This window comes from Rhinatrema bivittatum, chromosome 16 (assembly GCF_901001135.1).
Source record: "Rhinatrema bivittatum chromosome 16, aRhiBiv1.1, whole genome shotgun sequence".
In the NCBI taxonomy this organism is placed as follows: domain Eukaryota; kingdom Metazoa; phylum Chordata; class Amphibia; order Gymnophiona; family Rhinatrematidae; genus Rhinatrema; species Rhinatrema bivittatum.
Window position 1 is genome coordinate 22,939,847 of NC_042630.1, and position 72,089 is coordinate 23,011,935.

Sequence of the window (72,089 nt, forward strand, 5' to 3'; positions counted from 1 at the left end):
CACCGTCATTTAGGCTTGTGTTAAAAAGCAACAATTTCTTGGCCCCTTTTTCTTGTTAAGGTTTATACTTGGGTTGCCATATTGATTCTCTTTGATATGAAATTTGTGGTCCACTGATGGCCCCCATGTGGCTACTTTGGCTTCTGCCGCCCAGTGGGATCGGGTACACTGCTGGTAGCCACATGATCTTTCCCTGTTCCCGGGGCTGCTTCCCGGGTGTGTAGCCCTGTACAATTGCACAGTTTGCACGCCTGGGATTTGAGAACCTGGTGAGGAAGGGTTGTTAAAGGAAGAGAGAGACTGGGAAAAGCTGGTGGTGACTGCAGAGAGAGAAAGAGAGACTTGTGGACGGAGGTTGATGGGGAAGGAGTCAGGGAAGAAGAACTGGTAGGAGTAGCTTGATTTGGGGGAGGGAGAGGTACTGGTGGGGGAGGAGCTGGGGAGCAGGAAGAGAGGGACTAGAGGCTAGGGGCAGGGGTGCTTTACTTGTGGGAACAGGTAACGGTCCCTAAATCATTTGGTTGTGGAAAAGGGTCCCTGCGCCCAAAAAGGTTGGGAGTCACTATTCTAGAACTTCCTATCCTCTTAAAAAGGTTTGCATCCTGTGAATGATTTATATATTTGAGGCATTTGAATGTTTCTATCAGACCTGAATTTGTCAACAGGCAGCCATTATGCCTGTGCTTAGGGCGGCAATCATTTAGGGGTAGCAGACTGGTTAAGATTTGCTTTCTTTTAGCGCTGCTGAATATCATTTGCTACCCTGAAAAGAGACCCTTATTACAGGAGGTGAGGGGGAGGGGGAATGAAAGCACCAAAAGTGCCTAGGGGTGGCAAAATCCTAAAATCTTTCCCCATCCCTCTTTTTTTTTTTCCTAGGACGTACATATTTCGTTTCATAAGTCTCATCTCAAAGAGCTATGATAAAGACATTGCAGTAACGCAAACCGTATTACTGTAAGTAAAGTCTAACCATGCAGGCGTTACGGCCTCCTTCCTCATAAACCGCACACAGCATGTTCTTGGTTACCGGTATCCGGGTCTTACATAGATTCCAGTCTACCAGCACAATCTCCACCTTCTGTAAGATTTTGGAATGATGTGATTTATCTGTAAACCAAAACAAGGTTGTATGTAAGTAAAACCTCCTTTCTATCTTAGTTAGAAACTTAGGCAATGGAGCCTGCATGCTGGCTCAATGGGAATATTTCAGACTGCCATGAGGAAATACCTGGCTTTGATAACAAATTTGGATTGTTCCCTCCCTGAGCCAGCTAGGGACGTGGAGGATGCTGCAGAGGTAGCACTCACAGCCCCTGGTGGTAAGGAGCCTCAGTCATTGTAGCACAGTGACAATTAGTGGCCAGGTTTGGGGGCTCCTGATTGCAGGATCCTACAAAAAGCTCTGCTGTATGGCAGCCAAGGATGGTCACTGTAATGACTGGACTAAGTGACTTAGGAGGGGATAAAAAAAAATCTTTGTGTGGTTGTGAATGAAAGCTCATAGTCCTGGAAGATTTGCTGTTGAAGCAACAGCTGCTGAAATGGGACCTGGTACTGGCTAAAAACTGGGGTCTTTCTAAGCTGCTTAAGTAAAATTATTGCTTATTACTGAGGGTTGGTTGATTCTGCTCTAAAATCTATCTCCTTTTCCTGGGGAATGTTGCTTAATAGAGTGTGTTTTCAAGTTTATTTCTTTTTTCTGGAGAGCTTTGCGTGATTAATTGTGCTTTGATCTTTGATGGGTTCTTTTTGTAATTGGGTAGGTGTGTTTATGTTCGTGTAGGTCAGCGGGGAAGTCTCAAACCATAGACTTATGTTTGTTGCTCTTTATAATGAAGATGTGTCTAGTTAGCTTAATTGTTTTTAGCTGCTCTTGACCTTGTAATGTGCTTTGATTTTAAAGATTGAATTAACCTTTCTTTGTATGTGAGATTTTTAATTTTTGTAGATTGACAAAGATGAAGCCTGCTTTACTGAATAGAGAATAATACCTGAAGATTTATTTTTCCCAGTTATTCCTTTTGCTTTTTGAACAGATCTTTCTGTAAAATTCTGAATTTTTGTTTAATTTTTGATCCAAATACTTTTCCCCCCTTTTTCCTTTTATTTATTTTTGAAGGCCTACCTTTTGAGCTCAGATGTTTGATAACTGTTTATTGTGTATCATTATGTGCTGTGCATGTTACATTGCGTACCGATGTCGACAGCAGAGTGAAATAAGTGTTCTGTGTCATGGTCTTTTATGTAGTGTCTGAATGGATGAATGGGCACCTAGGTTGCTTATGTCTTTGAACGTTATATGTTATTTTATAGTAAAATGGGAGACATATTTAGGGGAATTGGAGCCATAAATAGAGGATTGAATATAATGCAGATATTAATAGTGTACATAGGGATTATTAGATACAAGAAGTTATTGATGTTTATCAAAGAGTTTATTAATTAATTTGAAATTTTGTTCATCATATATCTGACATTAATCCATAATCACAAACATCTGACTTAATGATGGGAGTGCAGAAGCTGTTCTTCAATGACAGCTTCAAGAGTGCTGTGCTGAGACGACTATACTTATCATTTGTCAGTGATGGCAGATGATATCACACTTTTGCAACAGAATGACCTCTTGAACCATTTTATGGATTGATGTGCACAAAATAAGCTCTGTCTTCATGTTTTCTTGGTCCATGGGGGTGATCTTTCTTAGATATTGCTTTTCTTTGTTTTATGAAGCAATATATCTTTATTTGAAATGTAATTACTGATTATCATGATGAAATATTTTTAAGATGCACGTAACTAATACTTAGTTACATACTTACTTGCATATTTTGATTCTCACATAGATAATAAAAGTCTGAATTAATGTAGTTTTATTGGTCCTTAGTTGCTGCTCTCTATGTTTATGGTTCAGCAGAATATATTAGTTGCATATCCATCTGAAATCCAGACATTAATTTTTCTTTTAGAAAGAACTAGAATAGATTTTCTGAAATAGGGATTTGTTTTTGCTTTTTATTTGTTGCCTTACTGGTGAGTGTGGGGAGCTAGGTACATCTGAGTTTAACTGTTCCAGGTGCCAGTGGGAGATGCTGATGAGCAAGGATCTGAGATCATACTTCATCGCAGGGTGGAAAGACACCCAAATAATTGCATAAGTGGAGCTTTTGTTACATAGACTATGCTGAGTGAAGTGAGCCTGACATTGAATAATCCATGAAAGGTGGTCTATACACTCTGATGAGCCCAGGTGTCCCTCTGAGGTCAGAGAGGCTAACCATGCATACAACTGCCAGAATGGAGATTGCAATGGGTGAAAGAAAAGATTGAGTCTAGTCATCGCAGACACTCCTGGCAAACTGGATGTATGCTTTTCTATTTTAAATTGACCAGACTTCTGGGACAAGTAAACTCCAGGTGCACTTGAGCTTAGATGGGGCTCAGGTATTCTTGATGAGGGTCATCTGACCAATTGAACATGGTAAGCAATTGGCTAATGAAATTTGCTTCCCCTCTTTAATGAAGGTATGTTTTACATTGCAAACTGGATTATGGGATGTAGGCCTTATGAGAAAATGGCTGGAGAAGGCCACAGAGAGAGAAAGATATATATAGAGAGAGAGAGCGAGAGAGAGAGAGATTAATAATACTTAAAAGAGAGAATGGTACAAGGAAACTGATAGTGTTAAAGTTTAGAGAGAAATGCATTGTTGTTCTTTTTAATATTTTTCTCTCACATTTTGGGGGACCTAATGTATTAGTGTGAAATTTTGTGTAAAATCATGTCCTTTATGAGAAAAATACTGTCATATAGTTATTTGTTTATGGGGATTGCATATGGTTTTGTATCACTGAGAGGACAATTTTTGCTTCTTGCTTCAAGACCCCTACCTTTTCCCCCTTAGTATTACAGAAAGTACAACAGTTTCACCCTCCCTTTTTTCCCCTCCCTTACTCCCTTTTGCTAGAAGCAGCCTAGCACATCTTACACAGTTTCCCCCAGCCCTCCTTTTCTCTAAGCTTCAAGGTCATGAAATAGATAGATACTGAGCACTCAGTTAAAAGCATAAGACCGCTACTTGCTTAAAGCCAGCTAGCATATTAAGAGTTACTTTATCACAGCACAAGTTGTTTCAGCAAAAAGCTGAGTGCTGAAGCATCTAGCAGTTGCCCAGGACAGAATGTGTTAGGTTCAAAGCTAGTGATCACAAGATAGTGATTAAAAGCAGAAGATAAAGACAAAGAAATCCACCATCTTAGAAAACATATGCAGTAAGTTTTTCTTATCGGTAGCTTGGCAATATTTCATGAAAACTATACAAAAAAATGCAAGCAGAACATGTCCTATTTCAAAGGGCATATAACCTCAGCACAAAAAATCTGAGCCAGATTTCCTGCTGAGAGAGCTGACACTGAAGAGATAGCACAACATATCTCACACCGATAGGGATCTCTAGTATTGATCTGTCTCCAAACCGAAAACTTGCTTAGTTGATACTTTGGGAGGCCAGGAGACACTCGTTTTAAGGAAAGCTGACAACTTCCTCTAGGCTTTGGTATATAATTGTACCCTATTAGTTGGGGAAATTGCTTTGCTTATTATGCTGATTTATTGTATATATTTTGTTTCGTTATTTGTCTCAGGTATTCTCATAAGCACTTGTGTTGTACATATATTATACAGGAAAATATATATTTATATTGTTTCGCATAAGAGATAGTGAGTGTTGTTATTCTCCTAGTTTGTTTGCGTAATATAGACTACAAAGCAAATGCCGCATAATCCACTACAACATCGAACACCAGGAAAGACCAAGGGGACGGGCTGTTCTCTATTCTCTACTACCCAAAGAAGGGGAAGGGTTCAGCTTCTTTGGTTCTGCCATCAGAGTTCTAATGCTGAGCATCAGATGAAGGCCAAGAAGAATTGTCAACAGTCTCCATTGATGCATGATACTAGGAACAGAGATATTCCAGCTGTGGCTATGATACCCCCAAAGCATTCCCGTGATGAGGAGAGTTTGTTCTCAATTCAATCATGGTTCAGAGCCCCTCTACATAGGATACACACTCCAGGTTAAACACATCCATGGTCAGTGTAATGTGGACTGGAAGAATTTGGAAGAGATTAACTCTGGTCAGATTGAAATACATCTTCCACCAGAACTGAAAGGCCTTGAGTATTTGAGTGATGCAGATGCTGTCTCAAAGATCCTATGTCTTATATCCACAATGATCTGAGCACCCATTAGCTCATCACATGTGGCATGCCAAGGAAATAACATTCACCACTGATATTATGAGGCTCAACAACCTCAATATGTCCCATGCTTATGCCTTCTAACTCCATTGAATTCTCTGCACTATGGATATCATAGTGATAGTCTACTCTTGTGGGAAGAAAGCTTTTGCCTAGCAGTGCCTCTATAAACTCTATTGAGATGACAGGTTTAAGTAGGACTTGGGGTAGTTGATAAAGAACCCTAGCAACTCCACCATTTTGATGGTTCTGCACATTGATTCAGTGTACCTGCCTGAGAATTATTTATTTATTTAAAAGTACTCCTTATCCATACACATCACAGAGGGGTCAAGGCAGAGAAAATAAAAACTCATAACAGAATCAAATTAAAAGACATCAATGGAAAAAAAACAATATTCAAAGCCTCCCTGAACAAATAGCATGTGTTCTTGAGCAGCCAATCATCCAGGTAAGGGAGCACATGCACTCCCACTTTGCATAAATGCATGCCCCCCTATATGCATCACCTTGCACTTGTCCACCTTAAATTTCATCTGCCATTTGGACACCCAATCTTCCAGTCTCGCAAGTTCTTGCTGCAGTTTATCAGTATCCATTTGTGATTTAACTACTCTGAATAATTTTGTGTCAACTGCAAATTTGATCACCTCACTCCTCGTTCCCTTTACAGATCATTTATAAATAGATTAAAAACTACTGGTCCAAATACAGATCCCTGAGGCACTCTGCTTCTCTTCCCTGAGAAACTGACCATGCAATCCTACACTCGTTTCCTGTCTTTTAACCAGTTTGCAATCCACAAAAGTACATTGCTGTCTATCCCACGACTTTGCAATTCTCTTAGAAGCCTCTCATGAGGGACTTTGTCAAATGCCTTCTGAAAATTCAAATACACCACATCTTCAAGCTCACCTTTACCCACATGTTTATTAACCCATTCAAAAAATATAGTAGATTTGTGAGCCAATACTTCCCTTGGGTTAATCCATGCTGGATGCATCCCATTAAACTATGTCTTTCTATATGTTCTACGATTTCGATCTTCAGAATAGTTTCCACCATTTTTTCCTGCACTGAAGTCAGACTCACTAGATGTGGATTGGAGTATCCCTATTGCAGAATCTTAAAGGAGTAGAGAGATTGTGGATGCCTTTTAAGGTGCTCTGCTTAGACAAATGGTGAAGGAACCCATGAGGGGAGACGTACTCCAGAACCTGCTTCTCACAAATGGAGCTAGTATCTCTAATGTTTGGGTAGGTGCCCCTCTGAGTGCCAGTGGTCATCAGATGGCATGGTTTCATATAGCAACTGAGACAGAAAGAAGTCACATAAAGATCAAAGTCATGAATTTCAGAAATACAGATTTCGAAAATATGGGGAAGTACCTTGAGGAGGAGCTGGAAGGCTGGGAGGAGATGGGAGAAATGGAATAACAATGGGCTAAATTTAAAGGAAAAATAACAAAGGCAGCACATGTTTTTAAAATAATTTAATCTTTATTAGATTTAAATTTATACAATAAAGATAACTACAGTAATGTAGGGCACTGTTATTCCATTTTACAAAAAAGAAAATAGTATTTAACAGAAAAACATCATAAACAAACAGCACTAGCCCACATAAAGGGGACCCAAATATCCACAACCTAATTTAGAAAAGCAAAAAAAAAAAAAAAGAGAGAGAGAGGTGAAAATATAATTCTGTTCCAATACCTCAAAGTTCTTCATTTACAACACTTCCAGCTTCCTTATCATTTAAGAAAGATTCAAGATGTGATGGAGCAGAAAACACAAAATTATTCTTCTGGAAAGAAATCAGGCATTTGTAGGGGAATTTAAGAAAAAACGTAGCACCAACAGATAAGACCCATTGCTTTAACATAAGAAATTATTTCCTTCTTAACAGAGTCAAGAGTTGAAACATCAGGAAATATTTGGATACTTTGTCCACAAAATTAAAATTACTTACAGGAAACATATTTGCGAAATACTAATTATTTCTCCTTTTCTAAATAAAAGGAGATCAGTAAGGCAGCTTTTAATGGAGTATTATCCCATGAAGATTCAAGAAACATGGATAGATTAGGTTCATTAACAGATAAAGCATCTAGTGCTCCTTCCTTCTCAATAGCTAGCCTCTTGTTCTTTGGAAGATAATAGTTATTAGACAAAAATAGAATTTTATCATCTGCATATCCTAATACTTCACATAAATATTTTATGAATATTTCATATGGGGACAATAAACACGATTGCCACCTACCCTTGACCTTCGCCTGGACTCTGGATATACCTGATTGCCACCTGCCCTTGACCTTCGCCTGGACTCTGGATATACCTGATTGCCACCTACCCTTGACCTTCGCCTGGACTCTGGATATACCTGATTGCCACCTGCCCTTGACCTTCGCCTGGACTCTGGATACACCTGATTGCCACCTACCCTTGACCTTTGCTTGGACTCTGGATACCCCTGATTGCCACCTACCCTTGACCTTCGCCTGGACTCTGGATACCCCTGATTGCCACCTGCCCTTGACCTTTGCTTGGACTCTCATCTTTTCACTGCTGGCCTATGGTGGTGGGAAAACTAATTGAGTTTGCTTCTGAAAGAAAAGATAGTGAACTATCTGCAATACAAGGCAATATGGCTTTTTACCAGAGAAAGAGCATACCAGACAAATCAGATTTTTTCCAATTGGGTGACCAGAGAATTAGTTCAAGGACGTGCACTTGATATGATTTCTTTGAATTTCAGCAAAAGTTTTGATTAAGTCCCACACAGAAGGTTTCTGAACCAATGGAAAAGCCTGGGAATGGATTCCATGATGGTGGAATGGATCACAAATTGGTTGCCTGGCAGATGACAGTAAATAGTCATAAATGAAAGAGGGAAGAGTGTAAGTGGAGTGCCTCCAGGATCGGTTCTGGGAAAGATTCTATTCAATATCTTTGTGGGCAACATTGAGAAAGGCTGACACTAAGATCTGTACCAGAGTGGACATAGCTGAAGGATGAACTAAGAAAACTTGAGGAGTGGTCAAAGGTTTGGCAGCTGGGATTCAGTATCAAGAATAGCAGAGTAATGCATTCAGGGTGCAGAAATCGAAAGTACATGATGGGGGGGGTGAAAGTCGGCTGCTGCATAGAGAGAGAAAACCAACAGAAAAAATGATGTGTTAATGCCCCTGTACAGGTCCTTGGTGAGGCCTTATTTGGAGTATTGTGTTCAGTTCTGGAGACCATATCTGAAAAAGGAGAGAAATAGGATCAAAGCAGCCCAGGGAAAGGTGACCAAAAGTGTGTGGGGCTTGCAGCATAAGAATTAGGAGGTGAGATTGAAAGATCTAAATATACATACATATACTGGGGGAAAAAAGAGACAGGGGGTATGATACAGACTTTTAAATAACTGGATGGTATTAAGAATGCAAAGGAATCCAACTTTTTTTGATGGAAAGAAAACTGTAGATCAGGTCAGGATCAACATGACATACGGTCTCTGAGCTAACTCCTTCCTAATGAGTGTCTTGCAGCATCTTGAGTTTATCAAGGCTCGCTTAGGGCAGTCATCCAATGCAACTGGGATCACAAAGTTTGAAAATCCCTATGTGGATCATCCACCAGGTTACAGCTTTGAATCTTCACAAAAGTGTGTACCCACTCTTGATTCTCACATTGGGGACAGTCCTTAGTAACATCGTTTTTTGCTTTACAATGGGAGCATGCCTGCTGGATTTACTCTGCTTTGATTTTAAGAGTTACTACAAAGAGTTCATCGTTCCTTTCCTTCATTCACCTGCACCCCCCCTTGCTCTGCTTCGCTAGCTTGCACTTCTATTCTAGATCCCCAAGCCATGGGCAATCCTTGACAGCATGGTCTTCTACTGCACAGTAGGCACATGCCTGCAGGGCTTGCTCTGCTTTAACTTTATCAGAAGAAAAAGAAAAAGTGCCAAGCCTGTTACTGCTCAGGTGGCCAGGTACCTCAGAAACTTCCTTTCCTCCTTTGATTCTGTTGTGATCCCTGCTTCAGTGCTTTGAAGGTCCTACCTTGTCAGTGTTTGCTTTAGCATCTAGTGCTACCAGACTATATTACCAGGTTGAAATCCATAGCTTTGCTTCTCTGGTATTGACAATTTCTGGCCAAATGACCTCTCCTTCTGCAATTGAAACAGGTTAGGGAGTCTGGTCCTGCGACATGAGTTTGGAACCAGAGCTGTTCTGCTCTGAGGATCATTGTAGGGGCCCTGCATTTTCACTGCAAAGACAGGGAGCCTGGGCGGGTTGTCTTTCTAAGCTTTCACACTAATTCTGGCATCAACTGATCCTGATGGAAGGTATCTGCTATTTCCAACGTTATCTCCAGGATGAGTTGGGTACTGACACACCCAATTCCACATGGTCAGTCCAGCCCAATCAGGAACTAATCCAAAAGGACTTCATTGGCTATCTCGAGGCCAGTTCTTGCCTCTGGCTGTAGCCACTTCCATATGGCACATTTTAGTCCATGTAAAAGGTACATGGAGTTCCCCTGGGCTGTAGAGCACTTCTTTGGAATTGTTGTCATAGGTTTCCATCGTATACTATGCTCTTTCAAGGATGGCAGTTTTAACATCAGAGTAGCTGGCTCTCACATCTGGTTTGGCTGCTTCAAAGGCTGCTTGGCTTTTGCTGGTAAGTAGAGTTGCCAGGTATGTGCTCCATCCGGCTTCTAACCAGCCAGTCAAGCAGTCAGTTCTTTCAAAATTCTTTAAGAACACATCCAGTTCTTTACCTGTCTTCATCTTAAACATAACAGGAGGCAGAGGGAATGCCTGTGTGGTGATAGTTTGCATTGCTTGGGCCATTTAGATTAGCACTATCTGTTTTTGATTCGGCACCCCCAGTTACTGGACAAACTGTTCAAGCAGGGTTTGAATTGTTCTCTGTATTGTTTGCTGCTGCCCTTCAGCAAGGGCCTATTTTACTTACCCCATGTTAGCCTACTGGCTCCAGTTGCACACATGTTTTCAGGAAGGTCTCTGCCCTGTTCAAGAATACCCAAACAACAAACTTCCCTTTTCCTTCAGGCAAAAAAAACCACAAAACAAACAAAACAAAAAAACAAAACAAACTACCTATTCAGCTGGAGCTGCCCACCTTAGCCTGCTGTGAATTCAACTCTTGACTGCTGCTGCATTGAGGCCCCAGGAAAAGGAGAAAAGAAAAGGTATTTCCATTTTTATTCATCTTTTGGGTGCGGTTCTCTGCCTGTGCCTAGCTTAGTACAGAAATCCCCAAAAGGACACCTCATGAGGCAGAGTGAGCAGACAGTCTGGCCAGACAACAGACACAGGCTGGACCCTGGCTGTTTTCTCATAAGGCTTTATATTAATCACTGAAAAAGGTAACAAAAGCAGCTCTACTTAACTTTGCAGCTTACAAAATAAAGATAGCAATATAAGTCACAGTTCAGTAGTTTGGCCTTCCCTAGGCTTCCCTGGGATCTCCCCTGCCCTCCTGTGCCTAGCTAGTTATGCTTTTTTTTTTTTTGTAGGGACCTCCACCCAGAACCAAGATTCCTAATAAGATTAGTTTTGAGTCACCCCCCTTGGTCTGCATTTAGGTGAATACTGTAGGTGGTGGCCAAAAACACAGCTTGAGTTCCATGGTCTGTCCTGAAGCCAGATTGGTGAGGGTGCGAAATGTTGCCCTTCTTGAAGCCAGGAGTTGGAAGTACAGCACTTTTTCAGCTCATTTGGAATGAAAAAGGAGGCTAGAAAAGGGTGATAGTGGTCAATTATTTTAGGATCAGAGCCTGGCTTCTTTAGAATACGTTTAATTACTGCCTTTTTAAGTCAATTGCTAAGGAACCATGAGATAAGTTGACATTAGTTATGGTGGATAGCCAAGGGGTTAGGTCCTGTTTTAGGTTGCAAATGAATCTAGAGGAACTTTGGTTTAACGGACTTGTAGACTTACTGATTCTTTGGAGGATCTTCTCTATTGTTTGTGATGGTTCTGAATTCAGATAGCATGATACTGTCAGGGGAGGGTTGGAGTGATCCTGTATGGGAAAAAAAGGGATGAATGGTTGTGGGGTGAGGAGCATCAAAGGATGAGTGTATAACTTAGATTTTATCCATGAAAATTCTCTCTCAGTCTTCTGCTGTGATCGCCTGCAGTGGTAGTTAGAATTTACTCAGATGGTTCATTGATAATTCTAGTTGATTAGAGATGTAGTCTTTCTTGGCCTGTTGATCAACTGCTTTATATATATATATATATATATATAATTTTTTTTTTTTTGCACGTTCCTTGCAGCTACAGAGGTTGGTGTCTGTTTTTTGTTTCTACCAAGCTCGCTCTGGTTGACTGGATTGCTGTTTGAGGAGGAGAAGGCCCTCAAGGAACCAAGGGGTATTTCAAGGGAGTCTGGTGGGGTTAGGTTTAAGATGGGCTCTGTACTGATGACTGAAGTGGATTTTTTTGTTCCACTGTTGGACTAGAACTTCTGGTGAGTTAGTGGTAGTTAGTGAATTACATTTTGTGCAATACAGGTCTTGCAAAACTCAGCTGCAAGACTGATATTTGGTCTGAACTATGAGAGAGCTGCATTGGCTCCCTGTTAATGAGTGTATATAATACAAGGTCCTACTATATAAAGTGTATAATCTAGACTATTTGTAATGGATTAACCAACAGCATATACATCTCAGAATAATTTAAATGTTTAATACTTTCATTTGTAATGGATGATAGATTCCTAGTGAGTGGGTGAGTGAGATGAGTTGATTACCCAGATTAGGTAGTAGTCAAACTGGGAGATTGGATCAAATGCTATTTTTTGGGGTCTAGATTAATACCTGAAGAGTGAAGGATTAGGTCAAGGAAGTGACTGTATGAGTGGGAACCCTGATTAACTGAGTGAGGCCAAGATCATCCATGTTATGCTGTAAAGTAGCTGCATTACAACTGGGAGATATATCTGCATGGTAATTGAAGTGTCCTAGGATTGTGAGTTTATGGGACCTAGTGGCCATGTTATAAAACATTTCAAAGTTTAAGAAGGACTCAGGGTGGTTGTCTGGTGAGCAGTAGTTTAGGACCCTCATTCCCTTCTCAAACTTCCCTTGCCTCTCTCCTTCCTTTCACTCTCTGCCAAGACCATAGCTGACTACTTCCATCACAAGATTCACAAAATTAGTCTTGTGTTCTCAACTATGTCACCTTTACCTGTATCTCCCCCACTTCTTTCATCTACCCTTTCCCTAGCTTCTGCCACTCTCTCCTCTCCTGGAGGAAACTGCTCATCTTCTCTCTTCATTCAAACTCACTACTTGTTCCTCTTACCCTGTCCCCACCCAATTCCTCAGCTCCATACCATTGCAGTTATCCCTTCCATCTGTCACATCCTCAATCTATCACTCTCCACTGCTATTGTTTCTGCTGCCTTCAAACATGCTGTAATCATAACCTCACTGGATCCTACCTGTCCTGCTAACTATCATCCCATCTCCCTCTCCCTTCTCAGTTCTGGAGACTGTATCTCCAAAGGGACAGAGATAGGATGGAGGCGGTCCAGAGAAGGGTGACCAAAAAGGTGGATGTCTCCATAAAATGACTTATGAGGAGAGATTGAAGAACCTAAATATGTATACCCTGGAGGAGAGGAGGAGCAGGGGTGATATGATACAGACTTTCAGATACTTGAAAGGTTTTAATGATCCATGGTCAACAACAAGCCTTTTCCGTTGGAAAAAAATCAGTAGAACTAGGGGTCATGATTTGAAACTCCAGGGAGGAAGACTCAGAACCAATGTCAGGAAGAATTTCTTCACGGAGAGGGTGGTGGATGCCTGGAATGCCCTTCTGGAGGAAGTGGTGAAGACTAAAACTGTGAAAGATTTCAAAGGGGCATGGGATAAACACTGTGGATCCATATAACCGGTTTGATTTGTATCCAATGCAAGAAGATCAGTATATAAAAGCTAAAAATAAATAAATAAAATAAATAAAGGCTAGAGGATGGGAATGAAGAGAAGAGCCATGGGGTGGCTTGCTGGAATGGAGGCTACTACCTGGTGATTACTACCCTTACTCAATAAGCCTTCACATGGTTAATGCAACTCCAACATTGCTCTCTGCTTCAACGGCTAGGGGAAATGGGGGAAAAGAGGATTTGCATTCAAACAGCAACCAACAAGGACTGAACTACACAGTCTGGGTAAACAAATAAGTGTGGGAGTAGCTTGCTTATTGTGGCAATTACTACCCTAAACCATTTAAACCTGATACTTCACTTTGAATGCATATACAGCATTGCTCTCTGCTTCAGTGGCAGGGGGAAATGTGGAAAAGAGGATTTACATTCAGACAACATCCAACAAGGTATTGATCTGTACAGTCTGGGCAAACAAGCATCAGGGTAACTTGCTTGATGCGGCAGTTCCTACCCTTAACCATTAAGCCTTATGATTCACCTTTGATGCAACTCCAACATTACTCTCTGCATCAACGGCAGGAGGTGGCAGGAAATTTGAATCAAACAGTTACCAACAAGGGCCCTGAACTCGGTGGTCAGTGAAACAGATAAGTATGGGAAAATAAGTGTGGGAGCTTGCTGGGCAGACTGGATGGGCCAAGTGGTCTTTTTCTGCCATCATTTCTATGTTTCTATGTTTCTCCCTTTTGCCGCCAAACTATTTGAATGTGTGTTCACCACCACTGTCTTGACTTTCTTAAATCTCAAGCCATTATTGATTCACTGCAGTCTAGTTTTGCCCTCTAAATTTAACTGAAATAGCCCTTGCCAAAGTTTCCAATGACCTGTTTATGGCTAAAGTCAAAGATCTTTACTCTGTCCTTATCCTCCTTGACCTGTCAGTTGCTTTTGATTTAGCTTATCCAGCTAACAGCTCGATCCAGTAAAGTCCGTGGGAGAGCGGACTAACGCCCGCTCTCCCGGCGCGCGCACCGGCCCCTCGCCGGTGCGCGCGATCCAGTATTTAAATTAGGCGACGCGGTGCAAACGAGGAAAAAGAGGCGCTAGGGACACTAGCGCGTCCCTAGCGCCTCCTTTTGGCCTGGAGCGGCGGCTGTCAGCGGGTTTGACAGCCGACGCTCAATTTTGCCGGTGTCGGTTCTCGAGCCCGCTGACAGCCACGGGCTCGGAAACCGGACGCCGGCAAAATTGAGCGTCCGGTTTTCGGCCCGACAGCCGCGGGCCGAATTCAAAATTTTTTTATTTTTTTTTTTACTTTTTTTTTACTTTTGGGGACCTCCAACTTAATATCGCTATGATATTAAGTCGGAGGGTGCACAGAAAAGCAGTTTTTACTGCTTTTCTGTGCACTTCCCTGGCGCCGGAAGAAATTAGCGCCGACCTTTGGGCGGCGCTAATTTCTTAGAGTAAAATGTGCGGCTTGGCTGCACATTTTACTTACTGGATCGCTCAGGAATACCTAATAGGGCCATCAACATGCATTTGCATGTTGAGGGCGCTATTAGGTGCCGCGGGTGGGCCGCGTGTTTTCCTCCCCTTACTGAATAAGGGGTAAGGGAAAACACGCGTCCAGAGCAGGGTGACAGTGCGCTCCGACGGAGCACACTTTACTGGATCGACCTGTATGTTACAAGGGTATGCAGTAGCATGGCTTTGCCGCTGAATATCTGCATACAAAGCCAGATAAGTGTTATCCAGCTAAATCTAGACCTGCTATTGAGCAAGTCTAGCTTAGTTGTTTAACTTATCTGACTAAGTCTCAATATTGCTACTTATCTGGCTAAATAGAACAATCCCGATCCACCCAGAGCCCACCCACAAGTTAGCTGGCTGGTCAGCTAGCTGGATAAGTGACTTAACTTAAACAATACAGATCCTACCACACAGATGAGCCTCATATGGTTTATGAGGCTTCATCTTTTCCTTCCCCTGGGCTGAGTCATGTTCTCATTGATACGTTAGGACTGGTATATGGTGCACTCACCAGCCTCTGTCCTGCCCCACCCGACCACAAAGCATGTCGTCCAGTCTTCATTTTTGAAGTTACCAGCAGGGGGAAGACAGATAGGTATCTTCAGTACGTTGAACTGTATCAGGCTGGACAGCAGCAGCAGGGCTATGTCGTTGTCTTTGCTGACCTTGTCATACGACTTATGAATGATGATCTTCTTCACTGCTATCTCTTTCCTCACTCTCCAGATTATTGTTAACCCCGTTTTCACTCTCAGATTCTCAAGGCTGTGATTGAGCACAAAAGACATAGCAGACCAATAAGACATCAGAGAGTGTGTGATAGCAAAATGCAGGGGCTGTAAATATCTGGGAGACTGGCAAAATGTAGAAAGCTAAAATAGCCTGATAAATGCAGAGAGCAACTCCTACAATCACCATTGCACGTCTCATCAGTGCCGGGATTAGAATGTCTCCATCAGGCAGGCGCACAAGACTTGCCTGCAAGTCCCTGATTTGTTGCAGGCCAAGTGCAGGATCACACCAGCGTACCCTACATTCTGGGCTGTTTGCTGCCACTGGGGTCTTAGTGAGCTAGCGCTATTCCAGTGGTTGAACGGCCCACAAAGGAGAAGGACAAGGCTGAAAATTGGATGTTGATAGGAGGAAGAGGAAGCCAAATTGACACCAACACCACATGGTAGGAAGGGGGAGATCTAGGACTCATGCTTATAGGTTTAGGGGGAAGGTTCATTCTGGGTGCAGTGAGAGGGGATCTGGACAGAGAGGCAGATACCAGGCATGGTATGGGTGGCAAGAGAGAAGGGGGCGGGGATGCTGGCTATGGATTAGGTAGAGTGAGAGAGGGGGATATGCTGGTCAGGAGAAAGGGGATAAGAGGAAGAGGTGAGAGAAAGGAGGATAACGGGCAGGAAGAGGTGAAGGGAGAGAGAGGGAGGTGTGATGGCTGTGAAGTTGGGCGTGAGAGAGAGGGAGATACTTGTGGTGAGGTGGAGAGAGGGATGGATGTTGGAAGAGCATGGGTGGAGAGAAGGAAATGTGGTGGGGAAGGGAGAGAGAAGTAATGCTGTCTGCAGGGGAGGTGGGGGAAGAGAGAGAGAGGTTTCCTTTGGAGGGGATGTGAGAGAGAGAAAAGGGATGCTGGCTGGGGGAAGAATGAGAGAGAGCAGGAGAGATACTAGAGAGGGGAGAGAGGTAAAGGGATAAAGAGAGGGGCACCCCTGCTTAGTTTTATTTATGGCTAATATTGCTTGTATTGCTCTTATAACTTGGTATTATAGAATGTACTTTAATATAGGTTTTAATTGCTTGTATTTTAAAATGCTTTTCATGATGTAATTTGCCTGAAACATAAGTATAGAGGAGTAACATGCAAATCTAATAAACCAAATACTGGGTAGGGGAGGAGAGAAAGAGAGGGAGGTAAGAAACAGAGGAGGATGCTGTGCTGGAGCTGCCACCAATGTGACCTGGTAAATGATGGCCGATAAAGACTGAAATGGCCCAGCATGTCTGACAGCAAAGTGTTTAGGGTGTAACTTCTGTTCTATTTATATTATCCCCATTGCCTTCTTGGAAGCACAATGCAGGTTACCTCAATGCTTCATTACCATCTTTTTTCCACTGTGTTTATCCCATGCCTTTTTTAAAATTCTGTTACCGTTTTTTGTCTACATCGTCTCTTCTAGAAGGGCATTCCAGGTAGCTACCACTCTTTTAATTAAAAATATTTCCTGACTTTCCTGAAACTACCCCTTTAGGGCTTCATATGAAGACCTACAGCTTCCTTTCCATTGGAAAAGGTTTGTTTCTTGTGCATTATTTATACCTTTAAGGTACTTAAATGTCTCTATCATATCCATCCTGTTTGTCCTTTCCTCTAGAGCTACTGTTCCCAACCCTCTCCTGGAGGCACACTTAACTGGTCCGGTTTTCAGAATAGTCATAATGAATATGCATGAGATTGCTGTGCATATATTGGAGACCCAGTGTATGCAAATTTCTCATGCATATTCATTCTGGCAATCCTGAAAACTTCACTTGCTAGGTGTATCTCCAGGAGAGAGCCGGGAAACATTTCTCTAGGGTATATTTAGTTATGCCCTTCATACTCATTTCATATGGGTTTTGACGTAAATCCTATACCATTTTGGTAGCCTTTCTCTGGGCTGCCTCTAGCTTCTCTCTATCCTTTCTGAGATATGACCTCCAGAAATGAACACAGTATTCTAAGTGAGGCCTCACCAACTACCTGTATGGAGGTTGGTTTTGCCTCTCCCTGTGCACCCCAATATCCCCCCTGGCTCTGACTAGTGCCTTGTCACACTGTTTTATCACCTTGAGAAATTATCACCCCCAACATTTCACCCAAGCCTCTCACCTCCTAGCAAGTACTGATTCTTGGATTTCTGCACCCAAAATATAAAAGTCTCTCCACTTTTTCTATTTGAATCTTAACTGCCAAGCATCGCCAAACTTTCTTGGATCACTTTTGTAGATGAGAAGATGGCTTTGAAATGACCAAGTGGAGCACATTACGGAAAGAAGAAGTAGAAGAAGTTGAGAGACAAGGAAAAAACGATATCAAAACATTTAAAAAATGGTTTACAACTGCAGAAGGCAGTGTTGAAAAAAATCCACAGGCTTAGCGGTAGTTCAGCAGATGTGTCACAAGATGATTTTAGAATGATGCCCCATACTGAATCTATTGATGATCCCAATCTCCAACAGGCCATAAATCCAAGCCTAATAGAGTTGACAATGAAAAAAATAGCAATATTGGTCTATGATCCCTCAACTTGGCCAGATATTATTGATGTAGTAAGATACCGTTTAATACAACATGGACCAGATCAGTGCATCATCAGAAGATGGACAGCAATTCTCTGTAGAGAGATTTCAGCAAATTGCCCAAAGCAATGTACAATATAAAATCAAATTACAATACATAAAAGCAATCCACAACATAAAACAAACATGTATCTTCTAATCCGCCTTACTCACCTAATTTAACCATTCCTCATAGTTGAAAAACAGGACTTTAATGTACTAAACCTCCTGTACACACACTTTTTCACCTCGATAACTCCCATATTCAGACATCATCAATCAGGTCTTTAATTTTCTCTGAAACATCATCAGATTTCTCTCTATTCTTATATATTAACAGGTAGCCCATTCTACAATAAAGTGATTGCAGAGGAAGAACTCGATTCTCAGTCTTACTTGATGAAAAGATTTCACATCAAGCCATTGGAATTGATGTTGCTGATTAGATCTTAAAGGCCGCCTCACACTCCTCCAAACTCAGTCGATTTGCCAGTTGCTGTGAGTAATTCCCCCTTCAAGATCTTAAATGCTAAAGTGCAGGATCACAACAGTGTGCCCTGCACCCCCCCCCCCCTTCCCCTTTACACAAACTATGTGGCTTAATAGGCAGCCAATGCCACCATATCAATGATGGGGCAGTGGCCTCCTGCCTGGTCCTCCCACGTCGGAAACTGCACGTGATTCAGAACACAGCGGCAAGAATGCTAAGCATCTTCCCAGCTAATTACAGGTAAAGCACAGTGCAATCATCAATTTAACTGTCTAACCCGCTTCAGCCTACAATAGGCATTATGTGCCAACTGCAGTACCTGCTTATCCATAGTTAAACTGCCATCTAATTTTACTCCAAAGATTTTAATTCTCCCACAGCACCCAATTCCACTCCCTCAATATTCAACCTACAATTATCTCCAACAGGGCAAATCCACAACACCTCCATTTTCTTTGAGTCTTAACCCCAACATACTCTTCTTCAAACCAGGCACCTACAGCATCTAAACAGTCATTCAATCTCCTTATCGCCCCCGCCTCATCTGTTCCCAAAGGAGCCACTACTTGAATATCATTGGTGTATAAGTATGGAATACTTAAAAAGAAGAGGCTCCAAAAAGGACCCATGCAGGACTCTATACTTCACCTCCCCAAAAAGAAGAGCAAGCTGCTTGAAAGTTAATGGCTTGGGACTGACCCTGTGTAAAAGAAGCAACCTGTGGTAACCTGGGCAATAGCAGCTCGGGAACAGCCAGAGAAATAAGGAGGCAGATTCTGGCTGTTCCCTGGGTGCACTTTATTTACAGTGAAAAAGTAAACTCAAAACAAACAATGCAGCTCACCTTATCTTCAGGTAATACACGGTCCTTAAACATAACAGGTCTTACTGTACGATGGGTCTCTGCATCCTCTCTGGGGCCTCTTTAACCCTTCTAGGCCCTGAGTTCTTATACTCTGGTGAATGGCCCCTCCTTTTAAGGAGGACCAGGCGAGACAACTGTGCCCGGTCCCTTAAGGTGGTCTGCGGGAATTTCAAACCAAGTTATCAAGACCCTTGACAACGGGGTAACAAAATTCCATGGTGTAGTAAGTTTAAAGCACTTGAAAGATCTAGCAATAAATCTAAAACAGATTGACCTCTTCCATCAAGGCAACCATTAAAGTTTCTTTATCTTAATTAAAATGTGTTAATTGTTTATACCAGGGCATCCCAAACCTGTCCTGGGGAACCCCACAGCCAGTCGGATTTTCAGGATATCCCCAAGGAATATGCATGAGATACATTTGCATACCATGGAGACTCAGTATATGCACATTTATCTCATGCATATTCATTGTGGATATCCTAAAAACCCGACTGGCTGTGGGGTCCCCAGGACAGGTTTGGGAAGCCCCGATGTATACAATTCTCTTTTATACCATAGGTGCACCAGATATCTTGAGTCCTCATCATATCTATGATGTATCTTTTTGCCTTATAGTTACTGGGCTTTATGGGGGATAGAGGGAAGACCTCATGCTCATGTGAATTAAGTATGAAAAATCAACATTACTATACTGCACTGTGTGCGTTGTATCTATGCTACTAATACCGTTGAACAGTTAGGAGGAAATAGTAGGGAGGGAGATAGATGGGAGAGTTGAAGGCACTTGATGCTGTTCTATTAAAATATATTCTTTGTTCAGTGGGACGGTAAGGAGGTGGGGTGTCCTCAAGGGTTTGGGTTACTGCCAAACATCAGTGCATGTATGTATTGTAGGGGAAGCAGCATAAGGTGGGATGGTACTTTTGATTTCCAAAGATGGATAAGTAATGGGGGAGGGGATGGCTGGATCATATACCTGTCCAAGTAGCTCACTAAGACCTATATTCATCATTTTGCAGGAATAGTACCTGTGATATGAGAGAGAGAGAGAGAGAGAGAGAGAGAGAGAGAGAGAGAGAGAGAGAGAGAGAGAGAGAGAGAGAGAGAGAGAGAGAGAGAGAGAGAGAGAGAGAGAGAGAGACTCTTTATAAGGCTTGCTGATAAGTAAACTATTTATACCATTATAGGAGGGTCAACTAAGAACTCGAGGTGAGGTTTTGTTGGTGGGCTAGGGTTTGGGACAATTTTACATGCATAGTCAGAGGTAAGAACAGCCCAGTACACATCAGTGAAAATTTGATATGATTTGGACTGAGGAAAGGTACATAAAGATGAGATTTGAACATTGTACTCTCAACCTAGTTTGATGTACTCTCTACCTGGCACCTATCAAGCTAGGTTGAGAGTACATTATACAAATCTCATCTTTGTGTACCTTTCCTCAGTCCAAATCACATCAAAGCTTCACCGATGTGTGCTGTGCTGTTCTTCTTACCTCTGACAGTGTATGTAAAACGGTATCAGTCAGTACTGCTTGACATGCTTTGCTTATGGACTTGGCTATAGAAGCATTCAAGTGTTTTTTCCTCAATGTCTGCCATCAGTATTCCAGACTTGTAAAAAAAAGTCTTGGCTCGTGTTGGTTGTCTCTGAATCCAAATACCTCTTCTTCCACACCCCACCCCTCTCCTTTGAAGCAGAGAGTGATGTTGCAGTTGCATCAAATCATCAAGGCTTATTGGTTGAAGGTAGTAACTGCTGCTTTGTGCAGGCTACCCCCATGCTTATCAGTTCCCCAGACCGTAAAAATTGGGGCTGTCTTAATCCAATTCCCCTTTCCCCCTGCTGCTGAAGCAGAGAGCAATGTTGGAGTTGCATCAAAAGTATGAATTTATTTATTTTAAATCTTTTCTATACCGTCGCTAAGTTATATACCATCGCATCAGTTTACAAATAGGCACATAAATTCAGGTAGGTAAATATGAATTATTGTACATTCTAACAGGTGCCAATAAGGTTCGGTTACAATTCTCATAAATAAAAGTCAATATTTGAGTAATGTTGGTCTTGTCCGGGTGTACTAGTAAGTTACTCTTCATTTGTAGTCTTACTTTAGTTGTAAGATTGAATAAGGTATTATCATGCACTTTATGAGAGTAGCGATGTGTTCATGCTCTTCTGCATGTTCCTGTACTTTCTTTATCCTCCGGTCTCTTTAGGAAAGGCTTGTTTAAAGAGCCATGTTTTTAAATTTTTCTTAAAAGTTTTTAGATCACTCTGTAATCTGATTTCAGGAGGCATCGTGTTCCATAGTACGGGCCCCGCCAATGATAAGGCCCTTTCTTTCACCTGGGTTAGTTTTGCTGACTTTACTGAAGGAATGGTTAGCAGTGCTTTGTTTGCTGAGCGAAGGTTTCTTTGTGGGACGTGGACTCGTAATGCTGTGTTTAGTCAGTCTGCTTCTTTATCATATATTAGTTTGTGTATGGTGCATAAGGCTTTGTATTTTATCCTGTATTCGATGGGTAACCAATGTAAGTCTGCTAGAGTTTCAGTTATATGGTCCCTCCTTCTTTTTCCAGTCAGTATTCTAGCTGCAGTATTTTGTAGTATTTGGAGCGGTCTTGGCGTTGTATTCGGGAGTCCTAGTAAAATTGCATTGCAGTAGTCTGTGCTGGAAAAAACTAGTGTTTGCAGCACTGTTCTGAAGTGGGCAGGTGTAAGTAATGATTTTAATCTTCTGAGGATCATAGCTTTTGCATAGCCTTCCCTTACTTTTAGAGATATGTGTTGTTTTAGGTTGATTTCTGAGTCCATTATTACTCCAAGATTCCTCACTTTTTCAGCTAGATCAATTTTCTGGTTATTTCTTAGTGTTATCAGGGTTTGAAGGATTTCAGTATGTTTCCGCTGTAAGTGTAGGAATTCAGTTTTGTCAATATTAATCACTAGTTCCATTTGGTTTAGTAGTTGTTTTATTATGTCTTATGAAGGCTTATTGTTTTATTATGTCTTATGAAGGCTTATTGGCTAAGGGTAGTAACTGCCACACTAGCAAGCTACCTCCATGCATGCTTTGTTTCCTTTCAGGCTAACCATACTGTTACTCTGGGGAAATTAAGAATGTATTATTATATTCCTTAAGAATCAATGTTGAGTGATGTACTGACTGTTTGGAAGTCCATGAGATGCTGATTTATCAGTGATTATAATGTAATTTTACATATCCATGTATATTGTTGTTGGCTGGGTCATTCCAGGAAATAAAGTTAATGGTTTGAAATTTGAATTGGTGTACTTATTTATCCAGCACCATTGTGATGCATGGGACCAGATTTCATGGAGGGAAGGAGAAATCCCCCTGTCCAGTCAGTGAACAGGAAGAGTGATATGTGGATACTCCTTGCTGTCATCATCCAGAACCACTTCACCATCTGCATAGCCAACTTGAGGTACTCATCAAAGAGATGACCATTAATCAAAGGGGAAACCCACTCCATCATACTATGTATCCCGTGGATGGGATTACATGGAAAATTAATCATTTTGTCAAAGTGACTTGCTTTACATGTGAACTCATGGCAAATGGTGATAAATTCTACAGCAGTAAGAAAGAGGGGATGGGGAAGATATAAGGGATGTTAAAAGATCAACTCTTAATGGATTGTTGACTTTTTTCAGGTGGTTGTAGAATTGCTATCAATGGCAAAACGTCAATTAAATTCCAGTTAAAAAAAAAGAAGACTCCAGCAAAATGCATAAATTGCAGGGACTAGAAATGCCAGATTAGACTTCAGAAAATGCAGATAGCACCGAGAGCAAACTACTGGAGGAGACCCAGCAAACTACATAAGGGGCAGGGGCTGCAAATGCGGAGGGAGGCTCCAGTGTGGAACTGCTTGAAGGCCTTTGAACTGTAGGAGACCGGGAAAGATTTGGATGGGGAAATCTAGGATACTCACTATGGTTGCTTTATACAGTGAGCGGCTGTAAGGATCCACCAGGCATTCAGGATGGAGCCTCCGCAGAAATGTATGTTCTGGGTCTGAAGGCTGACGGCCCAGGGCCACTCCCCAGGGAGAGCATTACTGCCGCCAATTATACGGGACTGGCGGAAACCACGGCTTCTGTCCCCAGCAGGAAGTCCGTCGTAGTCAGCACGAAATCCACATTCTGAAAGAGAAGGGATGTTACAGTTCAATGTGCCACCATGATTCTGAATTATTATCTTACCAGTCAGACACTCCCTCCATCTTCAGGTCTGCCCAAGGTCAGCTTTAGGGGTTATATGACCTGCAGTTTTATATGGGGTGCCTCAGTGGCATGAAAAGCAAACCGCTGGCTGAAGAGTTTGGCTAGGGAGGGGCCATGGAGCCCAGAATTGGGACCCCACTTCCAATGATGTGGAGAGCGCTGTTGCCTGAGGTTGCTGCATTAAAGCCAGCCTTGATCCCATGCCAGGGGTCTCTGAATATGGCGCTCCTGCTAGGATCATCAAATAACTCCATATCACCAGGAACTGACTGGCATGGGCCTGGTTTTCCCCTCAGTGTATTTGTGGACTTCTGGATCCAATGTACCTAGGTCAAAACCCATATAAGCTAAATGAATTTTTTTCCTAAAAAAATATAATTTTGCTATTGTCAGAGTTGGTGTTAGTAGTTTTTAAAGTCTGGCATGTTTATCATAGGGACAATACCAGCAATTGCTTTCCAGATACTGGAGGAATCAGGTTGGGTGTAATATACTGGAAATGTTATAATATCTGCTACGTACCTATCTGGCGGGTCCTGGTTATCCAGGGCAGGAGGCACATCCACACTTTCAGCATATATCTTAGAGTACACATTCCTGGGAATGTCAGATGGACCTATTGACCCCTGCCAAGATAGCATCTAGCACTGTATACAGAAATTCAGGGGGAGAGAGTTGTTATAATATCACAAAGATGTGACATCATAGTTATCCAATATTCTGATGGCTTAGCTCAGCCAATCCTGGTAAGCTACTCCCATCACAATGCATGCTGGGACTAGTAGTTCTGCTTTACATTAGGCCAGCCATATCTTTTTGATATCAGGTGTATTTGGTGTCAACTTTTGTCTTCTATGGTATATTGCACCTATTGCTCCATTATCACAATGTAGCCTAACTTGGCCTGACCCAGACAGAGGACCTGTGAGTAAAAGAAAGATAGAGATGAGACCAGCTAGTAGAACTCTGCTGGGCTGTCTTCCATGGAAGGGGAAGGACTAACAGTCAAAGTAGCATTGTATGACGCTTTGCTGAAGGTAGCTGCCAGTCCTTGTGGTCTCTCCGGCTTCTGTGGGGGAACACAAGGGATCCTTGGGTTGATCTGGAATGAGGACTACTGGGCCGTAGCATGCCGTAGCACCAAATTATGAAATACACAGCAGAGCAGCACTATCTCAGTTAAAGCTCCCCCCATTTTGTACAAATAGCACAATCTACTTTTGAGAACTCTGAAGGAGTGTTCTCTGATATTTCGGGTAGAACATAAGGCCTCATTGTACCTCGTTTCTGCCGGCATGTTGGGCATAGCTACAAGCGTGAGAAGCCAGCAAAGAGAGAATGGCTGCATCATTCACCATGCTATCACTGCCAACCCACAGCATGCTATAAGATACTAGAAGCTAAGCTCTAGTATGATACGAGCCTTAAAAGGCTCTTTCCAAAGGCAAGGTCTATGCCACCTTTTACAGTGACTCTATATGAAGGCAATAGCACTTACCTATGCTGTGTCAGATCCTCCTGAATGGAAAACTGCATGTGGGATTCCTACACTGATAACCAAGCTCTCACTACCCATTTCTAGCATTCCTCTAACACTGAAGCTGTACCTCACAGCTACCACACATGTCATTGCAGAAAGACATCAACCTGGTATGATTGTGTATGTCCCTGGCTGTTCTGCAATAAGTCCTTCAGAGATGCACATTTGTCTGACATGATACAGTGGCTATGATAGAGCCAAAAGGCCCAGCCCCCATTATCTATTTAACCCATGTGGTGTTCAAGACAAACTGTGGCTGACATCCTGGCAGATTAAGAACTAACAGGGCACATCTGACCTGGGGGTCCCTGCACTATGGACTCAAAAACGTTTTGGTTGACAAGTGACATTTGAACAGCTCTAAAAGGGAGGATTTGAACAGCCACTTGCTTAAAGTAAAGAGGTTGAAAGTCTTTAGTACCTAGTCACACACAGAACTTTGCAGCAAGTGCATAGTTTTGGCATGCGACATTAGCAGGCCTCTCAGGAATGGATAGAGACAGATGGACCCTGGCACTATGGCTTGTAGATTGAATTGTACAAGCCACTTGTCATGTAACCGATGCAGTCACATCCCCGACAGCCACCTGTATCAGTGCCATTTGCTGTAAAGACATAGCTGGAGAGGGACTATAGAAAGAAGCAATGCTTTTACCTATGAGCCAACCACTGTAGAGGCCATCTTCAAAATTTTCAAATAGGCCAGATTGCCTAAGTATAAAAGAATCAAGCACAGTCCAGGGTACCTAGCAACCACATCAAAGATGCACATTCGAGCATCACAGACCACTTGCACATTGATGGAGTGGAAGTAATATTGTGCTCATAGGCCCTTAGTCACAGTGAAACACTTTTGACATGTCACACAAAAAGTCATTACTCCTGATCTCCTAAGTTTTTTTATTTTTCATAAGCAGCCTTTGTAATTGCCAACAGGTATAGCATTGTAACATGGCATTTGAGTTGCAATGTTGTGGTTGTTTGCATAGACAGTCAGATGCTATTAGCTAGATAAAGATGCTAAGCTACAAGGCTGTAGAACATTTTGAATTGATATGAGGTTAGTTTACATTCCATCTAAGAACAGAGACAGGGTCAGTTTACATTCCATCTAAGATTATAGAAGCATATCTAAAACTAGAACAAGGACGAGGCCAATTGACATTCCATCTAAGATTATAGAAAATATTCTTAGAACAAGCACAAGGTTGTTAATGCTGGCAAAATCCAAGAAAACATATAAGTATGAGATGAGAATTAATAAACTTGGAGAATGAAAGCAAATTACCATACAGCCATTCATATTATTTTTCTATAATAGAAAGCCAATCATAGAAATGTTGAGAATTATGCAACCTAGTTTAGGGGTTGGAAATATACAACTGAGATTCTATATAATGCTTTATCAGTAAAATTATTTGAGAGGGATTTTATGCTAGTGTTTTGCATAAGGTATCTTATTATTTAATGTCTAAGATTTATATTATTTTATAGCATTTAATTAAAAAAAATGTCTCTACAGCTTGTGGCTTAAAGCATTCTTATTTTGAGAGAACTACAACAATTGGTGATCCAGATGGGACCTAGAAGAGATAGTAGGTGAAGTTGCCTGCTTGGCTGCTCTGTTTAAGGGAGAGCAGCATGATGGTCTTTTCCTTATGTTCATTCTCTCTCCACTGCCAGCTGGCTTTCTCTCTCCTCTACTCCAGAAAGGAAACCAGTTGATTTGAATTTTTGTCTTGCAGAGCCAGAGTTGGAAAAACTTTATTAAGATAAGATTTAAGATTTATTGTATAAGATTTATAGTTTAAGATAGGCATAGAGTACAGCTAGGGATGTTAGGGTCCTTATCAGACTAGGGCATATATAGTTTACTTAGGTCAATCAGACTACGACATATGCAGTTTACTACTGGGATAAGTAAGAGGGTTATTCTGTGATAGTTAGAAGAGATAAAGATAAAGATAAAATTTGATAATAGAATCACAGAACTAACAGCTTTAAAGTTTAAAGTTTAAAGGTACAGCATTCAACTTTAAGGTAAAGTATAATGGGATGTCCAGTAGATGTGACTAAATGAGAAAAAAAAATTGAAATATTTGCGGCACATGTTGTGTGTGCAAGAATATGAAAACTGCAGGACTTTCTAATTTGATAGTAGAGGAGGACCAGAAGGCTCATCTGCATACTGCTCCCAGCATCCCCCGGGAGAGGAGTCCAGAGGTCACCGCAAGCGATCCAGGGATTGACTTCCACAGCCCCAGCTTCCAGAGGCCCCTCACCCTTTGCAGTGATCCTTTATTCTGTATTTGGCGAGGGTCGGTCTGTGTTCTGCATGTATAATTGAGGTTAAATATTCTACTAATGTGTCATTTCTATGTAGGGATCTTTAGAAGTTTGGTTTGTTCTAGGGATGTGCAGCTTGATTCTAGATTATTTATGAAGGATCATGTCCATAAAATTGTGAAGGCAAATAGTGGATTAGACACCAGATGTTGTCCGAAAATTCTTTATTTGAATGGAGACACAAGATTCATACTTTTGCCCGACTCAGGCCGAGTTTCGCCCCATCGGGGCTGCCTCAGGGGCTGTATGTAGATTGGTCAAGCATCCTGCAATGAGCAGAGTTTGACGTTTTTCACAGTTTATGTAGCACTTTGAGAAGTAATCTTGCCCTGAGCAAAGATCACGTTTTTGGCAGCTATCAGACACTCGAATCATGGTATATAAATATATTGAATATTGAATTTATAAAAATCTACATACAGCCCCTGAGGCAGCCCCGGTGGGGCGAAACTCGGCCTGAGTCGGGCAAAAGTATGAATCTTGTTTCTCCATTCAAATAAAGAATTTTTGGACAACATCTGGTGTCTAATCCACTATTTGCCTACACGGCGTTCTTAGATCACCTACCCTCTTGCTTCATCAGTCCATAAAATTGTGACTACAGGATACTGTAAGTTACGAATATTACATCATTTAAAGCCTTATTTAGAAAGTGATAATTTTCAATTGATCTTGCAGATGCTACTTTTTGTGAATATAGATTTCTGTAATTCACTTCTACTAGGTCTACCAAAAAACCCAATTAGACACTACAACTACTTCAGAACTCTGCAGTGAGAGTTCTGTCTGGTGTAGGTAGACATGATCATATTATCCCTGGTCTGTTTAACCTTCATTGGTTACCTGTAGCTTCATAAAATCATTTACAATTTGTATACGCTTTGGTAGGGATCAAGACTTCATTTTTATACAACCCAAAGAAACTTTTGCTCGGTAAAAGCTGGTCCATGTAGCTGAGTACCACAGGGATCTGTGTTGGAACTGGTTCTGTTCAATATCTTTGTGAGTTACATTGCAGATGATACTAAGATCTGCAACAGAGTACACACTCCTGAAGAAGTAGAGAGAATGAAAAGTGATTTAAGAAAGCTGGAAGAGTGGTCAATGATTTGGCATCTGGGATTCAATGCCAAGAAATGCAGAGTCATGCATCTAGGATGCAATATTCCAAAAGAGCTGTTAGTGATGGGGGGGGTAAAAGACTGATGTGCACTGACCAAGAGAGGGTTCTTGGGGTGATAGTTTCTAAGGATTTGAAGATGGCAAAGCAATGTGAGAAGGTGATAGCTAAAGTCAGAAGAATGCTGGGCTGCATAGAGAGAGGCATAACCAATAAGAAAAAGGAGGTGGTGATGCCCTTGTACAGGTCCTTGATGAGGCCTCATCTGGAGTATTGTGTTCAGTTCTGGAGCCTGTATCTAAAAAATAATATAGACAGGATGGAGGTGGTCCAGAGAAGGGCAACGAAAATGGTGTGGGGTCTGCATTGGAAGACCTCTGAGGAGAGGCTGAAGGATCTGAATATGTACACCCTGGAAGAGAGGAGGTGCAGGGGAGATAGGATACAGACCTTCAGATACCTGAAATGTTTTAATGATGTATGAACTTTAAACCTTTTCCGTTGGAAAGAAAACAATAGAACTAGGGGTCACGAAATGAAGCTCCGGGGGGAGCGACTCAGAACCAACATCAGGAAATATTTCTTCATGGAAAGGGTGGTGGATTTATTTATTTAAATTCTTTTCTATACCGTCGCTAAGTTATATACCATCGCAACGGTTTACATGTAGGCACATAAATTAATGTAGGCGGATGCATACTATAGTACATTCTAACAGATGCCACAAAAGCTTCAGTTACAATAAATCATTAAAGACAATCAATTGTTTAGTGAAGTAGGTCATGACCAAGTGTACCTGTAAGGTACGGTTCACGGGTAAAAATCATATTTATAGTGTTTACAATTACGTTTATTATGAGGTAGAGTTCATAGATTATTAAAATGCACATTCTTCGAATAGTGCTGTGTGCTGGTGCTCTTCTGCCTATTCCTGTATATTTTCTATTCTCCGGTCTCTTTATAAAATGCTTGTTTAAAAAGCCATGTTTTTAAACTTTTCTTAAAGGTTTTGAGATCTCTTTGCAATCTGATCTCTAGAGGCATTGTGTTCCAGAGGGTGGGGCCTGCTAAAGATAAGGCCCTTTCTCTCACTTGAGTTAGTCTCGCTCTTTTTACTGAGGGAATGGTTAAGAGAGCTTTGTTTGCCGATGCCTGGAATGCCCTTCTGGAGGAGGTGATGAAGAAGAAAACAGTCAAAGAATTCAGGGGGGCATGGGATAAACACTGTAGATCACTAAAGACTAGAGGACAGACATGAGATAAGCACGCCGGGGGGTAAATTCATTGCTGGTATGAGGGTTTCTACCCTTATTTATTTATTTATAACTTTTTTTTATACCGAAGTTCAGGTAACAGAATTACTTATCACTCCGGTTTACATTATAACAAGTAGAAAACAATAACAACATATGTCTTACAATGAACAAGGGAGTGAACAACTTGGATAATATAACATAACATAACTAGGAACAGTAGCAGTATGCACTATTAGAGCGAAACTAGCGCATGGGGAGGGAGGTTTGCTAATGGGGGGGGGAGGGGGAAGGAAGGTTGTTCGTGGAGGGGGGAGGAGGGAGAAATTTCTTATTGATGAGTAAAAACATGAGTATAGGTTCTGGACATCAACAGTATGAAAACAGTCTTTGGGAGCTGTGGAAGACTAAGTAAGTTAAGGGAATGCTTGACCGAATAGCCATGTCTTGAGTCTTTTTTTGAACGTGTTGGGGCAATGTATCAGCCTTAGCTCCGGAGGAAGCAGATTCCACTGTTTGGGGCCTGCTGTGGTAGTGATCTCCATGCCTTAGCAGAAGGCATGGAGATCACTACCCTTAACCAATATGTTTTGATGCTTTTAATGCAACTGCAACATTGCTCCCTGCTTAGACGCAGGGGGAAAAGAGGAAAATGGATTCACACAACCAAGGGCCTTGACTTCCATGGTCTGGGATACTGATACGCAGACATCAGGGAAAAAGCACATGGACTGCTTCTGCGGCCAAATTCTAAATGAAATGAAGAAAGCGTGCATGGAGGTAACCGGCTGGTGCATGGTTCTGCCCCGTAACCAATAAGCCTTGATAATTTTGATGCAACTCCAAAAACTGCCACCTGCTTCAACGGCAGGGGAAAAGGGGAATTGGATTCAGACAGCAACCATTGAGGACCCCAACTTTTGTGGTCTGGGAAACTGATAAGCATAAATGTGACCTGCACAGAGCAGCGTTACTACCCTTAACAGAAAGTCTGGGATTACTACCCTTAACCATTAAACCTTGATGCTTTTGATGCAAAAGCAGCATTGCTCTCTGCTTCGAAGGAGGGGAGTGGGTGGTGAAGGGAAAGAGTAATTTGGATTCAGGGACAGTCAGCATAAGCCATGGCTTTTTTTTTTTTTTTTTTTACTGTCTGGAGTACTGATGCACAGACATTAAGGAAAAACATAGGATTGCTTCTACTGCCAAGTCCATAAGCAAAGCACGTCAAGCAGCATTGACTGATACATGGTGGTAACCTGCACGGCATGGCAGATACTACCATGGGAAATCAGAAATAAGCCAACATAAAGGTAGAAATTAGTGTCACTGTGGCCTGGGAAAATATTTGTATAATTTCAGCGCTGAAGATCATTTCCCTGAGCAGCAGCCCAGGACAGCTGTATTCTGATTACGATCCATCAGTGTGTTAACCAGTTAATCCCCTGTCTGTGGAATGGGACGAGCAGTAATGTAATTACATACACTTGTGGATCATTCAGGGTCCCGAGAATACATATGGAGATTCCTGCACAATACAGAGAGCACAGGGGCTGAAAATATTGGAGGAAACTGTAGTGAAATGCAGAGGGTGCAGGGGCTGAAAATTCTGGAGGGAACTCCAGTGAATATAAACTGATCAGACTTTGCTCTCTGTGGTAAATTATGAATCTCTTACTACTTTAACTTCAGGGCAGTTACTGATGAAACTATTTAAAATAAACAGAAAAACTGCTTTTAAGGCTATGTTTTAGAAATTCCCTCCATGCCTCCTATAGCAGTCTATAATGTGTTTGTATGGCATATCATTATAGTATTATATTTGAATGCACTGTAGAAATAAGTGCAGAAGAGACCTGTTAGCTCCATGCCATCAGTGTCAGGCTGAGTCAGTCCTGATTTTCTTTGCATGTGTGAAGTTGAGGTTCTCGTGCTTCTTAGTAAAGCAAAACTACGAGTCCCAGCATGCATTTCAATGGGAGTGGCTTACCAGGATTCCCCGAGCTAAGCCATCAGAATGTTGTATCACTATGATGTCATGTCTTTGTGATCTAACAGCTCTCTCCCTCTGAGTTTCTGTATACAGTGCTAAATGCTCTCTGGACAGCTCATGGATTGTGTCAGAGATTAATAGGTCCTTCTGACATTTCCAGGAATGTGTTCTCTAAGATGCCTGTGCCTCCTGCCCTGGATAACCAGGATCTGCCAGACAGGTACATAGCAGATAACATTTCCATTATGTAACACACAATCTGATTCCTCTAGTATCTGGAAAGCAATTGCTGGTATTGACCCAATGATAACCATACCAAACTTTAAAAAACTACTAACACAATTCTGACAATAGTATAATTATATTTTTTTAGGTAAACAATTCATTTAGTTTATGTAGGTGTTAACTTAGGTACATTGGATCTACAAGTCCACAGATACACTGGGGGTAAAACCAGGCCCATGCCAGTCAGTTCCTGGTGATATGGAGTTATTTGATGATCCTAGCAGGAGCACCATATTCAGAGACCCCTGGCATGGGATCAAGGCTGGCTTTAGTGCAGCAACCTCAGGCAACAGAGCTCTCCACAGCATTGGAAGTGGGGTCCCAATTCTGGGCTCCATGGCCCCTTCCCTAGCCAAACTCTTCAGCCAGCGGTTTGCTTTTCATGCCACTGAGGCACCCCATATAAAACTGCAGGTCATATAACCCCTAAAGCTGACCTTGGGCAGACCTGAAGATGGAGGGAGTGTCTGACTGGTAAGATAATAATTCAGGATCATGGTGGCACATTGAACTGTAAGGCCTCCCTCTCTTTCAGACTGTGGATTTCGTGCTGACTACGACGGACTTCCTGCCGGGAACAAAAGCCACAGTTTCCATCAGACCCGGATAATTGGCGGCAGGGATGCTCTCCCCGGGGAGTGGCCCTGGACGGTCAGCCTTCAGACCCAGAACATACATTTCTGTGCAGGCTCCATCCTGAATGCCTGGTGGATCCTTACAGCCGCTCACTGTATAAAGGAACCATTGTGAGTATCCTAGATTTCTCCTCCTCCAGTAGTTTGGTCTCGGTGCTATCTGCAGTTTCCTGAAGTCTAATCTGGCATTTTTAGCCCCTGCAATTTGTGCAGTTTGCTCGGGCCTTTCCTGGTAGTTTTGGCTCCTGCTCTCTGTATATTGCTGGAGTCTTCTTTTTTTTTTAACTTAAATGTAATTGATTTTTTAGCATTGATAACAATTCAACAACTACATGAAAAGAATCAACAATCCATTAAGAGTTGATCTTTTTAACATCCCTTATATCGTCCCCATCCCCTCTTTCTTACTGCTGTAGAATTTATTATCACCATTTGCCATGAGTTCACATGTAAAGCAAGTCACCCTAATAAAATGATTAATTCTCCATGTAATCCCATCCACGGGATACATAGAATGATGGAGTGGGTTTCCCCTTTGATTAATGGTCATCTCTTTGATGAGTACCTCAAGTTGGCCATGCAGATGGTGAAGTGGTTCTGGATGATGACAGCAAGGAGTCTCCACATGTCACTCTTCCTGTTCACTGACTGGACAGGGGGATTTCTCCTTCCCTCCATGAAATCTGGTCCCATGCATCACAATGGTGCTGGATAAATAAGTACAACGATTCAAATTTCAAACCATTAACTTTATTTCCTGGAATGACCCAGCCAGCAACTATACTCATGGATGTGAAAAGTTGCATTATAATGACTGAAAAATGAGAATCTCATAGGCTTCAAAACAGTCAGCACATCACAACAACATTGATTCTTAAGGAAAATAATAGTACATTCCTAATTTCCCCAGAGTAACAGTATGGTTAGTCTGAATTCTCAGATTTCCTTGTATTCCGTATTTCCATCTCAACCCTATTTAAGGGGAATGGGGTTCAGCTTTTAAAATATCCATATCAAGATTTACATACAAAAGGCACACAATGCAATTTCCATTTTCGTAATCTACTCAATATCTTTTGGTTATTGACCTTCATACATGACTCTACTCCATCTTTCTCCCAGTGCAGGTTCCCTTCCCAGACTACTGAACATAATGAACATTCTGGGGCACTCTTCATATTGTACTCATTCTATTCCTCATTCTCCCTGCCTCATTCCCTTGATAGGACAACAGCCTTGGATTCTCAACACTTTGGTCATTTCCTTGGAATGGGGAAGAAAGCTCTCCCTCTTAACCTCCAGAATAGTCTCTCAGGGAGAAGAAAGAACCATTCCACACTATTCCAACCATGGCCTTGATGGGAAGAGCTCCTGCAAGGCTCCATCCCACCTAGGATGGTCTCTAGGCCTCACCAGCCTACAAGCTGGCTATTACATGCTAGAGGTCCCTATCACCTGCCCTATTTATTTATTTAGCCATTTACAATCCCCCAATTCGCAAATCTTGGCAAAGTACAATATACACACACAATAGAATAATCAATATACAAACAGTGATCATAGGTCAAAGAACATCCAAAAACAACAAGCAAACATGCAACCTGCAAAACCAAAGAATGAATGCCTAGCACCTAATCATGCCGAAGCCTTAATAAACAGGGAAAGCCTGAATAGAGATGTTTTAAGCAAGATCTCCCTTGCTTCAGATTTCCATGGATAAGTCATTTCTGTAAAAAGGCCAAGATATGCTGAATATCATATTATGTAAAGTGGCCATACGAACTTGCTTAAAAGATGGGATTTCTAATAAGTGTTGAGAGGAAGAGCATAAAGGCTGGGAAGGGAGGAAGGCACAGATGGAGGCTTCAATATTAGATGTGCAAGCCCATAAAAGATGGGATCTTTGGATCCTGTGTTGATTACAGGGGTCTCAACGCAATCACAAAAAAGAATTGCTATCTACTAACTCTCATCTCGGAGCTTTTTCACTGTCTAGTGTCTACAAGGTTCCACAATCTTTACAAAGTTGGATTACCCTTTAAGGTAATGTGCGCCGATGTTTGCTGACTCGTGGACTGCCCCCGTGAGCTGACTCATTCACCCAGCACCACCAGGCCCACCGACATCACCTTCTTTGCGGCCGGACACCTCCGCCATCGACCGTCGAGGCATTTCTCCCTAGGCATGCACGCATGGCGCATGCCAGCCTATGAAGGCCTCACGGTGGAAACAACACTTGCAGGTGCACTCGGATGACATCAACCAGTCAAGTATTTAAACTCCAGCCATGCAATGCAGCATTGCCTCAGCAATGGGTTGACTACCTAGCCTGGTAGTGCGAGTTGCTGCATTCCTTGCTCAGTCTACCTTCTTCTCTTCAGCCTTGCCCAGCCTGCCTTCATCTTTTTAGCCTTGCCAGCCTGCCTTTGTCTCTTCAGTCTCACCCTAGCTACTGCATCCATACCCTCAGATGGATTACTAGTATTGACCTCAGCCAGGACTCTTGTTACCCTTGCCTGCTACCTGCCACTGACCCCAGCCTAGACTCTCGTTATTCGTGTTTGCCGCCAGCCTCTGATCACAGCTGACCCTGAATCTACTTTTCTGTCTATACCCCAGAGACTGACACCTCAGACCTGCTGGCCCCCAGAATCCAAGGCTCAACCTGAGGGGAAAGGGGTCAGTACAGGTGAAGCTCCAGTTCAGTCTCTGCTCTGCCAGCTGGCGGTGGGGACCTATAGGTCCTCTCCTCTAGGCGGTGCCAACCTCACCCCAACACAAAGGTCCAAATCCCAATGGCACTATGCGTGCACATGTAGAGAAGCTCCAGATCCTATCAGCATTTCGGCAGGGAGGGCCATTCCAGGAGAACTGGTGGTTCCAGGCGTGAGTGATGCCATTTGTGGGCAAGTCCTGTGTCCAACGAATGTAACACCTCTATGCATATATTTTTCTACTGATCTTCTCCTTCCCCACATGATTTATGATCATTACAGGCCATAACACCATTCCCATGCCCCCTCCTAAGCATGTTTAGTTAGCTACATTGTAGCCTTTATTACTTGGACATGTATATATGATGCAGCCATCTCCTTCCCCATTACTTTTCCATCCTTGGAAATCAAAAAGTACCATCCCACCCTACCCTGCTACTCCTACAATACATACAGTGCCTCCTTTGTCAAGGAAGATGGCAGTAGCCCAGACCCTCAAGAGCACCCCACCTCTTTACCATCCCACTGAAAAATGAAGAGAGATGGATAGCAGCTACTATTGGTCAGAGATCCCTCAAGAGAAACATGTGGTCTCTAAAATATAAACCTTAAAACTCAATTCAATTGTAAATAATATAAAAAAAATCTGTTAAAAAGTCAATATCATACAAGAAGCTGTCAATAATTGTAAACTGAAAAATATAAAAAATAGAAAGGGATTTGATAGTAAAAAATAGTAATAATACAACAGCAGTCAAACATATGATAAAGAAACGTGACTGCATGTTTGCAGTATCAGAACCTCTGAAAATTACATTAAAAATGTATAAATAAAACTATAATTATACTGAATAAAAAAAATATCACATACTGAGTAGCGCTATACACAAAAGAGAGGCACCGTATTAGAGTAAATCTGCTTTGCTAGCTGCTGTCATAGGCACAGTATCAAAGCATCTGTGGAAAAATCAAAACCAAAATGTTTTAAAAATCTATTAAGTGAAAAGCCACGAACAATGCTAGACTCCAGCCAAACTCACCAGTTATCTGACAGTGCCTCTGCCTCATTTAAAACCTACCCTACCATATTAACTCCACACGGGGGCTGATGGAAAAAACGTTAATACGAGTAAGAGGGAATAAACTCCTTTTCACAATTAAATTATAAATTACTGTAACCCCTTTTTTGGGAATGGTCATTCCCTCAGGGCACACATCTAATTTATTCTCTTCAGAGCTGTTCCAGCTAGCTGACTCCATCCCAAGCTTGACTGTTGATCCCTGGGGGGGGATTCTGTTTATGGGGGGATAGTATCGTCTGTGGGCCAGACAGTGTTGTGATTTCCCTTGTGTGTGTGGCATTCCTGGGAGGGAGTGCCGTGAATAAACAGACAGGACCAGGGGCTGGGTGTTAAATAATAATTTACCGATTAATTACGTTAACTTAAAGTCCATCTTGAATAAGAATGCAGTTGCATGCCATTTCCATACAGTTAGGGTGTCTTGGTCTGGGTAGGAATCCTTTCATTCAGCAAACTGGTTGAGCTTCTCAATTGGTAATGTGAATTGAGCACTAAAAGCTCTCCCAGGGGCTTAACCAGGATTCCTAGGCAGGGGTCCTTTGCTAGCATAAAAAAAATCCTACCTGATAGTCCATTGTCTTCCTGAACACCCAGCCCTGTATCCTGGTCCCATGTTGTTGGAGATCCAGATGGGGTCTCCCAGTTATGACTGGATTTCTTTAGTTATTCTCCTTGGATTGAAAAGTCTGATAGTGGGAACCTGCTGATCCAGCCAAGTTTGTCCGTATGGAGGTCTGGCCAAAAAGCCACCTCACAAACTAAAGAGATATACCTTTTGCTACAAAACCTTCCTAGACTGGATGCCTGCTGTCACAGGTGCTTGCCACATTCATGGGGAGAATGGGCTCACTGGTTTTCGGCCTCTGAACTCTGAATCCAGCCAGCGAGGATGCCCTTCATCAAAGGAAAAGAGCAAAATATAGTCCATTCTATGGTAGAGTTCTTCCAGCCTTCGTGCACCTCACATAGCCAGGCCTATCACAAGTGCTGGGTCATATTCAGGAGGAGCATGGGCTCACTGGTCTTCAGTCAAGGAGTGCAAGTTCCAAAATGATTCAGGCCAAAAAGATATCCTTACTGTAAGTAAATACCTATAATTGCTGTGCCCTGGCAAGTTGTGCACGGCGAATTATCCTCTATAAAGAGAAACTGGTGAGGCAGGGAAGCCTTACCAGGGAGGGGCAAAAAAATCTACATCTTGACTTTCTGATGTCAATAGATATAGGGCACACATCTTGTTAAAACTGTGTTTTGACAGGTGGTCATACCCACTTCTAGGTTCAGCCCATCCCTTTCCTTGCCCCTCAGCCAATCAGCGCTCACTTCTGGGTTAAGTCCCACCCACTGGCCCCACCTCCCAGCCAATCAGTGTTCACTTCCAGGTTAAGCCCCTCCCTGTTCCCCACCATAACCCTGCCCCTTTGTCAATATTCAGCCTAGCTCCACCCAAGCCATGCCCCTTTTTTGCCCATGGGTCAGCCATCTTGGATAATATCATGGCTAAAAGGGGATAGCCATCTTGGATGGCATCATTGGAAATTGCATCATGGTTAAAAGGGGAGGTGCCCTGTTTGGTTAATGACATCACCAGAGTTCCTCTTACACATACAGGGGGTGTATGCCTAGGAATGCCTTTTGGGAGGAATGTGAAAAACAGGGATAAAAGCAGTTTTTGTTGGGTAATAATGATACTAAAAATAATCTGAATAATACATTTCTTAACTGGATATTTAAAGGGGGAAAAAACGCGTTTCAGGTGAACCATCACATTTTTTTAAATCCAAAAGTTTAAAACCATGCGAAAAAAAAAGAATATTCAAATTCTGGTATTTTATTAACAGCGACTCAAACATCCACCAGTGCCAGCGCTTTGTGACATAGCATCACAGGCTGCACACGTTCACAGAAACTCCCCTAATAATGGGTGCAGGGCAGAATTAGGAGCTACACCTATTACTAGCCATGCAAAAAATAATATTCAAATTCTAGTGTCATCCCTGCATACTCTCTTGTTTTACCATCTAAAAATCTCCCTTTTCTATAGATGGTGCACTTCAGAATAAGTATAAGCCATTTATTTTAAATCCTACAGACATTCCTGTTTGCTTTGTTGTTTTGATGACTAAAACCTTTGAATTGTTTATGCAGTAGCCCCCACACATTATCACCATTAATTACTGCCAGGGACAGAAATGAATATAATGCTTTTTATCTTATTATAAATAAGTCAGTTAAGATTTTTCTTTGGCAGAGCACATTAAGTGTAGGATTTCAGGCATTCTTGTGGCTTCTGTTTTCTTATCTTTTTCATAGCTAATAAAAAGATTCATTTATTTTTAAAAGGCAGTGCTGCTTTTAAAAGTGTTTGTGCACAGCGTACTGTGGAAGGAAAGCAGGGGCTCTTTTGATGGCTTGTTTTTTTTATAAATTAAAACAAAATAAATCAGGATATTTGATGGCTTACTTGCTTGTACAAAAAAAAAATAAAATCCTAGCTTCTACCCATTTTTTTAGAATTATAATTGTATTTTGGAAAAGTCATGTATTGTTGAAAAACTAACCACATACATAGATTTTATCACTTTTAAGAAATGTAAAAAAAAAAAGTCAGAAATTTGATTCATTTTCTTTCTTAACTCATAACTCCTGTATCACTTCCTAGGGGATCACAAGCTTTCATGTATCACTTCCAGTGGGAACGTTTTATCACACTCTCTGGATTCCTGCGAACACAAACCTTGTTTGTGTTTGTAAAAGTTTCAGACACACAGTCTCCTCTCAGCTTTTTATTTCTTTTTTTTAATTTATAAATACATTGATAGTATCCATAAAGCAAACATTTTGGAATATCAAACACTATTAACACATTATCCATATTTACCAATTAAGTATTCCAATAGACAAATCCCCAAATCTTTTGGGAGGGAATCAAGCAAAACCTAAAAGCTATCAAAAGGAAAATCTGTAACAATTACAGCATGAGAGAGAATTAATTTGAAAAACCTTATATACCTCACACATTTCACGTTATGCTACACATCAAGTCCTCTTATCCACAAGAAATATCTCAAGATGGGAAAGATCTTGAAATCTAAACTTATTCTTCTGATACATCACCAGACATTTGCAGGGGAATTTTAGGAAAAATACAGCTCCCAGAGATAAAACTCTTGGATTTAACAACAAAAATTGTTTCCTCCTCAGTTGAGTATTTCTATCAACATCAGGAAATACTTTTTTTGACCACAAAAAAGAACATCTGGGATGGATTCCACTAAACCATCTGCTTGACCCATTTTACACAATTTTGAACCCTGAGAGACTAGCACGTGGCCAATACAGGTGCCGAACCCTCCCACATTTTGTGTAATATCCCCATTACACCTGTATTAAAGGGTTTGTAAAATATTGTCACAACTCAAGTGCCTTCCTGTAATATGCCTTCCTGTAATATACCCCACTAGCTGCAGAAATCCTTTAAAAAAGAACTTAAAACCTGGCTATTTAAGCAAACATTCACAGCCTAAACTTGATGTCCACCTCAGTCATTGATATTTCACTTTGTATATGATACTTGCTATGATACTTGCTATAGTTATGCTATCTAATGATGTTCCTTATCACTCTACTTTAGCTGAGATGTTAATTATATTACCAATGTTTTATGTTTATATTCTATATTATTAGATGTTTCCATGTATGAAGTTGTTCAATGTAAACCGGAGTGAAGGCTTCTCGCTATACTTCGGTATAAAAAAGAATCTAAATAAATAAAAAAATACTCAGTCCAATCAGGTTGCCAATATCTGAATTTGAAAAGGATATTGGATTATATAACAAACATTCTTCCATGGGTCACCCTTTGTTATGCTTTGGCTCCTGCAGAAGGGAGGAGTTAGCAATCTGTTATGATCTACTCCTCAAGAAGGGGGGAGTTAGCAATCTGTAATGAATCTGCTCCTGTGGAAGGAGGAGTTAGCAATCTGATATGCTCAGCTCCTGTAGAGGGAGTAGTAAACAATCTGTTAGGGTTTAGACTGCGGAAGAGCAATCTGTAATGAATCTGTTGCTGAAGACTCCTGATGGAGAAGGAGTAGCAATCTATTACCAGCGGAGTGCTTGGAGAGGACACTCAGCTGTAGAGGAATGTAGCTAGGTGGATCCTTGGGCCGATGGCAGATGACTGCGCCCCCAGGAGGATATCCTGAGAGGGACCACCGGCTAGGCTTGGGTATGGAGACAGACACAGATAATTCTTTTATTAGACAGGTTAGTAGAACCACCAGAGGGGGCAGTAGTGAGCTGATATGCCCGGCAGGGCTGAAGTCCCTCAGGTACTGGAACAGCGATCCCAGGGTTGAGCTGTAGAGAAACTATAGATAGTGAGTAGACAGGATATGCTGTGTTCATAGCCAGAACTGGATGACAGATCTCACATAAGGTCTTTAGGAAGCTCAGTAGCTGGAAAGGGTTAGGCCGTCGAGGAGTGAGTACCTGGTTCCAGGGAAAGCTCTGAGAGAGCGCTGGTAACTCACAAATGTCTGTATCTGCGATAGCTTCCAGGCAGTAGAGAATCTTCAGAGTGTTCAGGAACATGGGCCCTCGAGGAGCGAGTACCGGTTCCTATCTGTAATCTGAAAATAAAGAAAAGAGAGCGAGGCCCCTGAGGAGCGGGTACCCTGGTAAGTCCGAGGAGGCAGAGTAGCTTGGGAGTAAAGCCAAAGCAATCCCCTTGCTCACTCCATTCGTTAGCGAATACTGAGACCTTTTATATTGGAAGCGGATGATGTCATCTCAGGGGGACGCCTCGGGCAGGCGTAACTTGTAAAATAAAGGTGGGGGGGAATTAGTTAGGGCTGGGGGTGGGTTAGATAGGGGAAGGGAGGGGAAGGTGGGGGGGGCGGAGGGAATGGAGGAGCGCGCAGGCTGCCGATTTTGCACAGCCTTGCGCGTGCCGACCCTGTATTTTATAACATGCGCGCGGCTAGGTTGCGCAAACAAATCTACTCCCGCGCGCACCTTTTAAAATCTACCCCAGAGTTTGCTGGACTCTCCTCCGGTATTTTCAACCCATGCACGCTCTTCATTGTGCTGAAGTTTCCGCTGGTATTTTCAACCCCTGAAAGCTCTGTATTTTGCTGGAGTCCTCACGGGTATTTTTAGTCCCTGTGCTCTCTGCATTTAGCGGATGTCTCCTCCAGGATTTTTCAGCCCCTGCATTCTGCTATCACACACACGCTGATGTCTTATTGGTCTGCTATGTCTTTTGTGTTCAACTGCAGATCTGAGAAACTGAGAGTGAAAGTGGGGCTAACAATTATCTGGAGAGCGAGGGAAGCGAAAGCAGTGAAGAATATCATCATTCATAAGGCATATGACAAGGTCAGCAAAGACAACGACATTGCCCTGCTGCTGCTGTCCAGCCCGATACAGTTCAACGTGCTGAAGACGCCGGTCTGCCTCCCCCCTGCTGGTAACTTCAACAACAAAGACTGGACGACATGCTTTGTGGTCGGGTGGGGCAGGACAGTGTCTGGTGAGTGCACCATGTGTACCAGTTCTAACCATATCAACGAGAACACGACTCAGCCCAGGGGAAGGAAAAGATGAAGCCTCATAAACCATATGAGGCTTATCTGTGTGGTAGGGTCTGTATTTTTTAAGTTAACATTTAACTGGAAAAAACATATAACTATCTGTCAGGTGGATACAGTACAGTGCGCTCCGGCAGAGCGAACTCTTAACCTGTTTTAGACGCGCTAGCTTTACCCCTTATTCAGTAAGGGGTAATAGCGCATCGAAAACGCGCGTCCAACCCCCCCCGAAACTAATAGCGCCCGCAACATGCAAATGCATGTTGATGGCCCTATTAGGTATTCCCGCGCAATTCAGTAAGTAAAATGTGCAGCCAAGCCGCACATTTTACTTTCAGAAATTAGCGCCTACACAAAGGTAGGCGTTAATTTCTCTCGGCACCGGGAAAGTGCACAGAAAAGCAGTAAAACCTGCTTTTCTGTACACCCTCCGACTTAATATCATGGTGATATTAAGTCGGAGGTCCCAAAAGTTAAAAATAATTAAAAATTAAAAACAAATAAATTTAAAATCGGCCCGAGGCTCGCGGGTTGAAAGCTGGACGCTCAATTTTGCTGGCGTCCGGTTTCCGAACCAGTGGCTGTCAGCGGGTTTGAGAATCGATGCCAGCAAAATTGAGCGTCGGCTGTCAAACTCGCTGACAGCCGCTGCTCCTGTCAAAAAAGAAGCGCTAGGGACGATTCAGTAAATAAGTTATCCAGCTAACACTGATTGGAGTTAGTTGGGAAACTCATCTTCTCCCAGTTACACCCCCCCAAACACTTCTAACTTACTCCATCATTCATCAAAAAAAGTTAACATATGTTATCAAAAAGGGGTGTGTTTATGGAACATGTAAGTTATCACACCATGCAGTAACTTAGTGCTTCGTGTAGCACGGTAAACTTACCATGCACTGTGAGAATCCCTATTTGTGAGGGAGGGGGAGAGAGAGAGAGAGCGAGAGAGCGAGAGAAAGAGAGAGAGACACTATCTACAAGGCTCTCCTAGTAGTTAAGTATTTATCTCTCTATAGGAGGGCCACCTGATAGGTTGAGGTGAGGTGTTAGTGGTGGTTTAGGGTTTAGGGGCCAGTTTCGCATATAGAGTGAGGCGTACGAACAGCACAGATTGCTCCTTGGTGAAGATTTGACATCATTTGGAGTGAGGAAAGTCTCACAAAGATGAAATTTGTACTATGTTCTCTCATCCTAGCTTGATGGACTCTATAAAAGGGTACCATCAGGGGCCCCGACATTCCCCAACTCTGCCCCCTTGAGGTTTTTGTTTTTTTTGTTTGTTTTACTCGCGCATGCGTAGATAATATGCGCGTAATTTGCGGCTTTTAAAATGCAAGTTGCTCGCATGCAGCCCATGGACTCTCGTAAAGGGGCCTTTTAACGCGAGCAAGGCTTCTCAAAGTTAGTAAAACGAAAAGGGGGTCACAATCCTGCAAAGGATCCAGTTTTCTCCGGGAGAGCACCTAAAACCCCGCACCACCAACGAGAAAAAAATGTCATCCTAGTAGTGTGTGAATGATATAAAGAGGACGGATGTCTATCGGGATGGCATGGGAAATACATTTACAGGGAGGTGAGCAAAGCATACTGGGATATACTACTAGGGCAGTATTGAACAATGTTTCCCATATTTCTAGGTTAGTGGCAAGAGGATTATTGCTTCCCTTAAACATGTCTACTGTTTTCCCCTGAATGCCATTATTATTATAATTCTATGTGTAGCCCCTGTCCCACTGCGTAGGCTGATGCAGGAGCTTCTGTGCAAGTGCTGGTTCTTTTTCTGACAGGAGGGAAAGATATAATCTGGAAAGGTCCTCATGCTTTTGGGAGGTCTTCCAAAACATTTCAGTAAAAGTAACACACTGCTTGTGTTTGAGATCTGTGTTCCCTTTATTTTACTTGCTAACAAAAAAAACCCCAATTGTCTGATTGGGGTAATTGATTGAATAGTCCGGCGGCGGTTTAACATGTGGCATGGCTAGCTGGGACCCTACATAAACAGTTTAGAACTTGTCCTGTTAACAATTCTCTATTGATTTTGCCTTTTCAAAGACTTTATCTAGACACGACAAGCCAGAAAAGAATGCCCACCGTCTTGCAAGTTGCTGTAATTACTATTATTCCCAAATCAGGCCGAGATTTGTCCGATCCAGCTTTGTAGAGAGCCATCTCTTTATTGAAGGAAGAAATTAAAATTTATGCTAAAGTTATAGCCAATAGGCTCAAATTTCTTTTACCTTCACTTGTTTCAAATCTTCAAGTAGGACTTCTGATGGAGAGTGGTCCAGCTTAAATGTGGGCGAACCCATAGCAGGTTTGGAGGTATGTTTCTACCCCTGTACTTTGGTAAAAAATCCATTAATTATTGGTCCAGTCACAGAGAAGGCCTTTGACAGGGCTTCCTGGCCTTTTCGGTTTTTCACTCTGAATGCAGTGGGTTATACATTTAGTTCAAGTTCTATATTCTAATCCGACCCCAAGGATCTCTCTCAATGGTTGTTTCTCTCAAGGATTCTCCTTACAGAGAGACACAAAACAAAGTTGCCCTTTGTCGCTTCTTTTTATTCTATCATTATTTATTTATTTATTTATTTATTTAACACTTTTCTATACCGACCTTCATGGTAGAGACCATATCAGGTCGGTTCACATCGAATAGGGGAACTGAACCAAGAACAGTAACCAAAAACAAAAGGTTGAACATGAAAAAGCAAAGTTACATTTAACAGGGAAATTAAACTTGGAGGCATAGACTGCTGGAAGGAAGGAAAGGCTAGAGATAGCGGAGACATTATTAGTATAAACAGAGCAGTCAGGAGGCTCTTATTCTGGTCTTAGGGGTAAAATGGAAATCCATTGCTCCTAAAGGAAGTTCTGTCGACTATTGTGTGTCATGGGTATCTGAGAAGGCTTGGCGGAAAAGCCAGGTCTTAAGTTTTTTCTTGAATGTTGGTAGGCAGGGCTCCATTCTGAGGTCAGCTGGGATGTCGTTCCAGATAGTTGGGCCTGCTGTTGAAAAGGATCGGTCTTTAGTTGAGATGAGGCGTGTAGCTTTTGTAGGTGGGGTCTGTAGGGTTCCTTTATATATTTCTCTAGTCGGTCTGTTGGTGAGGTGGAGATTGAGGGGGAATTCGAGGTCCAGATGCAAGTGATTGTAGATGACTTTGTGGATTAAAGTGAGTGATTTGTGGAGGATTCTGTACTTCACTGGGAGCCAGTGTAGGTTACGTAGGATGGGAGATATGTGTTCTCCCCGGTTGGTGTTAGTCAAGATTCTTGCGGCAGCGTTCTGTATCAACTGTAGCGGCTTGGTGGTAGAGCTGGGGAGTCCCAAGAGGAGTGCACTGCAGTAGTCGATTTTAGCAAATATCAAGGCTTGCAGAACTGTTCTGAAGTCGTGGAAAAAAAGTAGGGGTTTGAGTCTTTTTAGGACTTGAAGCCTGTAGAAACAATCTTTGGTTGTGGTGTTGATCATTTTCTTGAGGTTTAAGCGGTTGTCTAGTAACACCCCGAGATCTCGTACGTGGGTATGCATGAGCTGGGTGTTAAGGATGGTCTGTGGGAGTGGGTTGTCTTGGTTAGAGGAGATGAGGAGGAGTTCGGTCTTGGATGCGTTAAGGACCAAGTTGAGGCTGTTAAGAAGGCTGGTGATCAGATTTAGGCAGTTGTTCCAGAGTGAGAGTGATTTTGCGATGGATTCTGTTATCGGAATCAAAATCTGCACGTCATCTGCATACAGAAAATGAATAAGGTTAAGGTCTGTTAGAAGCTGACAGAGTGGGAGGAGGTATATATTAAAGAGGGTGGGTGATAACGATGATCCTTGGGGTACTCCGAGTGAGGACCTTGTTGAAGGAGATTCTTTATTATTTATTTTAACTTTGTAACTTCTGTTACTAAGGAAAGACGTGAACCAACTGAGGGCTGAACCTGATATACCTATTTCTGCTAGGAGAGTCAGAAGGATGGTGTGGTTGACGGTGTCGAAGGCTGCTGAGATGTCCAATAGAACTAGGAGGAAGGAATGGCCCTTGTCTAATCCCAGAATGATATGGTCTGTTAAGGAAATGAGGAGTGTTTCTGTATTGCGAGATTTGCGGAATCCGTATTGGGAGGGGAATAGGATGTTGTGATCCTCTAGATATTCTGATAGCTGAGTGTTAACCAGTTTCTCTGTAAGTTTGGCTAAGAACGGTAGATTTGAGATGGGGCGGAAGTTAGCAGGTTCTTTGGGGTCTAAGTTATGCTTCTTGAGGAGGGGTTTAAGGGAAGCGGATTTTAAGCTATCTGGGTATCTCCCTTGAGCTAATGAGCAGTTTATAATATTAGCTAGAGGTCCTGCAATCATGTTTGGAATCAGTAGCAGGAGTTTGGATGGTATCTTGTCTGCTGGATGGCTAGATGGTTTCTGTTTCTTAAGGAGATATTCAATCTCCCCGGGAGATGTCAGATCGAAGTTGTCGAGCTTGATTCCAGTATGGGAGTGAGTGGTGGAGAATGTAGAGTATGTGGTGGTGTTGGTTGGTAGGAGAGCCAGGGTATTTGTGATCTTCTGTTGAAAGAAAGAAGCAAGTTCATTGGCCTTGGATTGTGCTATATCATCAGGTATCGTTGGTGGGGATGACTTTGTGATTTGTGACACATAAGAGAAAAGTGCCTTGGCGTCATATTGGAGGTTGTGGATTTTACTTGCATAGTATTCTCTTTTTGACTTTAGGATTGAGGTCCTATAATGGTGTAGGGTTCCTTTGTAGGATGAGAGTGTGACAGAGTTGGGGGCTTTGCGCCATCTATTTTCTCTGTGGCGAAGGATTTGTTTCATCCGTATTAACTCCGTGGAGAACCATGGTTGTTTTCCTTTCTTTTCAAGGTTTATTGTTTTGGAGACTGCAGGGCATATCTTGTTAGCTACTGCTTCCGTGATGTTGTGCCATGAAAGAACTGCCGATTCAGAGTTGGATAAGTCCAGGTTTGAGAGTTCTTTCGTAAGATGGTCGCTGAGAGTCTCGGATGAACATGTTTTCCTGTAGTGAATGGTGGACTGAGGTTGCGGGCTGTAAGTTTGTTGTTTAGCGGCGATCTTGGTGGTTATCAGAAAGTGATCTGACCAGGGTACTGGAGTGCAGGTGGGTGTCGATGAGCAACTGAATTTTGAGTTGATGAAGATGAGATCCAACGTGTGTCCTCCTTTGTGAGTGGGGTTGTTGACGATTTGCGTGAATCCCATTGCACTGAGGGAATTGAGGAGGGTTTCGCAGTTGGGGGAGAGGGGTGAAGCGTCGGTATGTAAGAACCCTTAGTACATAAATTGCAAGAGGAGAAAAGAATAAAAGGAATTTCACTGGAGAATCAATTTTTAAAACACTATTTGCTTACAATGTTTTATTGTTGCTTTCAGAGGCTGAGGTTTCACTACCTGTAGCATTGGAAATATTTGAGACGTTTGGTAAATTTTCAGGGTTTAAGCTTAACTTGGAGAAATCTGAAGCTCTGGACCATAAGGGAGAGGTTTTTTTTTTTTGTCTCATTAGGCAGATTTTCCTCTTTAAAAAAACTGAAAAAGTGATTTAATGTTTAGGAATTTGGATTCCTAGAACAACTAAGTTCTGCAGTATTAATAATCCTTCCATAATTAAATGATTTGTGAGTAAATTGGATAGTTGGATGCAGTTTCCATTGTCCTTACAAGACAGAATTGCCTTGATAAAATTGGTATTGTTTTCTAAATTGTTATATATTTTGCAAAAGGTAGCATTTGTTTTAAAACCAAAGACATTACTTAATCAACTCTACTTTGGATTTCTCTGGTGCAAGAAAAAAAACCCAAACAAACCAAGATTAGCACTTAAAAGATTAATGTTACCTAATGAAGAGATGGGTTTGAACTTACCAGATTTCCAGCTTTAAAACCTGGCATGCTTATTGTGTTCCTTGGGAGATTGGTTATTGGATTCTTATATTTATGTCGCCTTGGACTTAGAAATGCAAATTATTCTTTCACTGCACTTAAAATATGTATTGCATGCAGATAGAGATCAACTGAGTGCAACAGTATCTTTGTACTTTTAGTGGCCTCAACAAAAAGTCTTAAGACATTTCTTTAACAATATCTTTCCTTTAGATTGTTTCTCAGTTTTTGTCACTTTTGGGGAATCCACTCGTCCCTCCTTCCTTGTATCCAGTGTATGGAAGATTGGTGAACCATGGGATAGCCACAGTTGGGGGCCCTATTGATGCTGGGAACAACGACTGCAGAGTCTTTTGATACCGCAACCAAAGAGAAGAGTTTCAGGAAACACAATTTCGTTGTATACTTGCAAATTTGTCAAATATCAGTCAAGTTTTTCTTGAAAAAACGTTGCCATGTACTAAGTCCCAGTTTACCTCCTTTCTAAATATTTTTGAACACGATGATGCCTCTGTATTACCTGTGTAAAGTTTCTTATTAATTGGAAACCTTTTATTTTCATAACACTAGCTGATGTTTGGAAAAGGGACTTTCATTCTAATATGTTTCAGTGGAATGCCTTTATAAAGAGTAAGACTGTGTCCAACAATGTGGACCTACATGAGTTGCAATTCCATATACTACACAGAACAATTATTTCTCCAATGAGAGCCAAACAAATGGGCTTTGCTGAACTGGTTATTTGTTTGAAGTGTGGGGCACAAGATACTTTATTTCATTGTCTATAGCCCTATCCTAAAATACAAGCATTTTGGTCTAGTGTTAAATCAGGAGGGGTCACTGGTAATACTATTCCATGTTCAGCAGAATTCTGTTTATTGAACTTTCTTGATCAACACAGGTTTATTGGCAAAATATCATAAATTATTCAAGGAGAAAGCCTTTTTTATTGCAAAAAAAAATGTTATCCTCGTCAACTAGCTACATTACTATGCTCCTATTTTTTTTTTTTGATTGGACTACCTGAATGCTTAATTTTGTTTATATGGAGTATTGCTCTGTTCTCGTATGGTTTTCTAAGGACTATCCTGTCTTATGTCAGATCTGGGGGTCATACATAAAGACAATGCCACTAGAATATCTACCAATTATAATAATGGGTAATAGGATTCTATGTGATTTTGGTTTTTGGGGGTTCCACTTTCAGTGATTGGTTATAATAATACCAAATTTCTCTCTCTTTAGCTTATTAAGCTATCTTTTGATTAAGTATTATGGGACAAAAACTGGGATAATCTCATTGACTGTTATACCTGTCTATTTTCAAGAATGCTCTAAATTGTATTGGTCATTGATGAATAAAAATATTAAACTTTAAAGCCATCCAAACAACTTCATGCAAGGCATCTCCTTCTTATCATACTACAACAATTGAACTGCACTGAAACCAAACAAAGCTCTCCATTTTCACTATGACTTGGAAGACTTAATGTACATTCAGCAAACAGTACATTTTACCATATCTATGACCTTACTGAAAAATTCAAACGCCATGTTTTCTGCCCTAAGCCCTAGATGGGCTTAGGGCAGTACCTAAGCCCTAGATGGTGAACAATAAAACATCCATAATTCAATCAGAATGACATAACAAAATAAAATAAATACAGTAAAATATAAAAGGAAACCAGCAAACAGATTACTACTACTTAACATTTTTATAGCGCTACATGACATATGCAGCACTATACAAACATACAAAAAGACATTCCCTGCTCAATAAAGCCTACAATCTAATAAGGCAAACATACAGGACAAGAGACTTGGGGTATTTCATAAAGCAAGACCATGGTTAAAAAGAAAGAAAAGAAAAGAAAGTTAGTTAACAAGACTAAAAGCAGACAATCAGGCTTTAGTTTTAAAAGCGGTTTCAAAAAGGAGGGTCTTTAGATGGGAATTAAACATGGCAAGAGAGGGAGCATGATGCACCAGTTCAAGAATACTATGCCAAGCACACGGCGCAGCCAGGTGGGAAGCACGGAGTCTGGAATTGGCAGTGCTGGAGAAGGGCATGGATAGCGGAGTGCACAAGGGGGGTTGTAGAGAGAAATAAGAGAGGAGAGGTAGTGAGGTACTGTAGAGTGAAGGCATTTGTAGGTGAGAAAGAGGAGCTTGAACTGTATGTAGGAGCGGATAGGGAGCCAATGCAGTGACTTCAGAACAGGGGTTATATGAGCATAGCGACTTTGGTGAAAGATAAGTCATGCAGCTGAATTTAGGACGGATTGCAGTGGAGAGAGATGGCTTGTGAGGAGCAGGTTGCAATAGTCTAAGCGGGTGGAGATGAGAGAGTAGATAAGGGTTCTGGTAGTGCATTCAGAAAGGAAGGGACGGATTTTGGCAATGTTATAAAGAAAGAAACACATTTTAGCAGTGTTTTGGCTATGCGAGGAGGAGGAGAGAGAGGAGTCTAAGAGGACTCCAAGGATACGGGCTGATGGGACCGGGATGACGACTGTGTTATCTATAGAAACAGAGAAAGAAGGAAGAGGGGATGTGAGTTTAGGAGGAAAGAGAAGGAGCTCCATCTTGGCCATGTTGAGTTTAAGGTGACGGCGGGACATCCAGCAAGCAATGCCAGACAAGTAGGCCAAGATCCAGGACTGGAATTTGGTGAAATTTCTGGTGTAGAAAGGTAGATCTGGGAGTCATCAGCATAAAAATGGTATTGAAAGCCATGAGAGGAAATCAGGGCACCAAGGGAATTAGTATGTAGGGAGAAGAGAAGAGGGCTCAGTACTGAACCCTGAGGCACATCGATTTATAGTGGAATGACAATAGAGGAGGATCCACCAGAGAAAACGCTAAAAGCGCGATGGGAGAGGTAAGAAGAGAACCAAGGCAGGACAGAGTCCCGAATTCCAAGTGAGGACAGAGTGATAACCATGTCAAAAGCAGGACGTGTAACCTGCCTTCTTGACAGACAAGGGGGTTCATGTCCTGAGGGATTCGAGTATGAAGCAGAGGTGATATAAGACCCTGACTCTCCTGAGTCTGGGGCTGTTCCAGATTGCAAGGAAAGAGAGTGGAATGGAGCTGTGATCTTCACCCAGGATCTCAGAAGGGAGTAGCCAGGTGTGCAGGGATTTTCCCCTAAAAATCCCCAGAGGCTGATAGCAAAGGAGAAGAAGTAAAGAGTGCAATACCGCCTGGAAGTTAAAGAGTAAAAGATAAAAGCGGCACTTAACTAAAGCAGAAACTCATCTGTGCCAGGAAGCCAAACCGTGCCACAGGAGACGTGTTTTGGGGCTGGGACTAGAGGGATTTTTCCTTGAGCTGAGCAGGGCATTCTTGTGAGTAACTATCTTGCTAACTAAGGAGACTAAAGAGAAAACCAGACTAGCTTGTGCAAAGACCAAGGAGAAGAGAAACAAAGTAACCAGGACGCCTGTGTTGCTGTAAGAAGAAACTGTTGAGCTTTAAGGAGAAGAGCTAAGATTTCTGGAACTGTAACTCTGTTTGATTTCTGCATCTTCCTGAACTGTCACTGTCACTCTGTTTGATCCTGAAGTAAACTCTCTATTAACTGGAGCACAACTCGAGCCTGGAGAGTGCCTTGTTTATGTGGAGTGTTCTCAGCCTGACACTGGCCCTGCAGATTATCCTGCCCTCACCTCTTGGTCCTGGAGATGTATTTCTCCACCTCGGGACAGTAACCACAATGCTCCCCAAGGCTAGGAAGATGATGATGGGATTTAGGTTTATAAGGAATCAGAAGGGCCACATGGAACACTGAATGAATAATACACAAACTGACTGGAAGCTGAAGCTCAAATTCCATTTGGATTTATTTGCTCTGGAATCAGGAGTGGTCTCACATAAATTAGGCTTTATCTTACTTGAGGATCTTTATTTATTTATTTTAAACAATTTCTATTTTGCCTATAACGGATCTCCATGCTAGGTGGATTACAGCAAGATAAAAATACAAGAAAAACAAGAAAACAATGATTAAACTAAAATACACAATATTAGTAAAAACAGATATACCATTGTAACAATATCACTTCCTGCAAAATGAAAATGCTTTTAAATGCTTGTGAAGCTGGAAAACGTCATCAGTATTTCTCAAAACGTCTGGCAGCAAATTCCACAATAATGGACCAATGATGGAAAAAGCTTGTTTACATGCCTGCCTAATTGATGGTTCTTGGAGTAATATTTTCCCTTGGGACCACAAATTCCTAGTGGGTTTATATCTTTTAAGCAACGAGGCCAAATAGGAAGATCCCTCACCCATAAAAGCTTTAAAAACAAGCATCAGCGTTTTAAGTTCAGCTCACCCTGCTGACGGGAAGCCAATGGAGCTTGATTAACAATGGGGACACATGATCCCATCTATGGGTCCCGAAATTAGGTGAGCAGCTGAATTCTACAACTGTAAAGGAAGGATGGTAGAGGCCGGCAACCCAACAAACAAAGAGTTGCAGAAATCAATCTCTACAAACAAGAGATTGCACTATTGTCCAAAAATCATCCTTTTCCAGGCTATATCATAGATCTCTGTGAAGACACTACATAAAAATTCACCTTCAAATGTGACGGACTTGTGGATGAAATGATAACTGAAAATCGAATAGAAAACCCAAATTTCAAACTATGGGTTTAAAACAAATATCCTTTCCCAAAACAGTGAGGGAACTGATATTATATTTTCACAAATAATCCGAGTCCCTTGAAAAATAAGTGATTTCAGTTTTATCAACATTCGGCTTAAGATGATTTCCATACATCTAATGACTGATAATTTCACGTGTCTCAACAATCAATATCAAGGTGGCTTGCCGGGAAATATCAACAGGAAAGAATAGTTGTATGTCATCTGCATTCATTCTAAACATAATGGAAATGTTGATCTAATATAGTATTTATATTGACCAGTAGATTGTTGCCACACATTACTCCTCTGTTGTAGATCTAATATAGTACCCAGTAATCACATATATACGTTATATAAAGCGGCAGACAACCCCAGATGGAACAGTAAACCAAGTGGAGAAAGATTCCCCAATCCTAACTTGTTGCTCTCTTTTATAAAGATAAGATTCAAACCATTTGAATACTGTAACCCCCATTCCAAGAACCTTTAACCGGTCTAGCAAAATAGCATGGGGAAACAATATCAAAGGCCGATGATATGTCAAAAAAATACACCAGTAGCGGCCCTCCCCTCTTCGAATTCACATAATAGATAGTTCATGACAGAAACCAGGGGTGGCTGGGAAAAACAAACAAGGACACAGTTCAAACACAATCACAGACAGAAAATCATTTTAGACTTCAAAACACAATTAATCAAGCAAAACTCTCCAGCAGAAAGAAATAAACAAAGCCCAAATAACCATACAAAGTCCTAAGCAAACTAAATAGATTTCAAAGCAGTCTCCCTAGCAAAAAGAAATAGACTTCAAAGCACAATTAATCAAGCAAAGCTTCCCAGAAAAAAGAAATAGACTTCAAAGCACACTCTATTAAGCAAAATTCCCCAGGAAATAGATTTCAAAGCAGAATCAACCAACACTCAGCAAGGGATAGCTTTAGTTAAGCAGCTTAGATAGACCCCAGTTTTTAGCCACTTCCAGGTCCCATTTCAGCAGCTCTTTCTTCAACAGCAACTCTTTCAGGACTATGAGCTTTCATTTGAACCACCCAAGGATTCTTATAGCTCCTCCTAATTCACGTAGCCCAGTCATTGCAGTGACCGTCCTTGGCTGCCATGCAGCAGAGCTTTTTGTAGGACCCTACATCTGGCCACTGTGCCGCGATGACTGGGGCTCCTTCCCTCCAGGTGCTATGTGTGCTGCCTCTGCAGCATCCACAACTCTAGCTTACTTGTGGAGAAAAAGACCCGAACTTGGAATCAAAGCCAGGTTCTTCCTCATGGCAGTGTACAGTATTAAGAACATAAGAAATTGCCATGCTGGGTCAGACCAAGGGTCTATCAAGCCCAGCATCCTGTTTCCAACAGAGGCCAAATCAGGCCACAAGAACCTGGCAATTACCCAAACACTAAGAAGATCCCATGCTACTGATGCAATTAATTAGTCACTAACCAACCTCTTTCCCTCTTAAACAATTCACCAACTCAAACGTGTAAGGGAAACCTTGTGTGGTGATAATTTTGTCCGGAGGTAATTGATAAGGATAACCGATTTTGCAGTTATCCTGTCTTTTGCCTCCGTCTATTATTCTTTTATTAAAGTCAAAAGATATTTTTTATTTTGTATTATTTTTCTTAAAATCCCTTCTCCCCTGCTGCTTTTCCGACCCACTGTTAGTCTTATGTCATACTTATCAAGGTCGTCGCCTTTATTGATGTCTCATGGGTACGGAGCTGCTTGTCCGACACGGGCCATGTTTCGGCACAAGGTGCCTGCTTCAGGGACTATGGGAGAATGTGCTGTGTCCTAAATGGGTTCACAGCATTCTAAGGTCCTTTAATATAGAAAACAATTTAGTTCAACATCACTTACTCTGTATCACATTCATTCTTAATTCTCTAATTCTCACCCACCTTTTTTGAAAAACTTACTTGTCAAAAGCTTCTGCTATCTTCTCGTGCGACGCCTTCTGTGTCTGCCTGGGCGTCTACTCTATTCTCACTGCTTTTAAAGCCTGACTGGGGAGTCCACCGCCCTCTCTGGCCAGAACGAGGCTATCTCAGGTGAAAACTATAAAACTCGTTAGTTTCGTTCTAACTCATATTTATAATATTATGTCTTCATTTAAATCAAACTTGAGTATATAAACATCTTTGCTACGTAACTTTTGTAGTGTTAACTTGTACTGACGTTAATTTCAGAAGTTTCACATAATTACTTTTGGGCAGCTTTGGGGGACCTGATGGAGAACTTCATCTGATCTGCAACACGTATCGTTCTTGTCTCTGGCGGACCTAGTGGTGAACTTGTGCGTGCCACGTCCGCTCCTACTGTTTCTGACGTAATAGGTATCAAAGACAGTGGGCGTGTCCTGGGCGGGGCGCTTGTGCCGCGCCGCTTGGTAGATTAGCTATCCACAGTCTTCTTTTCTTTAAAATTTAATCGGGTGCTATGTTGAATTGCTCAGATGAGTCTTTGCAGCCTCATTGAAGTATCAATTTACTTATATCATATTCTCTCTAAAATGCTCCGTTTCGAGCCTGATATTCTCTGCTCTTAATACTTTTAGTAGGCATTCTTGAATGTGGCTGACAAACATGTGTGCTTCGCTACTTCATGTCTGTAAGTGATATCTTGATTCCACAATATTACTCTGATGCAGTTCTCCCAGTATCTATATAAATGTGATACTGGCTATCAACTCCTCCTTTTTTATATATTTAAGAGTTGTTGCTAACCTAATAGAAAACTAATACCCACTGATCTTATGAACCTAAACTGATATTACGCTATAGTCAAATTTTTGGTTCTCTATCCTTTTTCACAGTGTGGGGAGTTGCTGATCATGTTCTCGTGAATGATGGTGAACACCTCCTTCTTTACCAGTGAAGATAGTCATCAGAATACTGTCCAATCTATTTCTCGGTTGAGTCCTTTGGGAGTCACTGTGTCCCATGTGTATATGAATTTTTGTTCCATCTGTATGAGTTTTATATTGAGGTCACCACCCCTGGGGTGGAATCCACACCTGCAGTTCACGAGCCAACACCATAAAAACATGATTTCATTTTTAGATATTCAAGTTATGTTAACAGATGAAGGATTCCAGTTCACCATATATCGGAAACCCACGGACAGGAACACACTTTTGCATTATTCATCTTTTCATCCAGTTCACCTCAGGAACAATCTTCCGGTAGGGCAATTCCTCCGATTAAGGAGGTTGTGCTCCACAACTACAGAATTTAAAATACAAGCAGAAGACATGACCGAAAGATTCCTGCAGAGAGGATACCCAGCAGCTATAATAAAAAAAGCATATAAACGAGCCAGATGGGCCAATAGAGAGTTGCTTCTTCAGCCAAAAACAAGCAGTGAAAAAGAAAAATTAATTTGTGTATTGCCACATACCCCTCAAACATACATGTTAAAAAAGAGCATTTTGAAACACTGGTCTATACTACAAGTTCATTCCATTTTCCAAGAGAAACCCACGTTTGCACTAATAAAAGCCCAAAATCTAAAAGATTTAGTAGTTCATTCGAACTTACTCCCAGTAGCCACACAGACCCGGGACACACTAAGAGGTCAAGAAACATGTGGGAAATGCAGTGCATGCCAGTTCATGCATGTAGGCACAGAGTTAAATATACCGGGACGTAGGAAATACATTTACAGAGACCATTACACATGTGGATCTACAAAAGTCATATATGCACTGTGGTGCACGTGCCATAAAGTGTATATTGGCAAAACAATGCGGAAAGTTAAAAATAGGATTCAAGAACATGTTAGCCGATTGAGACATAAAATTGAAGGTGCACCCTTAACTGACCACTGGCAAGAAATGGGACATCCACCAGAAGAGTTCAAAGTGGCAGTATTATTTCAATTACAGGAACACCCCAGGGGTGGTGACCTCAATATAAAACTCATACAGATGGAACAAAAATTCATATACACATGGGACACAGTGACTCCCAAAGGACTCAACCGAGAAATAGATTGGACAGTATTCTGATGACTATCTTCACTGGTAAAGAAGGAGGTGTTCACCATCATTCACGAGAACATGATCAGCAACTCCCCACACTGTGAAAAAGGATAGAGAACCAAAAATTTGACTATAGCGTAATATCAGTTTAGGTTCATAAGATCAGTGGGTATTAGTTTTCTATTAGGTTAGCAACAACTCTTAAATATATAAAAAAGGAGGAGTTGATAGCCAGTATCACATTTATATAGATACTGGGAGAACTGCATCAGAGTAATATTGTGGAATCAAGATATCACTTACAGACATGAAGTAGCGAAGCACACATGTTTGTCAGCCACATTCAAGAATGCCTACTAAAAGTATTAAGAGCAGAGAATATCAGGCTCGAAACGGAGCATTTTAGAGAGAATATGATATAAGTAAATTGATACTTCAATGAGGCTGCAAAGACTCATCTGAGCAATTCAACATAGCACCCGATTAAATTTTAAAGAAAAGAAGACTGTGGATAGCTAATCTACCAAGCGGCGCGGCACAAGCACCCCGCCCAGGACACGCCCACTGTCTTTGATACCTATTACGTCAGAAACAGTAGGAGCGGACGTGGCACGCACAAGTTCACCACTAGGTCCGCCAGAGACAAGAACGATACGTGTTGCAGATCAGATGAAGTTCTCCATCAGGTCCCCCAAAGCTGCCCAAAAGTAATTATGTGAAACTTCTGAAATTAACGTCAGTACAAGTTAACACTACAAAAGTTACGTAGCAAAGATGTTTATATACTCAAGTTTGATTTAAATGAAGACATAATATTATAAATATGAGTTAGAACGAAACTAACGAGTTTTATAGTTTTCACCTGAGATAGCCTTGTTCTGGCCAGAGAGGGCGGTGGACTCCCCAGTCAGGCTTTAAAAGCAGTGAGAATAGAGTAGACGCCCAGGCAGACACAGAAGGCGTCGCACGAGAAGATAGCAGAAGCTTTTGACAAGTAAGTTTTTCAAAAAAGGTGGGTGAGAATTAGAGAATTAAGAATGAATGTGATACAGAGTAAGTGATGTTGAACTAAATTGTTTTCTATATTAAAGGACCTTAGAATGCTGTGAACCCATTTAGGACACAGCACATTCTCCCATAGTCCCTGAAGCAGGCACCTTGTGCCGAAACATGGCCCGTGTCGGACAAGCAGCTCCGTACCCATGAGACATCAATAAAGGCGATGACCTTGATAAGTATGACATAAGACTAACAGTGGGTCGGAAAAGCAGCAGGGGAGAAGGGATTTTAAGAAAAATAATACAAAATAAAAAATATCTTTTGACTTTAATAAAAGAATAATAGACGGAGGCAAAAGACAGGATAACTGCAAAATCGGTTATCCTTATCAATTACCTCCGGACAAAATTATCACCACACAAGGTTTCCCTTACACGTTTGAGTTGGTGAACTGATGCAATTAATAGCAGTGGCTATTCCCTAAGTAAACTTGATTAATAGCCGTTAATGGACGTCTCCTCCAAGAACTTATCCAAACCTTTTTTGAACCCAGCTACACTAACTGCACTAATTGCCATTGAGTCAGCATGTTGGCTCCATCGCCTAGGTTTCTAACTAAAATGGAAAAGAGGTTTTACTTACATACAACATGTTTTGGTTTACAGATGAATCAAGTCATCCCCAAATTTTACAGAAGGTGGAGATTGTGCTGGTAGACTGGAATCTATGTAAGACACGGATATCAATAACCAGGAACATGCTGTGTGCGGGTTATGAGGAAGGAGGCCGAAACACCTGCCTGGTTAGACTTTACTTACAGTAATACAGTTTGAGTTATCGTTTATTGATTTTTCTATACTGCCACATTGGCGTTAGCCTTCACAGCGGTTTACAGTTAAAATAACAGTGAAATACAATAAATACATCCAATAAAAGATAACAGCTAAAATTTTTACAAGCACAATAAATAGAGTTTTTAGCTGTTAAAAGATAGAAATTAAATTGTTAAAATAAAGCTATTCCTCGAGGTATTATTCAGAGCTAAAAGTTAAGACGAGTTAATAAATGAAAAGACGTAAATATTATCTGACAAGACATTACATAGAATGAGTTACTGGAATGTCTTTAGCAGAGCTCTTTGAGACGAGGCTTAGGAAACGAAATATGTACGTCCTAGAAAAAAAAAAAGAGGGAGGGGGGAAAGATTTTAGGATTGTGCCGCCTCTAGGTGCTTTCATCCCCCCATCTCTTTTCAGGATAGCAAATGATATTCAGCAGAGCTCAAAGGAAGCAAATCTTAACCAGTCTGCTCCACCTAAATGCTTGCTGCCATAATGGCTGCCAATTGACAAATCCAGGGCTGATTGAAGCATTCAAGTGCCTCAAATATATCAATCATTCACAGGAATTAAACCTTTTTCAATGGAAAGGAAGTTTTAGAACAGTGATTCCCAACCTTTTTCAGTGCAGGGACCCCTTTCAACAACCAAAAGATTTAAGGACCGCATTTCCATTCCCACAAGTACAGCATAGCTGCCTCCAGCTTCACTAGTCCCTCTCTCCCTCCCCCCACCAGTACCTCTCCCTCCCAAATCAAGCTACTCCTACCATTCTTTCTCCCCTGAGTCCTTCCCCATCAGCCTACAGTCACGAGTCTCTCTCTCTCTTCCTGTAGTCGCTACCAGCCTTTCCTGGTCTCTCTCTTCCTTCAACAACCCCCAGCTCACCAATCTCTCAAATTCCAGGCCCTCAACCACTGGGTGTGCAAACCGTGTAATTGCACAGGATGGCAATCCAGGGGAGTGATGTCAGGAGCAGGAAGAGGCCCATGTGGCCACTGGTGTACCCAATCCAGAAGCAGAAGGCAACCCTTGTGGCCACCAGTGGACCCCATTCCACCAATGGCAGAAGATACTGAAGTCCCGTGCGGTCGCTGGTGGACCCCATCCCGATGGTGGCAGAAGAAACAGCAGGACTTGCACACCACATCCCAGTGCTTTTCATCCTGTGCCAGCACTCATGTGCCAGCCCCACAGTATTCAACACTCGTGGTGCTAAGTACTTCTTCCATGCTCATCTTGAGATGCAGAAGATGAGCTTAGAGGAAGTGCAATCCCAGCATCCTGTTTACAACAATGGCCAATCCAGGTTTAAAGTATCCAGCAAATACCCAATGTCTCTCTCCCTTATACCCCCTCTTGCTTTCCCTTTCAGCTTCCTCCCCCCCAAATGTCTCTCTCCTTCAGCCCTTCCCCAACCTCCTCTCCACCAAAGTCTTACTAGTATCTCCCCACTCACCATCCTTGTCTTCCAAAAAGGGGTGTATCGCAAATTGCAAAATCAGCTATGCAAAAGTCTGTTATAATTTGGGCTACATTGTATGAGATGGGGGTGAGTGAGAGAGAGAGAGAGAAAGAGAGAGAGAGAGAGAGAGAGAGAGAGAGAGAGAGAGAGAGACTTGCTGTAGTGGCTCCTCCCTAGACAGGTATTTGTATCCCTATGGGAGGCCCACCTAGTAACTCGAGGTGAGGTTTAAGTATTAGTGTAGGGGGTTAGGGGCCACTTTCACATTCAACGTGAGACGTACGAACAGAACAGTGGTCTCTTGTGAAGATTTGATGACCAACGGAGTGAGGAAACTCACCCAAAGATGAGATTTGTGCAATGTTCTCTCCACCTAGCTTGTTGTTACCCAGGTAGAGAGTCCATCAAGCTAGGTGGAGAGAACATTGTACAAATCTCATCTTGGAGTGAGTTTCCTCACTCCGAGGGTCATCAAATCTTCACAAGAGAGCACTGTTCTGTTCGTACATCTCACGTTGAATGTGAAAGTGGCCCCTAACCCCCTACACTAATACTTAAACCTCACCTCGAGTTACTAGGTGGGCCTCCCATAGGGATACAAATACCTGTCTAGGGAAGAGCCACTACAGCAAGGTTCTCTCTCTCTCTCTCTCTCTCTCTCTCTCTCTCTCTCTCTCTCTCTCTCTCTCTCTCTCTCTCTCTCTCTCTCTCTCTCTCTCTCTCAAACAGGCCTGTCAGGAGACATCATGAACCACAATAAACCTTTACCAGCCTGTAGCACACAAGGTTAACTGGTTTGCAGAATTATCACACGTGGTAACTCCTTGGAAAATGAGGCCTTTAGTTCAGCTTTTTTTTTTTATATCAGCCCCAAATGTTCAGACTACAAAAGTAGAAAGCATTTTCTTTGTAGTTTATTGTATGGAATTGTCTGTTTTGGAAAAATGCATCTCTTATGTTTTCATTGCACTCAGTAAAGGAGGAAATGCATTTCGGTTCATGTTTTATAATGTTACACTGCATGTGGAATCTGTCTGAATATTTCTAATTTCTGGTCACATATTCTGTATTTGGTGAGGGTCTGTATGTGTTCTGCATGGGTGGCTGAGGTGAGGTATACTGCAAGTATGTAATTATATATATAGGGATTGATAGCGGTCTGCTTGCATCTGTTTTCCCAGTAGGAGGTATATTGGTGTTCTAAGACCCTTTGCAATATTTGCAGTGCCACTTTTTCATAGGTAGGGTTATTGCTGTTTGAGCTCTGGGTGTTAGTGTTGTTTGAGGATGGCAGGTTTGCTACATAGGTGCTGAGTGTGCTTTTTTTTGTAGGGTTTTGTGTTGCTTCAGATAGTGCCTGGTACAGGATGGAATTTGTGTCATTGTTACTGAGTTGATGACAACATTTGAATATTCTTTTTCATATGGTGATTAGTAAGGGGAAGCATCCTCCCCGTGCTCTGCATCCTGAATGGGGTGTTTCTATGGACACAGAATATTTGTTTGCAGAACGAGAGGTGAAGGATTTCTGTAGGGTTTCTGTTCTGTGGGGTTAATGAGAGATCACTGTCATATAACAGGATTGATTGAATGATGCTATTAAATAATTGGTCTTTAGCTGTAGTCATTTTCTATGTAACTAAGGGTGGGTGGCAGCAGCTATCGTGCGTGGATGTAGAAGGACATCGTCAAAGAAAAGGTTTTCTCAGCTCCTGTAAGTATTCGGTATTTTCACAGTTGAAAGTTAGCGACCCTACTCGCCTTGTTCATGCAGCTGTTACTAATTCCATGCCTCGTGTGGGCTGATGCTGCTCCTGATCTTCCAGCTTGCTGCTCCATGCCCCCAGTGCTCCTGCTGCTGTCACTGACTTCTGCTCCTGATCTCCTGCCCCTTCTGCTCCCTCCTCACTTGGGCCTTCCATTGCCACTGCTGTTTTCTCCAGAAGTGGAGTGTAAAATCTGCAAATTGGTTAGAAATATTGATATGCGGTTTATTTAATAAAGTATGATATTTTCCTTCCCATGGACCCCCTGTGATGACTTTGTGAACTATCAGAGTTCTACAGAATACAGCTTGGGACCACTGTTCTAGAAAGATCATGATAGGAGGCACCAGGGGATAAACTCAAGAGTCTTGTAAGGAAATATTTCTTCATAGAAAGGGTAGAGGATGAATGAAACAGCTTCCAGGGGAATTGGTGGATGCTAAAACAGTAGCAATTCAAGAGGACCTGGCAGGGGATGTGAAAAAGTGAGAGCAACAGAGGACAATGGTATTGCACCAGGAATTAAATTGGGCTGAAAGAGGATGAGCCTTCTGGTCCTTATCTAGTCTGATTCTATGTTAATACCATGTCTGTATGTAATATTATGTATGGTTTTTTTACTTGCTGTGCAGTAGCAACAGTCATATAAGATAGACTAAGGTGTCTTACTAAATCAAACAATATTTATCCAATGCCATTCCCCTATCTTATAAAGAGTGGCAGCTGTAAGTCAATCTCCTGGATGTGTATAGGAATAAGATCAGTAAGTGCTGACTGTACTGTTACAGGGAGCTGACGGTTCCTCTCTTCTCCCTATAGGGCGACAGTGGCGGGCCCCTGGTGTGCAAGAACTGGAAGGATGATCGCTGGTACGAGATTGGGATAGCAAGCTGGGGTTTGGGCTGCGGTGAGATAAGGCGGCCCGGTGTCTATACTGTGGTCTCTAACTACGTGAGCTGGATAGAAACAGAAACAGCTGAGGCTGGGAAGCCATATGTGCGGGAGACCCAGTTCAAGGAGGAGAAAGAGGAGAAGGAGGACGAGAAAGAGAAGGAAAAAAAGGAGGAGGAGGAGAAGAGAGAGGAGAAGAGAGAGGAGGAGAGAGAGGAGGAGAGAGAGGAGGAGGAGGAGGATGAGGATGAGGAGGAGGAGGAGGAGAAGGAGGAGAAAAAAGAAAAGGATAAGAAAAAAGAGGAGAAAAAAGAGGAGGAGGAGGAGGAGGAGATGGAGGAGGAGGTGGAGGAGGAGGAGGAGAAAAAAGAAAAGGAGAAAAAGGAAAAGGAGAAAAAAGAAGAGAAGAAAAAAAAAGAAGAGGAGAAAAAAGAGGAGAAAGAGGTAGAGAAAGAGGAGGAGTAGAAAGAGGAGGAGTAGAAAGAGGAGGAGGAGGAGCAGAAAGAGGAGGAAGATACCTTCGTTGACCCAATTATCATTCCCTCAGCCATTGCTCCTGCCAGTCCCACTAGCACCTCTTCCACCATCTTATCAACTGCCTCCACCTCCGGCAGTTCACCAGCCATTTCCACCTCCAAGACCTCCAGCTTTGTGTCTAGTTTAGATCGTGCAAATGCATTTGTGTGTTTTGTTGTTTTTCAAGTCCTGTTTTGTAATCAGCTGCTGATTCATGATGTATTATCGCTGTTAAATATTTTTATGATGTTACTTATAATCCACTGAGATTTGTGAGTCAGCAGAATATAAATTGTTTAAATAAAAAACCATAAGTGGTAATGGTACAACTGGTACACCTGCTGTCACCACAGACACTAATTGCCAATGACATCCCTACTGCCACAGCTAACTGCCCCTGTAACTATTAATTGCCCCGTCTCCAACAAAACTTCACTACCATCTACAAATGGTCCACTATTGAGGCTTCTTGTGTTTTTTCTTGTTGCCCATTCTTGAATCTGTTGCTGTATAATCACAGAAATTAGCAACACTCATCCACAAAGTTAAACAAACCTTGTATTGTTGCATTAGCAGTACAGTTTTCAGATAAAGCTGCTGTGTGTTGTAGAATTACAATGAACTGGTAATTACATTTTTCTTGGTCCAGGGGTCTCCTCCTGTTCTGTTGGGTTTCCAGCTTAAGAGGAACGAGCGTCGATTGGGACTGCTCTACCAGGAGCCTTCATTCACAGCTGCCTGGGTTTCCCCCCCCCCCCCCTGTTTTATACTGCTTCCCAACTCATTTAGCTAAGTCTTAGCAGTGACCACCCATGACCAGGGGCCATGCATCAGGGCTGCTTTCAGAACCTTGCAGTTAGAGGCTCTAAATTCAGCCATTAGGTGTCGCTATTGTGCAACAACTATGACTTCCTCTCCCCTCGGGGGCTCTGCAGCATCAACAGCTCCAGACGACTCAGGGGGTAGAAGATCTGAGCCAGAAATTGAATGTAGGTCATTTTCATGGAAGTGTGCAGCACTGCCACCGAGCCTCTGTGCTGGCCCAAAGTGGCAAGTTCTAAAGTTGCCTCTTCACACATGCATCTTACTATTTATTACTCTGATGAAAACACCCATTCATTGCCGAGATTAGAGAATCCCCCTGCCCCAGAGTCCCCAGTATAAGGAAGAACATAACATTTGTGTTTGATCAAAGCCTCTTGGTATATAAAGTAAGAACCACTGGCAGACCTGCCTCAGACACAAGAAGACGCCCCGTGCTCAGCCAGCCCTGGGTGGGGGTTTTTTGTTTGCGATGCACAAGGGCAAAGATATGTTGTGAATGCATTTTACATCAGAATGATATTTGCAAAGACAATCTGAATCCTAAGGTAACCCCACCGTCACCAGGGGCTACCTTCCCAGCCCCAGAGAGCCACTGGGAACTCAGCCGGAGTGGAGAAAATTGCCTCTGAGGTCCGTGGGCTGGGGGAAGGCTCACCTGTGAGGCCAATCTCACACTATCTACACTAGATTTTGTGCTCCAAAATAAAAGACAGTTTCCTGTAAAAAGAAATCAGTTCCGCAAAATACCAAGATTCACAGTCCCAAGCCAATACAGCAGAAAAAATATAGCAAAACAGTTCAAAACTCACAAACCCACAATTCACTCTTTCACCAGAAAAAAAACCAACCTCCTCCAGAAACAACAATTACACAGTCTTTCTTTTCTCATTTTCAGTAGTCACAAAACATCAGGAATAACTCATCCCCTGGTCCTTAGGCAGATGCAGCTTCTCCAGCCCTGCCCTGAAGCTCTACCGGGCACCTTAGTCCTTATGGTTCTGAAGATCCCCAGTACAGTTCCTTGTCTTCAACTCACAGCTTCAACTTCTTAACTCTTCTAACTTTTCTTATGCTCAGTTTTCTAAATTCTCTCTTCTCAGACTCCTTTGAAGGCTTGTGGAAGCCTCCCTGCTCTTCAGCATCCTATAGCACCCTGTGGGGAGCACCTGCTACATTTCTCCAATCCCCGACCCTCAAACTCCAATGAACTCTCCAACGTTCCTCATGGAAAGCATGTTTTATACTTCCCATTTGTAACATCCCTTATTAGGCTGGGCCACACTGTCACTCACACCCCTTGTTCCTTTGGTGAACTTCCTTAACTAGAAAATCCCCCCATATTTGATAATAGCAAAACTTTCCAGTGTAGCTCTGCGCTTTCAGTGACCTCTCGGTGCTGGAAGGCTCTTAATACTGAACATAGGACCAATCCATCCCTTATTACCAATATACCATCTAACAGCCAAGTAGGAGCCACACTCCTAAAGCAGAGTTGCTAACGAGGTGGTCTCTGAGGATAGCAGGATAAGTAGCCACACACACAGATAATGTCTCAACAGTATTCCTAGGAAGCTGTAGAAAAGCCTGGAAAGCTTTTCAGGATTTATGCAGGATTTCCCACTCAGCTGCTGCTACTGGTGACCCACTCAACATATCTGGGAACTCTCCTGCTTTCTCCTGGAGACTCTGGGAGTTTGAATTAAATGTCAGGAGAAACACCAGAAAGCTCCAGTTCCTCCCCTTCAGGAAGCCTGCAGGGAACAGGAGAGGCAGGAGAAGGGATCAGAGCTATTGTTTGCTGCTCTGCAATTTCCACTCCAATCTTTCCCCTTGCGAGCCCGGAGCACACACTGTAGATGGAAACTGGAGAGGAGCTGCAAGACACGGAGCTCAGCCTGCAGCTGTGATTCCAGGACTTGGCACATGGCTGAGGGTAGAGGGAGGGTGCCCAAGTTAGGAGCTGTGATTTCGAGACGGGTGGGAGCAAAGAGATCGCTGGGGTCAGGTAGGGAGGAAACGGGTCATCCCTGGAGGAAGGAAAAGTAATGGTGGAGAAAGTGTGGATTAGCGGGGAGGAAGGGTGGAAAAGAGAAAGCTGATACACAATATTCCTCCCCTGCTCCCCCTTCCCCTCCCTCCCCCTACTAATCAACAGCAATCTCTGGGTGAACACAACTCAAAAGTTCCTAGCTATGGTGCTCAGTCAGGTGGTGGTTTTGTGCCAACTCATGCAAGCTCACTGATCTGGGTCCTTCTGAGCCTGCTTCCTAGGCCCCAGTGCAGCTGGACTGGAAAGTGGAGGCCACCACTGGCACCAATCTGGCTCTTTTTTATTTTTTAGAAAATGACCACTGCTTCATTTTGATATGAAAGCTTGAGTAGATCAACGGCATAAGGGGAGGAGATTGGGTATTTGTGGCTGCTTATGCCGCTCTTCTCAGAGAACACTTGTTACAGGTAAGAAACTCTGCTTTTGCTGAGGAGAGACAGGACAATGCAGCTGCACATGTGGGAATTGCTTATATGAGGATTATCTTCCAAGAAAAAAGGAACAGAGATATAGCAGACCATCAATGGCTTTAGAAAGGAAGGCACTTTTCCACTTTTTATATTATATACAGTACATTTATCTATATTTTATTTTAGGAAAGGCAATCCAAAATAATATAAAAGACTATGGGGGACAGTTGGATTCTATCCCAATGCAGATTCTATGGGGCACACTGACCACGTTTACTGACTCATCAGGAGTTATCTAAACAAGGAAGCAAAGTTGCTTACCTGCAACAGGTGCTCTCTGAGGACAGCAGGATTGCAGTCCCCAAACGGATGACATCATCAACAGCAGCCCAGGACAGCAATTTTCTTGAAGTTTCTTAAATGGTCAAAAGGAGCAGGTACAGGACAGCCTGCATTGTCAGCCTCTCAGCCCTATATGCCAGCTTTCAGTGGGGAGGTGGGGGAAGAACGTGTGGTCTGTCATCCTGCTGCCCTTGGAGAACACTGTTACAGGTAAGCAACTATGGTTGCCCATTAGCGAAAAAAAAAAAAAAAAAAGGAAAGAACAACAACAGAAAATAACATTAACAGTACAGGGGTATTTTTGTTTGTTTTACGAGAAGCAACATGATATAACAAGAAGACGGCATGTACTCCCAGTAAAAGTACATATGTGAGGATGTTGTCCTTGTACTGTCAGCATTGTCTCCATCTAAGATAAGGACCTCCGTATGGCTCTCAGCATGTGTCTGTGAGTGTGCCATTCCACATTCTCTATATGTCTGTGCACGGTTGTCTGAGCACTGTCTGTAGCACCCAGTCTTCTCTCTTGGGGCTATAGAGCGTTTGCAGCTATGGTGACGTTGAAATCTCCTACTATATCCTGCGCAGTCCTGGCACTGGTCTTTCCTCTGACCTGTGTGATCCTAGCACCAGTTTACTCCTATTTACCATTAACTCTGCATCAGCCTGCCATATGTTGGAATAAGATACTGACCAGGACCAGCTCTAGAGAAGTGGCAATGTAATGTGTGCTGAATTATTAATTATACCGAATCAGGAATGCTCCATGCTCTGGATGTTGAAGAAATGGTAAAGATATCACAGTAAAGTGGTCATTTACTAAGTATTTTTCACCATAGACACAGAATGGGAGAAGACCTTTAGGTCTTAGATTCCTTAGAATGCTGAATATTAGCCAATAGGATGCCCTACATTATCACAAAGACGAAACAGGGTTTATTAACCCTTTGAACCCGTTGCACCTGAATTCTGGGACGGCCTCATATCAATATCACCCGTTATCCCAGTAAACCGGTATAATATACAAAACTGCATGAATAACCAATATTAGTATTAAAAATAGCACATTGACAAAAATGATTGGTTTTCCCGAGGAGCTTAGGGTTGACGGGTTTATCGCCATAGGAACCTAGAGTTCAAAGGGTTAAAAAAAGATAGTCCATGAGCAATACCAGAAGACTAACATCCTACATGTGGCCAAAATGCGTAGGCTGTCTGGAGCCATCCTGGCACTGGATGCCCATAAGATATTTGATTGAATTCAGCGGCCTTACCTCTTTCAGGCTTTAAGGAGAGTTGGATTTCCAAAGGAATTTAATAAACAGGTATGGGCTCTCTATACATCTTCTCAGCATACATATTGATTAATAGAAGGCTTACTATCCCTTTTTTAGTGGCCAGTGGGACACGGCAGGGTTGCCCATTATCCCCTCTCCTATTTGACATTGCCATTGAGCCCTTAGCGCAGGCAATCCACAAGCACAAGGGGGATTGGGGGTTTTAAAATGATGGGGGGGGGGGGGGTCACCATAAATTCTCTCTATATGCAGATGATGTTTTGATATATTTGACACAGATGGCTGGCTCTGGGCCTCATTTAATGCATCTGTTGGAGCAATATGGGACCTTGCTGGGGTATCATATGGGAAATCCAAAATTCTTTTTTTGGGGGGCAGGGCCCATATACCCCACAGCCTGTGGCAGTTTCAACAGGTTCCCAATGAACTTAATTATTTGGGCATTAGATTCTCTACAAATTTGATAGATGTATTTAAGCTAAACTATACAACCATTACTAGTTACTATTCGGAAATATTTCAAGGACTGGGTGGACCTAAATATCTCCTGGTCAGGTTGAATAAATCTAATCAAGATATGTATATTGCCCAAATTGTTGTGGCTTTTTCAACATGCCCCATGCCCTGTTCCTCAACACACCTTTACTGCTCTAAATGAGCAGATTAGGAGCTTTATATAACCCAATAAGGTTGCACATATTAGTTTATCGGTCTTATCTAAACCCAGATCCCAGGGGCACATGGAGTTGCTAGATCTTTAAAGTTACTATTGGGCAGTAAGATTGCCCAAACTGAGGGTATAGAGCTTCCGTTGCAGTTGACATTACCTACTTTGTCAGTAGATGCTAGACAAATTCTTCACAGTAATCCCAAATCTGGAGAAGGGTTGGCAAGACAAGAAGACATTTCCCCATATGCCTCTGGGTAGAAATCCATATCTTTTATTGTTCTTTTTTCCTTGATATGTCAAACTGGTAGGCTAGTGATCTGTGATACATTTGACAGTTGTGGGTGGGAGTTAAATTTGTTGCCTATAATGAGTTAGTTGATAAATATATTGCATGAGAAAGTCATTGATAAGGTTGAAAGGTGAGGGATGGGTTCCCTGACATCCAAGCTGTTGTGATTCTGCTTGTCATGAAGCCTCCCAACCACCAGAGGTCTTCCGGAAGCTGCTCCTACCTCTCTTTCCAGCTTTAGTCTTGGTGAACTCATATCTCAGCAAATTCTTAACTATTTCGCCCTGTCTCCCTCTACACTCAGTGCCTTGTCATTGAGTCTGCTCGGCTACTTCCTTGGCCCCTTCTCTCTATATACCTTGTGGCTCTCCACAGCCTTCTGCTGTGGCTTTCCAAAGCCTTCTTGTTTCCAAGCTTACCCTTTGGCTTCCCTAAGCCTTTCTGTTTCCAAGCTTGCCTTGTGGCTTCCCTAAACCTTCCGGTGTCCTAGTTTACTTGGTGGCTACCCTAAGCTTTCTTGTTTCCAAGCTTGCTCTGTGGCTTCCCTATCCCTTTCTGTTTCAAGCTTGCTCCCTGGCTCCCAAGCCTCCTATCTCAGGCTTGCTCTCTGGCTTCTACACCTCTGTCTCAGGCTGGCCCTGTGGCTTCTCAAAGTTCTTTGTCTAAAGCTTGCCCTCTGGCTCTCTAGCCTTCTGTTTCAAGCCTGCCAGTATCAGTAACCTCTGTCTTGTTCCAGAGTTCCACCCCTGACCTTGGTTCCTGCCTGAGCTCCTCACCCACAGACATCAGCCTCCAGCCTTGCAGCCTGCATCTCAAATCTGCTCTGGCTTCTGTCTTCAGTCCTGTCTGACATCCTTCTACGCCCTGCAACCTGCCTCTTCAGTTCTGCCTGACTTTTGTTTCCAGCCCTGAAGCCTGCATCCCCAGGCCTGTTCAGCTTCACCTGAGCTTGCTTTTCTCCCCTCCAGATTCCAGTCCAGCTTTAGCCTTAGGTCTCCTCTCTTGTTTAAGTCATGCCAGTCACCAGAACCCAAGGGCTCAACTTATGGGGAAGGTGGCTGATATAGGCCTAAGATCCCCTAGTCTAGTCTGCCCCGGAGTCCTGGACCGCTCCCATGGGGGTTCCCAGCCAAGCTGGGTCCTCAACCCTAACACAAGCTCTCTGGAGAGGTTCATCATCAGTGACATTTCTATTGAGGGGAAAGGCATCTCTCATATATACTGTAGTATAATGGATACAGGTCTCCTCCTAGAAAGAATTTCCTTTTTAAAACAGAAGTGGAATTAAGGCCTGAAACTCACATTAGATGATACTGATTGAGATATAATATGGCAGGCCACTCATTCTATCTCTATATGTTCCAAACAGGTGGACCTCATGGTTGAGTTATTGCACTGAGTGTATCAGCATCCCACATTTTTCATGACTTTCTCAGAAATAGCCTCACTACTGTGTTGGCATGGCTGAGGCCTGAGTGGTACGTGTATCCTGGTGGTCATGCTCATGGGTTGTTTCCTTTTGGAAGGATGTAGAACAGGAGATCAGGTTGATAAGTAACACTTTGACAGCTTGGGGCTGAAAAGATATTACTGTTATGGTCTCCACCACTGACCAAATCATGGTATATACGCTACCTGACATACTATAGCATTGAAAGGTGAAAGGGGACACCTAATGTTTTTCATTGGCAAACACAACTAACTGACATTGCTATTAAAGATAGACAAGTATGACAAAATACGGGAGATGTACTGGGATAACCTGCACAATAAACTATATATTCCATTGAATCAATGCTATTGTATGGGGATACCTAAAGCAAGGATGTAGCCTTCATAGTACACAAGCACCACCAACCTTAACAAGGGGTGTGCCATGCACCACCAAGTTTAGATGCGGTCACCAGTCACTGCATCCTTTTTTTCTCTGTGCTCTCCAAAGTCACATTTATTTATTTATTTAGCATTTTTTAATATACCGAGGTATAGCAGAAGTTGCCTTCACTCCGGTTTACATTTACAACAACCTGTTACATTAAAAGTATTTAACAGAGAAAACAGAAACTGGTTCTGAACAATAAATTAATATCAATCAAAATATACAATCTAGTTAGGTATATATCTGTGCTCTAAGCATGTAAGGGGACAGCTGATACAGAGAAAAAATCAAGAAGGTTTCTGTGAGTCAGAGTGGTAGTCGTTGGAGGGAGATTGCATGGCCAAGGGTGTGGACTGAAGTCTTATCCCTTACTGTCTGAGTATTTGGCTGAGTAGCCAAGCTTTAAGATCTTTTTTAAAAGATTTAAAGTTTTCTTGAGAGCTCATTTGTCCATTGCTCTTCTCCTGCCCCAACCGGCAACTCTAAGTTGTCTCACTGAAGCTTAAATATGGGCACCTTCTCCCTCCTGAAGCCTAGCAGTGAAAACATTTCTTGTTTGAACTGCTGGACCTGTATCAATTAAGGCCTGCAAGGTTCAAATATCTGTTGTTTGAGCTGTACAGCCCTGTCAAAAAAACACTAGACAAGCCTAGACAGTACTAGTTCTCTCTCTGTCCACCTTCTTCTCCATCTCAAAAACCAGATCAAAGCTTGTCTTACCTCTTACTGCTATATGATAGGGTCACCACCAACATGTGACTAACCTTGAAACAGTCCTACAAAATACTATAAGATGAATCCAGGATGGTTCAGAGGGTATCTGCAAAAGATATTAACAAAACAGGGACGTTAGAGCATCCGATAAAGCCTAGAGTAGACCAGTTGCCTTTAAGTAAAGAGCAGATTGAGTTATAAGATTGCAAATTATCTCTGTCAACTACAAAAGCATACCTTGAAATGTCTGTATGCAAACGCCCGAAGTCTAAAAAAATAAAATGGGAAAATTAGAATGGATAGCACTGAATGAAGATGCAGACATACAAACTGGCATCTCAGAGACCTGG

The 72,089-nt window shown here is 42.2% G+C and overlaps 1 protein-coding gene across 1 annotated transcript; it reads right to left on the reverse strand.

The window, feature by feature from the left end:
* Positions 1-9,102: 9,102 nt before the first annotated feature.
* LOC115077471 (serine protease 55-like) lies at positions 9,103-24,283 on the reverse strand. Its single transcript, XM_029579762.1, has 4 exons — positions 24,187-24,283; positions 23,373-23,583; positions 15,237-15,490; positions 9,103-9,194 (listed from the first exon to the last, which is right to left on the reverse strand). The coding sequence occupies exons 1-4, from the start codon at positions 24,257-24,259 to the stop codon at positions 9,103-9,105; spliced, it is 630 nt and encodes a 209-aa protein (XP_029435622.1). The 5' UTR covers positions 24,260-24,283.
* Positions 24,284-72,089: the final 47,806 nt, after the last annotated feature.

Coding starts and splice junctions, on each gene's coding strand:
- LOC115077471 (XM_029579762.1), bottom strand. CDS start 24,259: ATGTGTACTCTAAGATATATGCTGAAAGTGTGGATGTGCCTCCTGCCC. Junction 23,584..24,186: donor AACCAGGACCCGCCAGATAG/GTACGTAGCAGA, acceptor CTTCTCTTTCAG/AATGTGGATTTCGTGCTGAC. Junction 15,491..23,372: donor CACTGTATAAAGCAACCATA/GTGAGTATCCTA, acceptor GCTCAATCACAG/CCTTGAGAATCTGAGAGTGA.